Source organism: Cygnus atratus, chromosome 5 (genome assembly GCF_013377495.2).
Source record: "Cygnus atratus isolate AKBS03 ecotype Queensland, Australia chromosome 5, CAtr_DNAZoo_HiC_assembly, whole genome shotgun sequence".
In the NCBI taxonomy this organism is placed as follows: domain Eukaryota; kingdom Metazoa; phylum Chordata; class Aves; order Anseriformes; family Anatidae; genus Cygnus; species Cygnus atratus.
Window position 1 is genome coordinate 49,828,837 of NC_066366.1, and position 71,707 is coordinate 49,900,543.

Here is a 71,707-nt window from a genome sequence, read left to right on the forward strand (position 1 = left end):
TCACATTGCAGGGCAGGCGTCAGCCTCTGCTGTGCAGGAGAGGCTTCACCTGCATCCGTCAACCTGTAATATTGACAGTGGCACCTGATGTGCATGGTGACTGCAGTCTGCCCAAGGCTGAGAGATGCACATGTCCTGTGTAACATCTAGAGAAATAGCACTCTCTTCTTCTCATCCTTTCTGCTTGTGATGGGACAAGGGTTTTGAAAAGTCACTGGAGGGCTTGTATGCTGCTGATTTGGAAGGAGAGCAATAGGACAGATATGGGAATGGAGGTCTGATGTGCTTGAGATGACTTCTGAGATCAGGTTGTTGAGAAAAATGACATCGCTATGGACAACGTGTCTTACACTGTGTTCAGAGTGCTCTAACGCCAGCGTGTCCCAGCTGTGGACAATGTAGGCTTGCACAGAACTCAGTACTTAGCACACCTGGCTGTGACTCATGATTTATGGCTGATAAAATTAGAGGAGAAGGCATGTTCTATGATTCATGCTCCAAGCTGCATCCATTGTGCTTACTCTTGCAAAACAGCTGGAGGCTGTACGTGATTGGAAATGGCCTAGCTGACAGCAGTGTGCACAGGCCCTGCTGACACCACTCTAGGGATGCTTCTGCCAGCCCTTTCACCATCTATGATGTCCCCAGCACAGAAGAGAGCAGTGCTGTCAGCTCTCCATCACCCACAACTGCCTTACCCACTCTCTGTGTTAGCTGCTGCACAGAAAGGGTCACAAAAAGCCACTGAGGTGCTGGCAGAGCTGATTAGCCCTGCTGGACCTGCTCAGGTACCTCTGGCATAGCCCATTTTCCCTTTTCTGAAGCATCCCAGAAGGGAGCTTGTGACCTGAGACCTGTGACTGGTAAGCACCAGCTGAGGTGGGAGCAGGGCTAGCATGCTGGAGATGAGGTCCTGGAGAAAAGGGGCCATGGGCTGGGGTATGCTGGTATGCTGAAGAAGATGTGAAGATGTAAAGGTGAGTCTGAAACACTTGCGATGTTCCCAGCAGGGAGGTCTCGTGAAGGGCATTTTGAGCCTCATAAGTGTTTTGGATGTAGGAAGCTTGGGACCTGGGAACAAGGGTGGACTGGGTACCATCTACACTCACCACTCTCTGCCAGGGGTAGGAACAGTGTTAGGCCAAGCTGGGGTTCAGTTCACATCTGCAGTTCTCTCTCTGCTATGGCCATCTGCATCTGGACTAGGCATCTCTTCTCCCTGGGTTTCTTTTTTTTTTTTCCTCTTCTGTCCTTTCCTGTTCCAGTTCTATATCGCAGAGAGCCCCATGCCACAAGCAGAGCATGCACAAGAAGCCCTGTGGTTGTAGAGGTGCCCCTGTGTTAACTAAAGGAAGAAAAAAAGGTTAGATCTACATATAAGTAAGCACAGGAACTCTATCTTTCTGCCTTAGTGTAAGGCTTTTGTGCTCAGGCAGGGAGAGCTTCCTTGCCATGCAAGCAGTAGAGCAGTGTGTGCCCCAAATCTGTATGGGGGCATGTTAAGGTCCACTACCAGAAATGGTGGTGATGGAGCTGACTTATTTACCTTAAAAAGTAGCCAGAGGGAAAGCCTGTAGGAAGTAAGAGCCATAATTTGCAGTGAATCTTGGCAAATAATGCATCTATCAGTACACATGCACTCCTCCACGCTTGAAAAAGTCTTTCTTATTTTTTTTCTCAATCTTCTGAAGAAGAGCCCTTTCATTATCTGCACTAAACAGTCTAACATCCATATCTCCGTTCGCATAAGGTTAGTGGGTGAACAAAGGGGGTGAGATGCAGCTCAAAGTCTCCAGCTGCTGGGCTGGGGCTGTCGGGGAGCTGCAGTGCCACCTAGGGTGGGGGCTGGCAGGCAGAGCCCTGGTAATGGCAGTGTGAGTGGGACCAGACTGATCCCAGTCACCTCCCTGTTTGATATGCAAAATGAAATGGGAGAGCTCAGGATTATGCACTGAAAAATGGTGTCTATGTGTATTTAAATGAAGCAGAGTGCATGCATTCATTATGATCTGAAAGCTCTTCAAACACTGCCTAAGTAGGTACAGCAGCCTCGGGTGAGCCTCAGGACTGGTTTCTAATGCGTGTATTTGAGAAAGTTTCTCTGAGTTTTTCACAGTGCCTACTTACAGCTGTAGCTTAGAGCTTGAGCTTGTAATGTGTAGCCATGCAAAATGAGGCACACTAAAAGAAGCCAAAATCTGTAAAAATATTTTCAGCCTAATTTAACTCTCAGTTACGGGTCTGCAAATCTCAGGACTTCCTATCCACTCTGTAGATGGGAAACAAACTATGCTTTGGCTTAGGGCTTACCAGTGATAAAGATTATAATAATAAATTGCTGTAGCAATAAGCATACATTCTTATGTTGCATGGAAAATAACCTTTCCATATAGCATAATTTTGAAGCTTAAATGGTTCACTATGTTCAGAAGACTGCTACGATCATCTTGTTTGAATCCCTGGTTTTATCTATTTATTTATTTGTTTTATTATTATTTTGTGGTTTGGGATCATTTAAAAGATAATTTTACCTTGCTGTGATTTTGATAAGGCTGCCGGCAACAATCCTGGCAAAGAACGAGAATCAAAACCCAGTCTGTTGGATATTTGTTGATGTATATGTATGTAGGAAAGCAAGACAGAACCATGTAGCTGTGATTTAAACATCTCCACCTCCTTGTTTGGTTGTGCGTGTTGTCTTTATACTTTTGTGTATGAAGATAACTTAAGTCTTCATCTAACTTTTCACCTGTGCTACTAAGGAAGCATTTTCATTCCCACACTGTAGGTTCCTCCCCAGTCTCAGGCAGGGTGCAAGCTGCAGACTGCAACAGCTTGCCGAATCCACAAAGTCTAGCTTTAGCTTTCCAAACCCTCCTGGCAGCTGTGGTCATTAGCAAGACAAGCTGTCTGCAGCTTTAGCTCTCAAACCCTCCCAGAGCTAACACAGAGCACAAGATGCAACAAGCAATTGTCACCCAGTTGGCACCAAGGCAGGTTCTTCCCTGTGGCCCCACAGCTAGCTGGTGGCCATGCTGGGACCTGCCCTCGGGCTCCAGCCTGTCTCCTCCAGCCAGCGATCCTCCTGCCATCACCAGCCTGGGCTGCAGGGTGCCCTGCAGCTAAGAGTCCAGCTCTCACAGCTGAGCAAGACAGTATGCTTCACCATGATCCCTCACGTATTGCTTCTGACACTGAATGAGTGTGCCCCCAACCTCCCTCCCTTTGCAGGGCAAGTTCCTGGTTTCGGACCAAGTCCCTGGGAAGGGAAGTCCTTTCAAGTCCTGTTTTCAAGAGCAGCTCAGCTCACGGCGCATCCCCAGACACAGACAATGTGCATTTTAAAGGCAGTTCTTCACTTCTAGGAGGAAAAGGTCATGAATATCAGTCACTCTCAAATTCAAATGGCTGCTTCTTCCTAATCAGGGAGGTGAAATGTCTCTGGCTGTTCTCTGAATCAAGTGCTTTGCTTTGGGGGTCTCAGAGATGCTCAATGTCATCATGCACACCCCCAAAATGAACTGGGTTCACCATCTGGGGCCAGGTCTCTTATTAGAAGTCCCACGAGCTGGACACTAGGCAAAGACCTGTTCTTGTCCTGTTCTTATCCGCAGTGCGGCGCAAGTCACTGGAGACAAAAGACCAAGAGACAGGGGAATAAGGGATGTACCTCAGGCTCTGACCCTACCCACACTGTGAGAAGTAAATCACTCCTGCCATGCTCACAGGAGCTGAGCTGTTCTGCCAGAGTGGTACAAAGTGAGCGAGAAAGAGCCAGAGAGTCTGAACTGCCTTTGTTCAGCAGCCAAGGTTTGATGAAGACCCTACACTTGGGTCTCCCCCATGTTTCAGAGTGGGTACTTAATTTTCTGCTTGCAGTAGATGTTTTCAATGAATAAATACTTGGAAGGATATGATGTGCAACTGGATCAACTTCAAGTTTAAACTCCCCCCTTGTCCAACAGTTTCTCAAAGTTCAGCCTCATCCCCCCGCATTGTGGGGGTGTAACCATGGCTTTAGCTTTACAAAGCACACAGCTGTCTTGGTGAAACAGGGATAAAGCTCAGCAGTAAAGCCTGCTTGTGCAACTAGGGTGGGATGCAGAAGACTCAGAAAAATGGACACTGAAAAATAGGTGTTTTTTTCCTGCTCCACAGACTAGAAATGCTGGGACCTTCCACAGAGCATGTCAGCTCGACCACTGTTTCCCTGGGGTTGCTCCCTGTTCCCAAGGCAGGGTCACTCCCAATTGCTCAGCACCTCCAACAGGGAGAGGGTTTGCCCCAGTGGGAGGTAGGGAGCAGTCCTGTTACAAAAGCAGTCCCACCATTAGGGGCCGAGGTGCTTCCTGGAGGAGCAGGCCCTGTGCAGCCAGGGAGACCTCGCAAGCAGAGTGGGAGCAGCACTCAGCAGTGCTCAGGGGCACCTTTCAGACATCTGGCCGTCCCTTGCCCAGCAGGTCTGCAGGTCTTCCTGGCCTTGGGAGTGTTAAGGGGATCTGAACTTCGCATGGATGTGCTGATCTTACACAGTTGCTCCCCCTGTGTGAGACAGAAGCAGTTCCCCTGCCCCATACACTTCCCCCAACCCCTCAAGACAAGTATCTGCCACACCAGGCAGAAGCCATGCTGCAGCACTGGGGCAGGCCCAGCGAGGAGGCCTGGGTGCTGTCCTGGCCTGCGAGAGGCAGCCTGCAGTGCCTGCACCTGGCTGTGTCACTGATAACCTTCCATGTTTTTGACCATTTTCTGTCACTTCAAGCTGCCATGCCCTATCTGCAACGTTCCTAAGAGCCCCAGGTCTTAAAATGTAAATGCTAAGCCATGGAAACCAGTCAGGTGCCCTGAAATTTCTCCTGCTTGGTCTGCAGAGCAGCTGCCCTGGCCGTACTGCTGGCAGATGCCAGTTTTCACAGCAGTGCCGCTGTATTTTGAGGCTGTGAATAAATTATTTGTCTTTTACCTTAGCCTGGCCTGAACTGGACAACCTTTGATAACCAGATAATAAGATGTTGTTTGAGAATATGGTAGATCCATGGCCATTTACACGGTATATCCATTTACAAGTGTTTTAGCTCTGACAAGTGAGGGTTTTCAGAGTAGCCAAAGGGCAGCAGGATGGGACTTGCTTTTGCTGCGTGAAGGAAGGGTGAAATGGCTATGAAATGGGTCAGGAGAGGAAGAAACCTTTTCAGATGGTAGACCTAGATGCTGGGACTGAGAAGGCACCTAATGGGGTTACTGAGAGAAAACGGTACATGGAGAGGTACTGCTGCTGAAATTAATCGGGAGTAAGGCAATGGCTGTGAGGGCCTGGGCCAGGCTTCTCCGCCAGCAGCAGTGAGAGGAGGGCATCCCTCAGTGCCCTGGTAACACGCTTCTCACAGAGGTCTGCGGAGGCCCAGCAAGGCCTCGTGTGTGGTCTGGTGCCCCTGAGCACTGGCAAAGGCAGGGTGCTGGCAAGGGAAACTGTCTCCTCCTGCCAACCACTGTTACATTCGTCTTCACAGCCAACTGCTCCAGCTTTCATGCTTCACCCTTCTGGGCAGCCATTAACTGTCTCCTTTGCACCAAGTTTTCCGGCCAAGTGAAGGCAGCATTCCCTGGGGCTCCCAGCTCCTAGATATCCAAACATCACAAAAACAAATGGATGAAGACAAGGACATAGAGAGGGAAGGAGTTCTATCTGTTATAAACTTGGACCCCAATCTGCATGGCTGTACCTCCTTTCTTCCTTTCACCTGAGCACAGGGAAGAAGTGACTCACAAGCCAGCAAATGTGGCCTTTCTGTACTGAATTTTCAGTTTGAGTAAGACTTTGCATAATCCTCTGTAAGGTGTTCTTGAACTCCTTGCATTTTCCAGGCACTTAAAGACACTGTAAATTATAATGTAATTGAAAAATGAGTCTGTTTCTTAGAAATGAAGTGTAACCAATAGCCCCGGTCTGCTGACTTAATAGAGAAGCTTAACATCATTATATCTATATTAATAACAAGGCCAGTCAGCCATTAGCAAGAGGAGTTCATTCATTGCATCTCTCTGACACTTTCCAGCTTGCTTTTTTCATGGTAAATGAGTGTTGCTTGTGCTCATTTTCTATTCAGATAATTCCTATTAGCAAGATAAACACATGGGTGAAAGATCCTACTTTCCTCTACCTCTAAATAAGCACTGTTAGCAATATGATGATAAGAGTAATATCAATCTGTGACAGATAAAAATAGAAAGACAAGAAAGACTCATAGAGAGAGCAGTTCTGGTGCAAGAGAGCAGAGAGAGCTCAGAAAGAGGGACCTGCAGTCCTGACCCAGAGGGCCTCAAGCCTTTTCAGCACCCCACCCTGCGCTAAAAGAGACTTGCTAATGGAGAGCAGCGCCAGAGGGACTGGGACATGCAGGCAGACAGCTGAACTCTCTGGAAGCTTATTGTGTTTAGCTTTATAGAAAGCTCCTAGCCCAATCAATATTAGCCACATACTTTCCCACTGGTCTTTCATTCTGCCCCACAATCTTGTTTTGAATAAACATCTCAGCATTTGAGAGATTTGTCAGGCAGTCTGGATGCATTTCATTTACCATATGCACTTAATATAATCTTGATAGAGCACTGCAAAGGATCCGTTCCCTTTTACTCATCACCAGCAGATATGTACTCAACAGGTTAGCTCACCTACCTCAGAAATTGCTCAGTGCTCAGTGCTCCATTGGGCACTAGGTATTGCCAACCGAACAAAGACATCACTTCAGTGATATAAAATAATGTCGTCAGCTGGTAGCTGCAGGACTCCTCTTGCTTGCTCCATTCACCTGCTCCATGAGTACTGGGCATCCTTTGCTCATAATCAGTTAGCATAGTTTTTAAATCAACAACTAGATTATAACTATCTATAACTATATAACTATATAACTGTCACAACTAAACTAAACTCAGCGTGAAGCTTGATGCCTTTTTCAGACCTAAAAAAATGATTTTTGTGTTCAAAAGCTTACCTGTTTTTTGCAAAAGTATCAGTTGCACTGATATAATAAATTTCTGCAACCTTTTGCCTTGCTTCCATCTGCCTGAAGCAGAACAGTATGAAGTCTCGTAAATGGTAGTTCTTAAGGAAAAAAGCTATTCACTTTCTGATGTGTAAAATGCAGGTACAACTAACCAAAGTGCAGTGTTCTTTCATGTAAAATACACAGCAATCAGAACTTATTTTTCCTACAAGCCTTCCTGGAAATGGATTATCTAAATCATCTTCCTGCAAATCGATATTCCCCTACCAAGCAATCTCTCCAGAGCCAACAAGCATTCAGCCTCTTAATGTTCACTGCAGTTTCTAAACACCAGGCTGATACAGTTTTTGTATTGCTGATTAGGGCTGCCTGCACACCACAAACAGCATTTGTAAATATTTGTGAGAACCTCCAAATGCTGTTGGATTCATCCATGTTCCTGAGCCATACATTAGTTACTATTTCAAAAAACTTTCCCCACGTCTTTATAATTATTGGAGAAATTGATGTTTGTGACTGAGACTCAGCCCACACAGAAGCCTAAAGCAAAGGACAATGAAGTCCTCGTATGTTAAGGCTTCTGTGTACTACAGTTGCAAAAATAATGCTGAGTGGTTGATGGGCATGTTTGTGCACTAACATACAAAATCAATTTTACAAAAAAAAAAACTTCTGATTTTTTAAAATGTTGCTGGATTAGACGATGTTTCTGTTTTTCTTTACTCTCTCTCTCTCTCTCTGTGCTAACAGCTAGTTCTGGGAAATGAGTTCAGATAGTAAGATTACTCATTCCAGTGGTGATAATAGGTGATTAAAGTTTTTAAAAAGTCACTGTTTAATAATAATAATAATAGTAATAGTAATAATAATAATAATAATAATAATAATAATAAAACAGATAATGGTGCTGATCATTTTGTAGGGACAGGTATTATTATTATTATTATTATTATTATTTTCCTAGAAAAGCTTTGTAAATGGCGACTGTTTTATTCAAAGTATTTGGACCAGGTCTGCAGTGGCATTTTCAAACTCCACTTATTGCCTGTGCAGCTGGTGTGCGGCATTCACCCCGTGGTGGCTGGCTGCACTGGCCTGGATGTAATCTTGTTTGCGTAGTCAGTCACACACAAAACCGAGAATTACTCTACTGTATGAACAGGGTATTCATTACTTGCTACATCCCGTTTTAAAGGTTTCATTCACCCAATCAAGAAACAAAGATGACATGGTGTGACCCAGCTGAACTGACACAAAATGAATTAACCCAGTAGCTGGAGCCTGGGCTACCTAAACGTTTCAGGAAATCATAGCTGGATAATTAATGAATAATTCTTAGAAGAAAAAATAGCTTTTCTTTTTTTTTTTTTTAGTCTTCAAGGAATTTCTGACCATTGTACTTGCATAAATATGATCTAAAAGTATAGCAAGAAAAGAAGGAAGAGACTAATGCCTCTTCATCAAGCCACAAATGCTAGAAATTTTCATGCTAGAAATCCTTGGTATTATTCAGCTGATCTTGTCCTCAAGGTGGCATACAGAAGTTAAACAACAAAAGTTGTTTGTGGACCGTTTTATTCCTAGATATTCTGGGAGCACACCATAGGTCAATTCAGCTGATATAATAAGCCCTGCCAGATCTGTAACACCTTCCCTCAACACACATTTAGCAGCATCCCCAGTTTTGTTCACCGAGTTGCTTACACTGGAAGAGACCCTGCATAGGGAATAGGGTCTAGTCAAGGGTCTGGCGCAGATGGCCACTTCTCTGTGAAGCAATACCAGATGGTGTGGGACATATGGGTATCTGTGCTTCTTTTCTGAGCTTGTATCTGGATGCGATCACCACTAGAGTGCACAAAATATCAGGTGTGTGCAAAACCTGGGAACAATCTTCTCTGTCAGAAATCATTTTGTGTCTTCTTTGCCCTTAGAGTGACATTGCAGAATGACAGTCATGTTGTTGATTCTGAAAACAAAAAATAATAATAATCGCAAATCTATACAAACTATAAGTAAAGCAAATGGGAAGTTCCATGGAAAATAAAGATTCTGCTGAAAGAAAATTTCCATTTGCAGACTGCTTTTACCAAGTCTTGGCTGGTCACTTCTCAACACTTCTATACCTGGAAGAACAGTTGATAAATTTCCATCTGATCTGACAGAGTCCTCCAAATGTTAATTTGTTGCACATTGGTCATTGATATTACTTACTTATTTATGTTTATTTTTTAGAGAAAGCTGTATCATTTGATAGCCATTTATCTCTCTTAAAACGTTTGTTTTGAGAATCTGCTACAGTTCAGCACAGAAAAAGACATGTATGTGTATTTGGAAGGAGATTTGACAGCTTGTGGGTTATCAAGGCCTGAAAACCTGGCAAGTGAGTTCTAATGTTTGAAATAAATGTTGCTGGTTTCACTGGCAAATAAGTCTTTGGAAATGTTCTGCAAATGGATGGGGCGCTTCCTTTTGTGGACAATATTCCTCCTGCTTTCCTTGCCTGTCATTATTTATACCTGCCTGACATTTCTGGTATCCATTTATTAGAAAACAGGGAAAGGTTGCTTTCCATAAGAGCTTTTTCATGTTGTATAAGGGAGGGTCCAAAATAACTGAATTTTGGCTGGGTAAAAAATAGCAATTTCTCAGTCACAATTGTGGTTTGCATTTTACGATACTATATCACTCTAAGCAGCTGTGGTCTAGTGTAGGGATTGCCCTTCTCCAGCAATAGGATTGTGTCCTTAAATGGCTGTAGATAAGCACATTCAGAGCCTTACTGAGAACATACCATCACATTTCCATTGGTAATGAGCAAGACATCTACAGTACTTTCCATTTGAAATGGAAGCTAAAGATAACAGTGAGTAAGAAAAAATGTCATGTCAGGTGGGCAGTAGTCTTCAGGAAGCACAGTGGTCTGGCCTTTACACATTAGCCATCAAATTCAGCCCTGGGATATCTCCATTAGTCAGGGATGCTTACTTGTAGCTACAAGGGAAGTTTTTCTGGAGTTATAACAAAGATGATTTTGAACCAGAAAAAGGTGTAAGACTGCAAACATCAGGGGTATGACATGAAATGGAGATGTAAGAATTACGCAGCTGCTGCATGCAAGTACCTTTTTTTTTTTTTTTTTTTTTCTTTTTGCTTGCTCAAGTTCCAATTCCTGTGTTTACGCAGCAATTTCTGTCAAAGACTGCATGCGATAACATGCTGTGCAGCAGTGCTGTGTGAGCAACAGGCTGTATTTGTACTACTGGAGCAGGGCTCATGGCAGAGTCTGGATGCAAATGTCTCCCCAGGTCAGTGAGTTTCAGGTCGCATACAGGTATCATACGGGAATGGTGTTGCTCCTGCTTTGGGCCCTGGCCACAGCTGGGCTGCTGGCACTAGGAAGGCAGGCTGGGTTTGAGCCTTAAGACTCCATGCCCACCTGCCCCAAATTTACCATTTATGCAAGAGTTAGGAAAGGAAGGAAAAGATGACTTGGACATCTTTGTGCTCCTCTGACCCTAGGCCATTTTGGTACTCCCGAGTTAGATTAATTTCTCACTGGCTACAGTAATGTTGGTATCAGCCAGAGAGCTTGTAGAGTATATAATGATGGCTCCTATCAATTCTTTGCTCTCATAACCCCTTCTGTGGAAGCAGGGCTGGATAAATGGAGTAGGAACAACATTGCTGACTCAAGACCCCACAAGTAATTCTTACTAAAGGATATTCTAGCATGAGACATCTTTCCAATTGTTTTTCGGTGGTGAAACAATACAACAACACTCTCTACTCAGTCCCTTTTGTAAATATACCTGTGGTGTTTCATTCAGATGGATGAAGTGACCCTAGCCCCAAACTTTGGGCTGTACAAACAATTCTCACTGCCCCACTACCCCAGGATCAGAGCAGGAGACAGCTGTTGATGCAGAGCAGACAGGTTTATGGCACATGTTTTATTCATGACCCCTGTAAGCTAAAATGGGAGGTAATAAAGCCTTATCTGGATTTACATGAACAACCCACCCACTGAAATGCTTCACCATTTTCAAAAATCCTGATTAAAAAGTTGGACTTCTCTTCTAGCTCCAAGCAGGCACGTACTGCAAATAAGACATTGCCTCATTCCTCTCACTCTTCTATTGGAAGAATTTTACATAAATTAAAATTAATGCATTTTTTCAACTAGGTCAGTGGAATGTAAATGTTCTGTTCCAGGGAGGATTATACATCGTAATTCAGTTAAGGGACGCACAGCACAGATCAATCCTGCTGCATTTATCAAAGCAGAGTTGTTTGGAGCAGAAAGCAACCAAAGTTTTCCTACCAAACACTTCACTGCAGTATCTGAAGGCTCATGGGGCTGAGGAACATGTTTGTCTGGCTTCTGGGAAGGCTCAGAAATCCTTGGCTTTTGTCTATGTATCAAATGTGACCTTGAATGTGGCTAGGAAATCTGTATGAGTAAAATGGGACAGCAGAAATAGGCCCATCTCATTGCTTTTTAGCTCCAGCGGGAGCATGCCTCCCCTGTGTTTGCAAACAAGGCAGAGCAGCTCAAGACTCAGCAGCAAGCTGAGCAAAATTGAGTTTGTGCTGCCTCACGAGCTGCCAGGACGACACTGAGCTGCTACCAGCTGTGTGTCACCCTCAGCCATGGCCTCAGACCTGTAGTCATCGCTGGATGGAGTCACTGCGCGCTGAGCTGGTGCATCTGAACCCTTGGTGGGGCGTGCAAACCAGCAAGCAAGAAATAATGTAATTATATGTAATTATATGGCATTTCTCCTTAGTTCTTAGTTCTGTGAGCTCATACGTGCTCACATGCACTGAAATGAATGGCCACGTTAGCTTCCAGGCATGCTGGGGAGAGGCTTCAGAGCTAAGCAGGCACACGGCTGTTCTCAGGACTGGACTGGGGCTGTTGTTTCAATGGGCTCAGTATTTTATGGTGTAAGAAAAGATGTTGTGACTGAGACCATGATACAACAGCAACCGATACAAAATCTCAAAAAGATAACATCTTTCTTCATGATGGATGACACTTTGAATTATGTTAGCTCGCCTTAGAGCAACCTCATCTTTCTTCTAAAAAAAATACCATAAGTAAATCTTTCTGAATTTCAGACTTTCTTTTATGAGCATTAAAACAAAATCGCTATGAATACAGAATAGCCCCAAATAAACTTGTAAATAGTAGGTGGAATGAAATGGGTCTTTGCTTTTCACACAACTCCAGTGCACCCCTTCCGTGTCTCACACTGCACAGTCATACCCAGGATGTGTTTTGTCGTTCCTTATGGTAACAGATGCTTTAGTGCATGAGATCAAAGGTCTTTCTAGTCCAGTATCCCATCTCAGATAACAGCCTGTGTGGATATTTAGGGAAGGATGCAAGGACAGGGGAAGTGCACAGCGATCTGTACCTGATATTTTCTTTTGGCTTTTGACAATCAACAGCCTCAGGAGTCCCTGAGCTACAGACTGAAGGTGGATTATTCAGCTTAATAGTGGTCCTATATGGAATGACTTTGTCTAAGTCCTTTTTAAACTCATTTGTTATTTGGCAGCAAGTCCCACAGTTTAATGCATCATGTGGAAAATTCCTTCCTTATGGTTTAGACCTACTGCATGATAATTCAATTTGTTACCCCTAATTCTTGCATCGGAGTAACAGAAATTAACCTTGGCTTCTTTACCTTCTCCATGCTACTGGTGGTTTTTTACACATATCATGCCCCCTCAGTTTGTTTTCTTTCCCAGCTGAAGAGGTCTAATTTAGTCTTTCCTCGTACAGAAATGGTTCCAGACCTTTGACTATCCTTGCTAGTTTTTCTATAGCTATTTAAATGCAAAGTTTTTACTTATTTTTGAGCTAAGGAGAACAAAACTGCAACTAGAGTTCAAAGGTGTACAAACAGTATAAACAATGTTCTAATTACTGGTTTCTGTTCTGTTTTACTCTATTCTTTCATTAATTCCAGCTGTTCAGTTTGCCTTCCGATTGTTGCAGGGCAATGCACGATGCTTTCAGAAACCTCATACCTCTGTTTCGGTTGCCCAAGATCTCTTCTTGAGTGTTACTATCTAGGGCCCATCACTGCAGATGTATAAGTAGAGTTATTTTTTCCCTAAGTGCCTTACTTTGCACTTGTCAATATGGAATTTCATCTGGCACTTCACTGTCAGTTGGTATTATAAGCTCCTTCTGCAACAGTCAGCTTTAGCTTTGATTATTATGAATAATTTTGTATCATCTGCAAACTTTGCCACATGCAACACACAGAGATGGTGAATGGCACCAATGCCAGCATAAGCCCTCTCAGCACTGCTGCAGTAAATCTGCCTTCAGTCCAGAGAAAATGATGCTCTGTTCTGTTATTCATACAACTACTTATTACGTTAAGCATCTTTGTTCCTTGGGATGGAGGCTGGTGTAAGGTCTGTGTTTGTAGCTCAGCAATTTTGTATTTGAGCTCTTTTAGCACACCTGATTGAATGCCATCTCATCCCCCTAGTGTGATCCAGGTCAATTCACCCAGGAGGGTCTGCTTTCTAGAGGCTGTCACTGCTTCTCTGTGACCAAAGACATTTCTGATGAGGCTTATCCAAGGCTTTGCCTTGGATCGACCTTCTTTAATCACAGAATCAAGGAATGGGCAGGGTTGGAAGGGACCTCTGAAGATCATTTAGATTTATCAGATTTCATTGCTCCGGTGCAAATCACACTGCAAGAAATAGACATTTAAGGTACTATTAGAAATAGCTACAAACACTCCTCAATCAGCATAAGCCACCGATTGTGTGTGAAGTGCTTCTTTAAAACACTAACTCTCTGGACTGATTTTTGTGATCCTTGTGGTGGATCAGACTGGGCACCCCAACACCACCAACTCCTGTGTGGGGTATTGTGGAGCTCTGCATGTGCTTGGCAGCTTCATGGACAGATCTAACTTGTGCAATGGTGACAAACCCCAGTGTACCAGATCTGCTGGGGGCAGAAAGAGAGGAATAATGATACACTTGGCATCAGACTTGCAAAAATTGGCTTGGACATCCAACTTGGACAAGACATTCTTATTGCTATTTGCCATAAACAAATAAAATATTTATTTTGTTTCTTTTTTAGCATTTTATCAGCAAAAGTTGGTTGAAAACACTGTGTTAGGGCCAATAAACATCTATGATTTTTTTCTTTATTTCAACACATTGCTCTCCTGTTCTAAGCCCTTCACATTCTGCAGAAGCACATACCAAACCCTGCTGTGTCCCATCAACACCTACATATAGGCTCCCAGTGGGCACAAACACTGTGATATCCCAGACAAGCAGAGTGCTAATCTGCTCCAAGTATCCAGCTCTTGTGTTCTGAGCAGAAAACTCATGGAGGAACCTAATTTGGCACCTGCAGAAATCCATGCCCAATTAAAATTTGGCTTCAGTGGAAGAAATGAGCCCAGAACTGCAGTAGCAAACACGCAAGCTCCAGCAGACAAGCTGACCCTGATCACTGATGCTTCACTTAATATTGGCTTTGTGATTTGTGCAGTTTCTTCACTGCAGATCCCATTTCCATCTGAAACTCTTCCTGATGCTTTATGGAGGTAGGATTGGTCCTGAAGAGCTGGGCTTGAGCACTGGGACAGTGCTGAACACACTCAGGCCCCATTGAGCTGGGGGAGTTTTGAGGCAGCTCAGGGTTTTGCTCAGTCTCATTTGAGCTTTTCCTTGTATGAGGGACTCCTGAGCATGGAGATGCATTTGCTTGCACGCAATGGCTTCTCCTGCTGGGTGTTGCATCAGGATGACAAATGCACTCTGACATCATGATATAAAGGGTGAGAAGAGGGCAAGGGATTTTTTATTTTTTTTATTTCACTGTGCATTTCTTTTTTTTTTCTTTTTTTTTTTCTAGGTTTTAAGAGGAGATCTTCACCTATTCACATGTTCATACTCATATCTGTATTTTTTAATCCTTTTTGCTGTACAATTTCTCATCAACACATTCTACCTGTAGTGTTTGGCAGTGAACTCCTCACTGATTGTGAAATACTGAATTACTCCAGAATTATGTAAAGAAAACTGTATTTGGCCCCGCTACTGCTGCTCAGTGCATAGCTAATGCATGTGGAGACAGGATTTAAACCTCCAGAAGGAACAAACCAAGACCAGGCTCATTTTTAAACATTATCTGATTTACCAGAAAGAGAGGCAGTGAAAAGCAGGATGAGCTTTGATCATGTCTAATTACGGAGTGTAATATTAGATACATAGATACAATATTGCCGTGACCTTGCAATAGTGCTTGGTTTTGTTTTTCCTTCCCAGAAAAAAAAAAAAAGGACAATTTTTTTTTCCTTAAAGAAACAGCTGTGTCCTGCCTGCAGCCTGCAGAAGAATGGCATTAGTCACGTGCAGTCCAACACGTAGCACAATTGTAAAGTTCGCTCTGAGAGACTGACAGGAGCTATTCAGAGCGGCCCCCTCCGCCATCTGCCTGAATGGCAGGCTGCGGGGCAGCGGCGGGCCCCCCTCGCCGCCTCGGCACTCGGTGCCTGCCCAAAGTCTGTCCCCAAGTGCAGAAAATCGGGGACTGAAACCAAAGGGAGGATGTCACTCAGGTCAAAGCAGATTGTCAAGAGAAAAAAAAAAAAAAATGGGGGGGGGGAAGAGTCAAAGCTGCGTCTGGTGGGAGTGCCAGGTTGCTCTCCTGGGAGGAGAGGTGTTGGCTCCAACAGGGAGACACGGAGAGGGAGCTGGGCAGTGTGAGTCTGGGGAGAAATCCCATATTCTCCCTCCTTTCTCCATCCCTGAGCTTAGAGGACCCAGGTTCGGGGCAGGACCAGACAGCGTGAGGATCAGTGCGAAGGTGAGACATCCCTGCTGCTGTCTGCAGCGCCTGCGTGCTGGGGCACAGGAAAGGATGCCAAGGGCTTTGGTTGCATCCCCATGCAGATGCTGTCAGACATCCCCTGGGGACTGGTCCTGCAGCCATGGGCACTATTTGCCTGTCTGCCCCGGAGGTCCTTCAGGTCCTTGGACCGGGAGCCAGGCTGCTAGCTTGGCCTGTGTCAGCTTTCCAACAGATGGATTTCATCCTCAGAAACAGTTATGAAAGGAGTTTAGAAGTCTTTCTCCCTTTCAAAATGAATCTGCAGGTTCTGGGATGTTCAGGTAATGTCCCAGGCTTGGGTCAGGCTCTAAGTCCAGAGGATAACCTGTTTGGAGGCCAGAACCCCATCAGTGCCCTCTCTTGGATTATGTCCTACAGAACCCATCCTGGGGCCCAGGAAGGTCAGACTGGATGGAGGGAAGAGGTTCATTTTCGTCCTATCACCTGTTTTTCCTTCCCATTTCCAGACAGTGACTTCTGTCCTTATGGCAGAAATTCCTGCTATCAACTCCTGAGGTGTGTGGCCAAGCATTCCTACTATCCTTTCTTCTCCTACTGCATTAACTCCTGAGGCCACCCAGTTCTTGCAGCATGACGTTAAATAACATCTTCCACTTTTATGCCATCAGTGCATCATTAACATTGCTCTCCTGTCCTGTCCTGTCCTGTCCTGTCCAGTCCTCTCCTCTCCAAAGCACAATGAACCTAAACCTTTAGCTCTAAAGCAAATCTTTTGACAATTGCTAAGAAGCCTTATTTTTTAAGTAAAAATCTGAAAGGTTTTTTTTTTTAAATTAATGGGTATTGCCTAGTTTTAGCATGCATAGAGAAGAGATGGGAATAACAGTCCTTACCATATAGACGTACCTCAGACAAACAACTACTTACCCCAAATCAGGGAGGGCAAGAAGCCACCCGGAGCTGATTTCAGCCCAGGCCTGCCCAGGAAGTGTACCAGCACTGCAATACGCAGCGTTGTTATACTGACAGTGGAGAGAGCCCCATGACAACACTTATTGCTCAGGCTAGGATAGATAAAAAGTGCTGGTTTTGGGGGCGAAAAGGAATTCTGAGCAAACCAGTGTCAAAACTATGGCTTTGCATCACCTCTGTACCACCCAGCTGTTCATCGAGCTGCTCTTTGCTTTACAGACCATTAAAATAACAGCAGTGATGTGGGGATCCATGTTATCTGAACTGCTCGGTGTGCTTACTGCTTAGGGACTGCTTCCTCCGTTAGTGGGGTGTGTTAGGGGTCTGCTCGCAGTGTCCAAGGAGGATGCTGGTGCTGGAATACTCGTGCTGAAGGGGCCCTCAGAGTGGAAATAAACTGGGGGAGGTTTTAGTGTAGAAGCGGTTAAATCGTGACATTACTTTCAATGAGTGACACTTTAAAAACAACTCCCAGGTATTTTTGTGGAAGAAAATCTTTTCTCTCTCCTTTATTTAGTTCTGAACGAGATGCTGGATGTTTAGGAGAAGCCTGGCTACAACTTTAAAGTGAATGGATTTATTTTTGTGCTTCACTTAAAAAAAGGAGTTAGTAAACCTCACATACCAAAAATTCCCAAGAAGACAGCTGTCAGGGGGTGACATGTCAGATATGAAGTGGCTCTCCAGCTGGTCCCTGTCTGCATGCTGAGAAGGCATGTGGAGACATTTTTTCAATTGCTGTACTAGTTTGACACGTTCACAGTGGAAAATGATGTATCATTCTTGAGCCTTTGGTTGGTGGACACTTCAAAGTGCACTGGATCCTCGGAGAGGAGTGCCCTATTGTTAATTGTTCCTTTCACATGTACATTGGGATGAACATGGCGAGAGCAGCGAGGAACAAAAGGGCTCCGGTGGCCTCTTAGAGAAAACCCTGTGCAGCTCAACCTGAGTCTGACCTTGAAAGGGTGGGTTGCTCTGGTTTTTAAATCCCACTTGCCGGTTCATTCCCCTCCAGCTCCCTGCCGTTACCCAGCTGCAGGCAATGGGATGCTGGAGCAGCAAGTGCACTGGGGCATGGGGAGCTGCCACGTGGTGGCCAAGAAGCTGTGACCTGGGCAAGTGTCCTTCCAGGAGGGGACAGGCATGGATGGGGACTGGGAGAGAACTTTATTCATGGGTGTCTCGGAGGGGTGCTAGGTTTCCTGTATTCTCCAGTATATATCCCATATCCTTCCTATAAATTGCCTATAATGCATATAGGGTCTGAAAGCATGTGACATGAGTTTCCCAGGCCTCTGAGGACAAAGCTCATTAACATCCTGAGTCAATCCTTTGCTCCCTGGCATCTGTCCCACACCTCTCTGTCTCTCTCTTGCATTCCCTTGGGCTACCAACTAGCTCCATCAGGAGGTGGATGCAACATGATGGCCAGGTTGGGGGCAAACGCTCGAGCACAGGGGGCAGTTTGTTCCTGAAAACAGGTGTGATCCCTTTATGTGCGTCTCGTTAAATGAACTCCACAAAACCTCTTTCTGTAACCTCAGCTGCAGAAGAAAGATCTGTGTTGGGTCACAGAGAGGGCAAACCCCAGCTAGTGCATTCCAAAATAGATGCTCGAGCAGGTGACTGGAAACTCTTGTGTCCTGTCCCTGCCCCTGTTGCCCTCCCTCCCCAAGGTCTTACTGGAGAAGACTGTGCAGAGATTTGCATCCTGATGGCATGAGGAAGATGATGAAGGGTGCAGGCAGGGTTAGCTGCACCAGGTCTCCCGGGGATGAGCTGCTTCTGCAATAGAAATTGGGAGGACAGAAGGAGAGAAGCCCCAGTGCCCACAGCAGCCCCTCGCCCTGCCAGCCTCACCTGCCTCAGACAGCACAAAGGTGCCCTCAAGGTTTTCTATCCAGTCAGCACATTACAGCCCGCTGTGGTGCGAATAGCATCTCCTGCTGTGGGATGTCCTGGTTCCTGGGTCTCCCTAGACCTGCAACATCTGAGTGTGGGCACCAGCACATGTGGCTTGGGCTGGACTGGGACAAATGGTGTGAAATGGGGCAGCAGCACTGGGTGCACTGGTATGAGGACACTGAGGAGTAAGCCCGGAGCGTGGTATAGTGGCACGGTCTGGTTCTTGTCCTTCTCTAAGGAAAATCAGAGTAATAGAAATACATGTAAATTGCCACAGTTTTCAACTCAGCACTCAGACCTTCAATGCCTCTTGTCAGCAAGGAAGATTTTACTTGCAAAAGGGGGAACAGCTTGGACTTCAGTCCCTGCTTTCCCCAAGGCACAGGTGTGCTTGCCCCCGAGCCAGCAGCATCTCCCAGCCCGTGGGCACGCACAGCCTGCCGCCTGCTCCGCAGTTCCCATCCCCGGAGCAGCGCTGTGCCGGCAGTGGGAGGCAGCGGGTCTCAGGCTGGGGCACGGGGCTGCCGCCAGCTCTGCGCCGCCGGCGTGCACCGAGGGCAGCCCTTCTGCTCTCCTCTTCCCCTGGCTCCCAGTTTTACTGTGCTATTAAGTTATTGCCACCCCTTAGGGACAAGCCTGCGAGAAGGCGGAGGGCTCGCATAACTCTGGATCAGTAAAGGAAGCAGCTCAATTAGCATTTCACACGCCTTTTCTTCCCTCTCTTCTTACCTTCCCTGCAGCGGGCATGCTTTCCCCTTAAAGGATTGTCCTGTTTCTGCTCCTTGCCAGCGTTGGCAGGGTGACAGTAGTCGAGTGTGCAAACTTGTGCTATTGTCCCCAGGCCAGGGGGAGTCATGGAGACCCACTAATATGACACAGGAAAATGTTTGCTGATGGCAATTCTATGGGCTTTGTCTAACTCTTTCTCCATCATGACGACTCGATTTAAGTCTCTAACTGTTTGACTACAGATGCAAGAGTACTATCCAACTCCATCCTTTTGTCCGGGTAGTTTGAATGGGTAATTCAGCTTTTGTGTAACTCAATTGAGGGGGCAAACATAAAGACAAGATTCTTGAGCGCTCAAGCTCCCTTTCCATGGATATCTGCACATCTCTTTAGAGATTTGTTCCTTTCCTACCTTTTTCTGACATCATCCTCCCCTGCAAAAAAAAAAGTCTCTGATGGGGAACGGTTAAAAGTAGGCTAGCCCGGTCCCCCGTATTACATTGTCCTGTGCCAATGAAGCATGGTCAGTATCAGCCCCCAGACAGCTTCAGGGAGTGCAGAGAAAAGGGTGCCTAAACTTTCCTAACTCATCATCGGCACTTTCCCTTTGGATTGTGCCTTTAAAAAAGAAAGGCCTTGGTAGGGGTGAAGAGGATAGGGGAGAATGGTAGAAATCGCGGGGAAATGATTGTATTTATTAGCTGTCTTTCTGTGGCTGTCCCCATGGCAACAATTTGCGATGGCAAAGAATGTGAGAAGGGGAGGCTGATGCCTGATTGGGATGCTTTGTATTTGGCAAAGTGGCTCCTGATTGGCCTGAGAGAGCCCCGAACTCGGCGGAGTCGATATTCATTCAGCTTGCTCAAGTGCTCGCTCAGCTGCCTCCACACACCGGCTGCCTCTGCTCCGCCGGGGTGGCGGTGTGTAACCTGCCTAACGAGATTACCGGGAAGGGCTCTCCTCCGCCAGCACCGCCGGAGAAGCCCCCGCGCGCCGGGTGAGTGTCCGCGCTTGCTTGCAGGGATGCTGGAGCAGCTGTCCCGGCTTCTCCTCCCCACCTAAGCCTCACCTAACAAGATTAAGCCAGCGGACCCCGTGCCCGGGCAGCGCTGAGGGGCCGCGGGTGTGCGGCAGCTCTGCCGGCGGCTTGCCTGCACGGAGGTGACCTGATGGACAACTTGTGGGCATAGCTGAGAAGTTTGACGGCTTTCCGTATCCTCCCTCAGTTTTCTTGATGTGTTTTGAATGCAGGCGTCGTGCTCCAAGCCTGCCCGCCGTGTCTCGCAGGTTGCTCGGGACGGATTATAAACTTTTAATGGGAAACTCTGCACGCGACGTCCAGTGAAATGGCATCGGACAGCGAGGTAAAAACCCTGTTGAACTTTGTCAACCTGGCCTCCAGTGACATCAAGGCAGCTCTGGATAAATCCGCTCCCTGCCGCCGGTCGGTGGACCACAGAAAATACTTGCAGAAGCAGCTCAAGCGGTTTTCTCAGAAGTACTCGCGGGTCCCGCGGTGCCACCCTGGCAAGCCGTCGGAGTGTGGCCCGCGCCGGGGAGCGGAGGACAGGGCCCGTGGCTGCCAGTCCGAGATGCCCGACTCCGGCCCCCACAGCGGGGCTGCTGCTGAGAAGGTGCTGCGGGCAGCCGAGGCGGAGGAGAGCCTGGCTGGGGAGAGGGCTTTGCCAGAGCAAAACCCTGAGGCCGGCAGGCCTGACCAGGTGCCCATGAGGAAACGACAGCTCCCCGCCTCCTTCTGGGAAGAGCCGAGGCCGGCCCAGAGCCTGCCATCCAGGGGCTTCCCCCCGGGCCCTGAGGGACTGTCAGCCCCCAGAGACACTCCTCCCTTTGAGGGGAAGAAAAGCAAAAGGAGCCAGGACACTGCTGGTCCTGAGAGCTCCTCTGAGCCTGCCCTGCACACAGGGGAGAAAGACCCTGCTGGCGTCCTCTCAGGCCGGGTGGGCACCTGGACCTGCTGCCCCTTCCCATGCCCTGGGCCAGCCGTGTACCAGCCCCGAGGGACACTGCCCCAGTCGCCCTTCCCAGGGCTGGGGCTGTGGAGGAAGAGTGCGGCCACACTGCCGGCCGAGGCACAGCCCTTCTGCAAGGAGATGGAGGGCACGGGGCAGAAACTCTACAGGCCTGTGGTTTTGAAACCTATCCCCACCAAGCCTGCTGTCCCCCCACCGATTTTCAATGTTTTTGGGTATCTTTAGCCGGGGGAAGGGGTTGGGGGGTGTCACACTGGATACGAGCCCTTTAGAGAGAGTTGAAGTGTCAGGTTGGGCAGTGGGTGCGAGCTGCTGGCAGCGTGGGGAAGGAGTTTCCATCCAGAGACGGCGGCAAACACATCGTTGTCCTCCTGCACAGGCTGGAGTGAATCAGTAACTGTTTGGCCTCCATTCTCCTCTCACCACACGGGTGCAAATCAGGAATAAGCCTTATGAAGCCGGTGGCACGGCGTGTGGGGCAAACCAGGCCTCTTTTGTGGAAGCACATTGTTCGAGCCACGGCGAGCGGGGCTCCGGGCCATTCACAGTCCGCACTTGTAACACCTAGGAGACCTCCTCCATGTGGGAACATCTTCCTGGGGTTGCCCTGTGGCCACAGCAGCGAAATGAAATGAATTAAACTGCTTGAAACAGTTTTTGTACTTTTAAGTAATTCTGGATAAGTCAAGATATTCAGGTCACTTCCTTTTGCGTGCAAGAGACTGGAAGGACAGTATTTAATGTAGAAACCATGTTTGTGAATTGATTTAAGCTCTTCTTGTGTGTAAATACTGAGAGAATTAAAAAAAATAAAGGAAGAAAGGAGGTAATTTTATTCTAGTGATTCTGCAAATGGAGTGTGTTTACTTTTGCCCCGCTGGGTAGACACAGGTTTAATTTGCAACTGGTGGTTAGACACGAGGGCTGAAATCTCTGTCCATTCAGAGTGATGTAAATCAAATGTAATTCTTCTGAGGCTGGGAAATTAGCTGGTGTTAAACCAGTGCAAATGAAAGCTGAATGAATTTCTGCCTCAGAAATTGTTCTGCACCAACCAAAAAAAAATGATAAATTGTCTAACTTGTTGAATACAAAAACATAAAATATGATAGAAAAGAGCATAGAATAGCCTGTCTTCATTTCCGTCTAGCAGAGATCTTTTATTTTGCCTGATTTTAAGATGTGATCACAAAGCCTGGCTACAAATGATTTGCCCAGTATTTTCTTAATTATTTTAGTGAAGTGGCATTGTAAAAGCTTATAGGTGATTTTTTTAAGTTAAGTTTTTCTTAAACCCGCAGAGAAGGTGTTGCTAAGGCACAGAACATGAGATCTGAAAGTTTTAATATTTCAGGTGTATAACTATTCAGTTACACTGGAATAAATCACTGAGGACAGGAGATGTGTGTTATGGGGGAAAAAAGGGACAGAGAATGGACATCTGTGACCTCCCCGGACCTGAACCTGCTCTCGCTGGAGTGAATGGGAGCTTCTCCCAGGATTCAACAAAAAATGGCCTTAATATCATTGGCTTCTTGCTACTGTAGCGCTCTATCACTCTTGGTATCTCGGTGAAGAGAAAAACAGGCTATGCTTCTTTCAAGTGCAGTCATGAAAATTTCATTTATTCATTGCAATTTCCAGTTTTGGTCATGAAAAAATTATCATCTTAAGCCACGATGGAGTCTAATTTTGGATCTTGTGATGGAGCTTGGTGTTATATAACCAGGCTGCAACTGTAGTTAGGACATAAACTACTTTCAGGCCAAAAGTAGCTTATTCTTTCCCCAAACCTCTCAGTTTATCCCAGTGATGTTTACTTTTATGGAAACAATGGCTGTAGTGTGCTGGTCTAGCAGATCCAAAGTAGAAGTAGAGATGGTTTTCACTGCCTTCTCACTGCTACCAGTACTTCACATATGTATCAAGCCTCTCCTATAGGAGACAGAGCAAAAAAATGGCTTTGGTAGCACATACATGCAATTACATGCAAAGTGCAAGGTGGTAAAGAGATGGTCTAAGAGATAAAGGCATCAAGTTAGCTCTTGATCCAGAAGTGAAGATATGAATATACTTATGTCTCTATGTTTTGTCTTTTGGGGAAAAAAAATCCACGAGGAGACTGTCCCTCTCCACAAGGAGACTCCAACAAAAATCAGAGACAGTAGCCCTATTTACTTTAGTGGGAGGAGAATTATGGTTCTTAAATTGCAGAGCTGTAGGCAAGGTATTTTTTACAAGGAAATAGGAGCACTTTCTCACATAAACAGCTCTGTGTCACTGTTGTATCCAGATGAAGCCCGCTGCTGAACGGCTCTCTCTCAGTGTTGCCAATGCAGAGCAGCCTCCTTGGCACCACTCTTGATTTCCCTCTGGGTGACCAGAGCAGCTCATGGAATGAGCAGCGGGTATTGCAGAGATCTCCGTGGGCAAGTGCTCCTGCTTGAATTCAGGGGAGAAATTTGAAAGTGCTGCATATTGCACAAGAATATGGATTTCTATCAACATTGACATACTTGGCAAAGTGGATAGCTTCTGCAGAAATTTTATTTCTGAAGAAATCCAGAAAATGAAGGGAGTTAAAATCAAGTTTCTACCTTATAAATACCAAATCTTTTTTTTTCTTTTTCTTTTTCTTTTTTAACTGTTTATTTGAATGTGTGTTGCTGTACATTTCTGTTGTAGCTGTATAGCATATTTTAAGTCAAGGTACAGAACCAGACCATTCTGGTTCTATAGTGCTAACGCACTTAAATTTACACTCTTACCCTCAGATTCAGACTGATAGTATGTTTTAAAATCCTTAAATTCCTTTGTGACATGGAACTTCCCTCCCCAGCCCAGAGCAGGAACTGGCCCTTGCTGGGGCTCTGAACTGGAGCAGCAGTGAAGTAAAACGCAAATGAACAGAAGAGAATTGCTAAGTATATTCAGAATCACTGAATGGAGATGCATGAAACTTTCCAAAAGGTTTGCAAAGAATAACAACTCTCTCTCCTCTCTTGCAATACTTTGTTCGCTCACCCCTGAGATTACCATCAAAATTATTAATTGTTCAAGATTGGATTGATTCAGACTTTTCCTGGCTATTTTAGTGTTTGGTTGTTCAATACTATTGTTCAGAACAGATGATAACCCTTCAGAGTCTAATTGTTTAATTCATACTTTGTTTGAAAGATGGAAACATAACAATTGAGAGCTGCTATTTACTACAGCAGTGCAAATTTAAACTGTTGAAACTACAATAGCTTTCATAAATAATGGGAAGGGAAAGGTAAATGAAAAAGCATTCATACAAAATAAAAAATCAAAAAAGTGCACGAGAACATAAAGTAAATTGCACATGTTGCAGTAAGAAAAAGTACAGTAACCTGGTCATGAAATATTCCTACAACATTTCACAAAAAGTCATAATCTCTGAAGGATTCTATTATGCTCCATAAAAACAAGCCACTTTTCCCTGCACTGGGACGACTGATCTGCTTACAAAGCCTGGGTTGCTTGGGATGTTGGGTATTTGTCTTTTCACAGCAACTTCTAGACAGATGCATTAAATGATCGTCAAATTTTTGCAGATTCAGTATCACACGTAAAACATTGTGTCAGTGACCGGAGTGTAGGAGAGGTAGCTGGCTCCATTTCAGTGCAAATAAATGTAAACTGACTGTGTGAAGGTTTGCAGTAAAGATCAAGCAGAAAGGATGCAATAACATAATTCCTAGATTCCCCCTTTAACATACTTGTCTCTCCTCAGTTTCTGTGCAGTGTGGGCTCTTACTCTTCCTGCAGCTGCGGTGTGCTCACATCAGGCCAGTGGCTCTGTGGCTCAGGACAGACAGATGAGAGCAACCAGGACATGAGTCTCCCAAAAGAGATGAAGGTCTTTTGGCTGAAAAAAGAAATGGACTTTCTGTATTTGCTCTTCCCAAACCGAGTATGGGCTTGTCCAAGGACATAACAGTGCTGGTTCAGCGGAAATACCCAGTTTGGGATGGCTAATGAAACCGCACCCCTGCAGTAATGCATGCAGGTGGTCATTTTGAATCCTTCCACCAGCCAGAAATTGCCAGGGCTGTCACTGAACACCAAACAAATGCTTAAGTAAATGGTCTCCACCAGGCCGTGTTGTGTGTCTATCACCCCCTACAACTCTGCTCTGTTACAGCCATTTAATTTCAAGTATTTCTCTTCTGATTTACGTCAATATGAGGAAGACCCAGACCTTCACTGCTCAGCCCTGTAAGGTGAGGGATGCGAGACCTCCACAGGTGACTTTCCATTTCTCAAACTATTGCTTACAATTGCAGGGCCTCCACTGGCAATACTGCTCTAAAGATGACAGACTCACAAAGGCTGGGGGAGGTTTCAGTGGCCTGCTCAGCCAGCTGTTCTCTGTACAGCCAACAGTGGTGGCCAGCTCCTATCTGGTGTCACTGGGAGGCTCCATCTTCTGGATGACTGTACTGGGCAGATGGCACGGTACCCCCAGGGACCTCACTCCTCCCTGTATGAGGGGTGGGGTCACGCTGCAGGACAAGGGTGCAGGTCCTGGTAGTAATGGAAGGTAGTGAATGAAATTTCAACGGTGGAGGAATCACACCTGACTTTCCAAAGCTTTGCAAAAAGGTGACAGTTCAGTGTGAATTGCAACTGGTTTTTCAACTGCTTCTGCATTTGGGAAGGGGACAGCTATGGACAGAGTGCCCTTAGCTGTAACCATTTCTGCTCCCGCTCACATCCTATCCCAAGAGTGCTGAACAAATTTCACGCAAAACCATCACAGAATCTGGACTTCTGTGCCCAGACAGACTTGTATGTGTGCAACACATTTTTAGTCCTGTGTTGAAGTGTAAAACTCCAAACAAAGAAAAGTTGGTGCAATGCATTTTCCCTACTTGTATTTCTACCTGGTTCCATGGTACGCAGGCCAGCAAAGAAAGAACAGATCTGTCAGGTTTCTGGTGGGGAATTAAAGCAAACCCTACTGCACAGCTCCTTTGTTACCTAAGGTAAGAATGGGCATGCTTCTAGCATAAGATCTGCCAAGACGTGATTACAAATTTAGGCTCTTTCATCTCAACCTAGGTGCCTGGGCGGGACCGAGGCATGCATCAAATTGCAGCAGTTCAGCAAGGCACACCTGTCAGCTGAGCTGCAGACACTGCCAATAACCCTTCGTGGGCTCCTCAGCCTCCCCAGCTGTGAGGGAATGTGACTTGTTAAAAACTTCAATAAAAGAATTTCACGGACAATTATGGTGGTTCAGCTGATAGATGGCAACTTGTTAAGCTGCCATAAATCAGTTGTGCATCTGAGCTGTAAATAGGTGACCTAATTTTCAAAGAAGCTGAGATAATAACTTTCATCAGTGTCAAAGGGAGCTAATAGATACTTCAGACCTCCAAAGTCAGGAAATTCAGGGCTAAATCCTTGGACTTTTATTCTGCCTCGATAATATCTGACACCAAATGTCGTCCCATTGGCTTCAGTGGAACTACACCTGGCACAAGCAACTTGGCATTGTTTGAGAATCTGAATAAAGATTTAGAAGCCTAATTTTGTGCATTTGTTTTTGTAAATCTCAAAGTCTGCATTTCCTCATTTTGAGATACTCTCTCTTTTCTTCCAGTGATGGTATTGTTATAGCCACAGAGGTCCAAGGAGGTAAGAGACGTTGGATTTCATCGGTATGAGATCCTCCAGTGGAACAACAGATAAAGTTAGCTTGGCAGCGTTGTCTTTCCCTATGTACCTTGCCTCTTTTTTCTCCATCACTGTCCATGCTCCTCTAGGCCTTTGTTCTGTTCTGATATCAGCTTCATGACAGACTCAAGCTACTGTTTACAGTGCAGCTATTTCTAATTTACAGAAAAGAAAAATAAAAAATAAAAAAGAGCTCAGAGTTTCTTTCAAACCCCCAGTCTAGAAAATTCTCTCAAGCAGAATTTCATCTCCTTCTTATTGCAAATGTAATACAACATGAACTGTATTTGCTTTGTGTAAATACAATTCTTACATCCTTCTTAAATAAACCTTCCCTTGAGTATTAAAGGAATCAGCATATCTGGGTTTTAGTCTTTTTAAAAGTTCTGAGCTTTGAATGTTCAGAAACCAAGTACTCTACTCAATAAGAAAGGTCCAAAGAATAAAAGTGTAAGTGTTAACAAGCTGGTGTCAAACTATCAGAGAATCAGCAATCAGCACACTGAGCAGAAATCCAAAACATAGAATAGAAACTAAAATAAAAATCTCAGTCAGTGAATGAAATGTGATTGTTTTCCCAAATATGTTGACTCTTGACAACTTCTGAATTGTGATCACAGCAAGGATGCTAAGCTCCACCAGACCCCAAGATACCTTTCAGTCTCCCACTGGTACTTGCTTCAGAACTATTCATTTTTCAGAGTTGTCTTTCATTTCTTTTTCTTTGCAGACCAAGCTCTGAGGTGAATCACATGTGTTTTCTCCTGCAAAACCTAATGTTTATCTGTCTCCTCCATTTTCTTCTTACTTGTGCTCCAGAAGCATATTTCTTTTAGATTTTAGATTAATCATTGGAGTGCACTTGACCAAGCCAGCAGCAATTCCTCTCCACTGTGCATGGCGTGCACCCTTACCATGCCGATGGTGTTGGGTGCCGTGCCGGGAAGCCGCTGCGTGTCTGTTATGCCTGAGGTCACTGCGTGTAATCATGCTGCAGGTATCGAATCAGTCTGTGTGGGAGAGGCAAGGTGTCAATAAGTTTAATGCGGTTTCTTCCGATCAGGCTTCGTACCTTGACACGGCAAAGATGGGCAAGGGGCCGTGGGGGCTCTGAAAGAGAGGAAGGTCAGAAACATGAGCAGAGCAGGTTTAAACTCAAGAGGGACAGCTAGGACAGTGGGAAGAGGAGGATGGGAGGAGGAAAAAGGGGACTTCTGTAATGGAGGGATGATGCGTCTGGCATCAGTGGCTGCTCATTCATTCTGAGGCATGGCATAGAGAAGGAAGAAGGCCGGAGGAAGGGGTGCTATATCCCATCTCAGCATACCAGTGGGCTTTCTAGGAGGACTTAAGCAAGCTGCTTCACAGTACTCATCCTCCCCACTGAAAATAGATGCAACACCTTCCCAGTTTAGCTTGGTGCTGGACAACTAATTCTGATAATGTCTATGAAAGACTTTGAATCCTGTGAGAAAGGATATTTGAGGGGAGCCACTGGTGCTTGATGGCTCACTGTGGAGATGGTCATGCTGGCCACTTACCCTGATCTGCCTGCATCCCAGGTAAAGCCAAATAAGCCTTCCGGCACTGCAACGGCTTTTTTCCAGTGGGTCAGATCCACAACTGATGGATTTAACATCAGAGTCAGTGGCACCCCAGCAATTTCTAGTGCCTCATAACTGGTCCAAAATGTAAATCAGTCTCAGTAGGAAATCCTTCTGAGTTTAAGGGATGGATACTGACTGTCTGGTTCTGCAGAGATCAGGTTAAAAACCTATAGGACTTTTCAATAGAAATAATTGAAACTATAAGAGGAGATGGTGACTGACATTTTGAATCCAACGGTGAGACTATTTTTACTGGATTCTCTTCTGAGTGACCATACCTGCTTTTTCTTTTATGACAGCCCAGTCCTCGTAGCTGTCTATATGCTCCTTGAGCCGGGAACAGAGCTGCACGTTACCCACATAATCCAGGAGAACATCAATAATTGGCCCAGCCCAGCGACTCATCTCTGGAGTAGACACCATGTCACAAAACTTCAAGAAAAAACAAATTCACTACAGTCAGTGAGAGACAAATGCACCTTCAGAAACTATGACAACAGCATCAATCCCAGCTACTCCTTTGGTCCCAAATTTCTACCAGCTGTGAAGGCTATTTCCAGTTTACCATGGGAAAACTTCTACTAATGCCTCTATTTTTTTTTTTTCCGACTGAGGGCAGAATCCCCTCTTTGCAGCCACAGGAGGACACAAAACCCTGCTGGAGTACCATCTCTGGAGCACAGAAAGGATGGTGAATTGTTTACAGGGTCTGACAGTTCTACTTCCAGGGGAATGGGAGGGAAGAAGAGCCCTCAGAGCTTTGCCCTTAGCAGGTGAGGGAGCTGCTGCAAGGTGCATGCAGCTCAAAGCACCATGACCCAGCATGTTGGGTCCCTTTCTCTTCTTGGCATCTGTTGCCCACAGGGCAAGCTGCAGAGTACTCAGAGCTTTAGCATGGAGGGCTGCTTATGGAAATACTGAAGCACAGAGCTGACTTGAAACAGCATCATTTCAAAAAAGTAGTTACTTGCCTTCCCACTTTGATTTAAATGCATGTATTATACCAGACTGCTTCATCTGTCTCTGTTAGACTGCTGCATATGAAGATATCTGTGGATTTATCTGCATATGAGCAGTCAGATAAGTTAAGATAAACTAAATCATGCTGTGTGGATGAGAACTCAGACACATAGCTGGACACAATTGAGTAATGGTGACTTATGCACCATCCATCTTCTTAGTCACTGAGACTGTCTGCAGGCACCTTCCAAGCCCACCCCAGATGGGAAAGAAAATGTACCAGCCTAAACCTCTTTCAGTTTAAGCTCCTGTAACTAGATCTCATTTGATTGTACACGTATGGGCACTAACTCATAATGCATTAAGATTTTGTGTGGATATTCTTATTCAGAAATAAAATATTAGTACACCTAGGAAGAATAAAGCTGTAGAGAATTATAAGGTCATTTCATTCATAGTGAGAGCATTCTCAGATGTGTTTACTGCTCTTCTGACTTTGTTTCTCTGAGCACCCCCATGTAATGTTTCTCAGAAAAATTAAATATAGTAATGTTGGGAGGATCCCAGTGGACAACCCAGAATTTTCTACCAAATTGTTTATAAGAAATTCAGTTTGGGATATCTGACATTCTCCAATGTATGCCCTTACCATGCAGTTACACATACAGCATGCAAACTGGGGCTCTGCACTACACCTCCGAGCATTAACTCCACTTTGACAGAATTTAAATGAGGACACAGTTTCAGAGTAATAAAACTCCGGATATTATTGCTCCCCTCTTCTCGTCTCTGCCAGAGACTTTGCCTGTCTTTTTCTCTCTTCCCTATTCACGAGCTCATCCTACAAAAATGTTTTCCAGGTTAAAAATGTTCCAAAACATGTTACAAGAAAGCAAGCAGAGCAAAATGAAGCAAAATAATGCAGAACTGCAACTACAGGCAGTGGAATTGCCTCGGGGACAGTGACTCTGGACTCGGAACATACTTTGCCTGAAGTCTTGGCAGGCCCCCGAATGCCCTCTCGCGGCAGTAGGTTGCTTCACTCCCCACGTCCATGGTTTTGACACTGCAATTCGGGAAATGGGGACTGAGACAGCGTGCGTTTTTCTGCATTCACTTTCTCCAGGAAACACTAATTCAGTAGAAGCAATAATGATTTATAGCTATGTATTTTTCAAATCCACCTCCAATAGCTCATTGTCTTTACTGTGTAAAGACTAATTCAGGTTTATTTTCCTTATGCAATTCCTTAAGCAAAATAAGAAATGTACACCCTTTGTGTAGAAAAGACTCCAGTTTCATATGATGCTCTGTATTTTAGAATACAAACCATACCAGAGCCACGTCACAAAGCTATACCACACAAGCCTTACTTTTATTAGCCAGAAACCTAGCACTAAGAAGCAAATTTAAAATAACACTGGAGGGAAGGCATCACTTTTTCTGCTCTGTGTGCATTTGTCCCTCACCAATCTCTCTCTAGGCACAGATATAAATTTACACAGCTTTTGCTTCTTCTGCCTCACGTGGTCTGACTTTTGAGCTCTGTTTGTGTGTGACCCAATATTTTGTTACGTGTTAAAAATAGTGTTAGGTGACATCCAGAAGGAAATACACATTTAACTAAGTAAAAACAGACCAGTTTATTTGTGGCTGGGATATCACAGAGGGTACAGACAAATCCTCTCTCTTTGCCTTGGAACTCCAGCCTTCTTTCACTCTACTTCCTACCTTGTCATTGTTCAAGACTCAGAAATTATTCAGTTTATTGGTGACCATTTCTTTGGCCTAAGTGACACTATCTTCTAAATCACACAAGGGTACACTTAAGCTATACAGGAGTTGACTTACTGCTTCCATAATGCTTTGCAATAGAGAAAGAGGACTGCCATGCTGAGAGTTTTTGTAATGTTGAAGGATAGTAAATTGTGACTGGAGGGTTATATTTTCCTTGAGATATTTTGGAAGGAGTCAACAGGCAAAGATCACACACAACAAAAGTGTAATCTGAGATTATGCAATGTCATTTAGGGGACTGAGAATCCAATTCCAGCTCAATGGAAATGGTAGCTGAGATTTGGAAAGGACTGCAGAGATACACATGTAAGACATGGTCATCTAAAATCTGTAAGTGGCTTTGAAAATATGGAATCATGGATCTAAATCTCCTAATCTTGTTTGAAAACTGAATATAATGTGCAATCATGTAGCTAATGTAGTGATTTATACACCCTCTCCCTGGCTGCTTATCCAGTAGATTCAGAAATCACAACAATTTACATTCACTAGTTTACCCTCATAAAGTGAAGGACTATACATTTTTAATTTAACCATGAGTTTAAATTCTCTATTAGATAAAACAGGTGTTACAGGGTGAGAAACACAAGCATGTTTCTATTGCCCATTTGACACTGCCTGTCAAGAAAACATGCTTCACTCCTGGCACCTCAGGTCCAGAGGAAAAGAGTATTGTGGATCTGACAGCAAAAGCTGTCAAGATGCCTATAATTCACCTGAAATTCAGGCTAGGGCAACAGCAGATTTTGCCTATCTTCCCTCTTCCTCCCCCCATTCTCCCCCCTTCATTGAACATGGACTTGGAGCTCTCACATACTCTTGTTAAGCCTTATGTTTTTTTTATGTAAGTGAAGTAGGACTAAAGGCAACTTCTCTCACAGGAAAGGTGGGAGAAGAAATACATGAAGTTATCAAGATATATAGGTGAGAGGTGTCCTCAGAAGTGCTGAAGGTAGATTTAGCTGTGCTTACCTGTATTACAGTTGGCTCTGTGGACAGCTGAGGATCATTAAGTCTGTCCCGTCTGTAATTTAATGCAGGGTGTGGGCAATTTCCATACCGACACTGAAAACAGGAAACAGCATCACAGCCCAGATCCAGGAGATACTTCAGCACAGAAAGGTACTTCATTGAAAACATGATGGTTGCTGGAAATGTGGTAGGATGGCTTGAAATATAGGCATTGATGTTTGCTCCGTGGTCAAGAAGCAGTTTCATGGTCTTCAGGCAACCGTGGCGGATGGAGATGAGCAACGGGTTGATGAGGTCAACATTGGGGTTGGCTCCAGCCTGCAGCAGGAGCTCTGTGGCGTAGATATTGTTGTTAAAAACAGCAAAATAGAGGGGGGTGGTGCGTCTGTCCTCATAAAGGCAGGAGCGTTCATTGGAGAGGCTGGTGTTCACCTCATAGCCAGCATCAATCAGCTCTTCCAAGATGTCATCGTTGTTGCGCTCAGCTGCTAAATGCAGGGGGCTAATGCCACTGCGCTTGACACGGGTGCGGCTGGTCACGGGGATCAGCATGGAGACAATCCTGATGGATGGATGGAGAGCCAGTGAGCAGTGGTGAGCTCTAGTGGATCTACTGCAAATCCTCGCTTTGTGGTTGTAACCTTAAGAGCCTACTAACTGGCACAGGAACAACTCACTCAGAGCAAAACCAGAGTGTGAACTTGAAACCTGTCTTCATCTCCCTATGTTCTTACCTTGACAAAAATGTGAGTTAGGTAACTCCTCTTTCAGAGAGGAGCAAATTTTTCGAAATTATCACCCAGTTTCTGTGAGGTACTGACAGCCACAGAGGCATTTACAATGGAAGAGACAATGTGCTGCCTCCTCACCTATCCCGCTGTAACTCACTCCTGTGCAACAACCCAATGGCAAACACCCAGATGGGCTTTCCCGGATGTTCTGCACCTCCACCATTGCGTTGTGGGTAGGAGTCAGAAGAACTGCCTGAGGAAGCAGGCTGGACTTGTTGAAAGAGGGGTTGTACATCCCCACCTCCATCATGATAGCTCTGTTGCTGAGTGCTCACCCACACAAGACATTGGTAGGCCTCATGGGTCACAGCTGCAGCAAGAGGCTTGAGACCAAAAAGGGGATGAAACCAAACCTTCCTCTGTGGGACAGAGCTGGGATAAACTATATATTTGGTTTCCAGACCTCCATGCCAGATTTTACAGTTCAGTTATTACCCTGGATTGAGCCCCGTCCTGGAGGACCTCACTGTGCAGCTTTTGGCTGTGGCAAATCCGTGGAGCTATCAACATCCATCCCAGATCATGGGGAGCCAAAAAGATAATTAGGAAAGGAGAGAAAGAGAAACACAAATATTTTCTAGGCTGGTTGCCATGCTTTTAGCCCAGGGAGAAAAAATGTACAGCCAAGTCCTAAACCCCAGTAACCAGGGATTGCTATCGGAAAGTGTGATGCAGCCTTTAGCACAGCAACATAAATCAGGAAGCTCTCGTTACGTAATCAGAATTTCAAATATATGATGTAAAAGGCCCCTGCCATTTCAAATCCATGAGCATTTTATGTCTCCACAGTTGTCACTGGAGCTGCATAACCAGACCCATGGGTTAAACCCTCATTTCCTGCTCATAAAGTTGGGTGTTTTAGCTAAGGTGCTGTCCTGATTCTGTAGACACAGACAGTCACCCTAAGCTAGATGTAGAAAGAGAGTATGGACCATCAGACCTGAGCCTGCCTACTGTGCCAGGAGATGCCCATGCTCCCTATGGGATGCCTGCAGAGACAGGGACATCTGAAAAAGGGACTTGTGGCAGCCAGCAAGTCACGCACCTCTTCCTCCTCCTCTCATGCAGATGACTCTATCTGGCATTCAACAGCTCTTTTAACAAACATGCAGAGCTCAGTTTCCCAATGAGTAGTGTCTCTCTCCTTTAAAATGTGGCACATCTTCAGCTGGGCTTCAATGGCTGGTTCCAACACTAGGCCCTCAAACATATATTTACATATCAAACTAAGCAAAATATAAGCCCTAGTCTCAGGAAAAAAACTTTGCTTGTGATGCATTGAATTATCCTGTGAAAGACTGAGCCTCCAGTGCTCTCAGGAGCTGAAAGAAGAGTTGAAGATGCATAACACTTTACAGGATTATGTTCCCATTTACATGGTGGACAGTTGATGTTTCCAAGTTACTTTTACATCTTATTTTTTAAACAGAAGTTGTGTTGTTGTTGTTGTTTTAAATTATGTAAATATCTTGGGTAGCGAAGCACTTTTTTTTCTTTTTTTTCTTTTTTTCCAGCATCCTCACTCATTCCAGCACTGTGATGCTCACCAGGGAGCAGGAAGATTGGATGTTGGTGAGCGTGCAACTTTCCACCATTAGCAAATGTTTTCTATAAGAGCCCTAGCAGAAAGGGCACAAAGCACTGTGAGGACACCATGCCAAGTGCCAGAATTTGTCATCCCATGACCAACTCTTTTGAAGATTTAAGGGTCTGTTTTGCTCTTTCCCTCCAGAATATGTGCTTCAGCCAGCTCTTCACATCTAAGTTCTAACCTGCCTCATTTCTGTCTGCAAGAACCTGAACCTCACCCCAGGGGTGCCACACTGAGGCTTTATATCCAAATGTTGCAGTGCCACAAACATCAGTACAACCCCTGTACCTCAGACTTTGTTGGGAGAACAAAAAGGAAAGTCTGGAATCATCATATTTTATCAGAATATAGTTCTGTATCTAGTACCTGTCTGTTTCTTCTTCCTTCAAAGCGAGTTGGTTCAGTTATGTGGTGTCTCCACCACTGCAGTCTTTCCTGTCTGGTGGGAAGGAGAATGGAGCTCAAGTGAAGGCAGCCAAAGCTGGACAAGCCATGCCACAGCTTGTGTCTGTCACAAGGCTGAGCTTCTTACACAGTTTTGAAATAGTGCTGAGTGTCCCCTTACCCCTGACACCTGCTTTTGGGATTTCCATTTGCTAGAAATTATAGGGAAGAGGCAGAGGGCATCCTTACTATGAGCGTGCCAAGAGATTATTGACTTGCATTTACTTAATAAATCTGCCCACACTTCACAAACTCTTCTCAGCTCCTTGGTTCCAAGGGGGAAGGAGTTAAGTGACTGCTTGTGATTGTCCTACAGCTGATGAGATGACCCTTATGAATTTCATGTCAGTATTGACAAGGTGTCATTTAAAATAAACAAACACCAAGACACAAGAGTTGACAGTTAAGCCCTGAGACTACATTATTTGCTTTTTGATGGTAGGGAGCCTTCGTGCTCTGGCAAAAAGTTGAAGAGTAGAATTCCTGCAGAATTACGTATTAAATCTGCAGGAATACAAAGAGAGGTCACCATGAAGGGTGTTATTTTACCGAATACCAAAGGAATTAAGAACGATCAGCCAATCGGGCTAAAGCTTTGTCATTTAGATAAATATTTATAAGAGATCTTTTTCTTTTTTTCATCCTCTTGCAATTCTGTTTGCAGCAGTTGGGCAGTTGTGCACAAAAATTTGTGCTCAGACTTTTGCAAGTGAACAAACTGAGTTTGAGATGAATTCTGGTCTCATTTACGCTGCTCAATGTTAGCAATGATAGACGTGATCTCTGAATTAGGCCCTTTTTCTCATAACATAGGGATGGACTGAGGTTGCAGACTTTCCATGTAAATTTGTTTTCAGATTGGGGTGTGGATCTTCTGAGGGGAAGAATAGATTCAGAGAGCTGGTCTAGACTCTATATACGGATTGGATTCAGATCAATTTACTGTACTGTTGGATCAACTTTTTTGAAAGTGAGCGACTGGAGCTGTTTTTTGTCTCTGGCACATTTCTCATCTAAAATGTGTTTGTTTTCAAGAAACTGTCTTTGTAAGTCAAATCCCGGAGAAAATGTTGAATCGTGCCTGTATTAGTCTATGCAAGATATTTATGTACATGCTAGAAGCATATAAACCAATTATGTAAATTCACACGGGGCTGCCCTCTGAATACAGCTTCCACAAAGAAGCAGGCCTACTGCAATTGCAGAAAATAAATATTCTCAGGTCTATCAAAGTGATTTGAGAAGTGTAATTGGGTTTCCCAAACGGGCCAAAATGCTAAGAGAAAAGATACTGTGGGGAGGTGTAGCACTGTCAAAAGTTTTAATTCCTCAGACATTGTGAAATACATAAGAATCTGCTCTAGCAGTCTGCAAAGATAGCTTTACTGTCTAAAAACAGCCTTTTCTGGATGTGGTTGGACGTACTCCCTCTTTTAATCACTGCTTAAAGGATTTCGACAGAAATTGCTATAGTCAGAAGAGTCCACTAAAGTCACCAAAGGGGTCTGTCACTGCAACCAGAGACGTGACTGTGTTTTGCAAAAATAGCTGTGGGCTGTGGCAGGGGATTAAAGGTGGGAGCTAAAACTCATCCTGGGATCAGAAGGAAATGCTCAGGAATTCAGGCTCATAAGCAGGTTGCAATGTCAGTTCCTATTGGGTCTTGAAAGAGATAGGGAAGCACTACTTACATGACAGTGCAACAATCCCACCCCTAGACAACACCTCCTAAACCGACGTCATGTATTTCAGGCAGGACTGTGTTCTCCTATTAGAAAAAACTACTTCAGAGGACCGGTAAATCTACTCAATTCCTGGTTATTTTTTCCATTAGGTACTTTTCTCAGTGTTTACAGAATATAATCAGTTCTATCCCAAAGACATTTAATTAAAAAAAAAAAAGTATCTTTTTATGAATTTGTTCCATGAAAGAGTATTTAATCACTCACTAACAAGCATATTTTCCAGACCTTGGGTGATCCTTATACTTCTTTTCTGAAGCTTTTCCAATTTCCTGAAAGCCTTCTGAAAGGCAGGATACCAGAACTGGACACCATATTCTAGCAACAATCTCATTAATGCCCTAAAGATTCACTTAACCACTTCCTGCTGTCAGCAGCTGAATTATGGCTAATAAAACCTGAACACACCAGAGATGAATGCAGCATGTTCTGCTTATGGAGAAAAATCACTCTGGGCTTATTTATGTAGGAAAATGATTGCAGACTAGGCTATGTCGTGATAGCTGTTGAGTACTAACCCGTTATACAGATGCTTTTTTATTCTATCTCAAGCATATTTTGTGGAGCTCAATTTAATCCACTCTCAAGATACATGGGGTTATTTAGCTGTAATAGGTGATATCTTGTCAAAGCTAAAGGGACCTTTCACCTCACATCCCTGCTCACACCACCCCGTCCGGAAAACACACTCTGTTCAGTTTATGATTTCCAACCTAAGCTCTGAAAGCAGCAGCTCCCTTGCTTGCAATGCTCAGAATTGGATCTGGAACATTACGTTCTCCTTTTCATAAGGACTTTGTATTTTTATCTAAAAGATGAAATTATGAAATGAACTAAAACTTACTCGCAAATCCCTTTTTTGGCTGCTATGTGAAGAGGTAACAGGCCATCCTTATTGGCTCTGTTAGCATCAGCTCCTTGGGACAATAGAAACTCCACAATAGGTACATGTCCATTTTTACAAGCTTCGTAAAGAGCAGAGGCATTATCACTGGCTTGAGTGTTTATATCAGCACCTAGGAAGGAAGAAAATCTTTGTAGCACTAAAAGGTTAAAATAAGATGGGAGCAACATACTTTGAATGAACACATAAATCTCCATGACACTGGAGTTACACCATGTGCAGAAAGAGGATGCGAATGAAGTCTTATCGCAGCAAAATGACAATGTGATACAGTTATATTATAGATCTCCACTGGCTTTTACTATGATGTGAATTTTATGAGGGAGAGTTTAAACAGGGAATCATACTCTTACTCAGAGACTGCTGGGGAAAGTAAAGTGATAAAGTGACAATGCACTCTAGGAAAGCGGAGATATTCTCAGGATAAAATGCACAGCAGGTGTCGAACATGAGATCCCAGTTATGAATGGAGGCTCCATTCAGCTGTATCTCAAAGACAAATGGTTTAAAATATGCTTGTTCTTTATTTAACATGGCCTTTTCTTTGGACACAATAATTCCATTAGTACTTATATATTTACACTATGTATATATAATATTCCTGAGCAGAAGTGTGGACTAGATTACTTCAATAGTAGCTCTCCAAAGTAAATTATTATATGATTATGTATTTATGATTTATATATTTATTTCATTTTAAAATCGCTTATAATCTATATATTTATGCAGGTACATATGTATGTACATTTATACTATTTATAATATATTTCAATTTTAGTACATATACAGGCTAAAACAGGATTTTATAAAGACATCTGCATAGTTCTGAACAAGAATTCTAATCAGCTTTCATTTGGGCAAGTCTTAGTTAATGAATATTTCATTTCAAAACTTAGCACCTAAAGCTTTATCTTTCCATTTTATGAGGCTTCACCTTAGGCCCCAAATAGTGAATTTTACCTAAGAAAAGATAAATATTATTGATGAGTTACTAGAGTATTTGGGGCATTTTTTCATGTACTCTAGTGGGTGCTTGTCTTAATAAACAACAACCAAGAATAAACCAAGCCCTGGTACTATCTGGCCAGAAGCAGTTTGGAATTTTGCTTTTTTTCTGTGCTAGATATTTAAGGCCTGGCAGACTGAGTTTTGACTGCAATATACTCTACCATGCTGCCCTGGGGAAGGCTGCTCTATGTGCATCCTAAATGGGAATGACAGTTCACTGGAGTTTTGCTTCTAAACTCCAATAAAGGAGTCAATCAGTCTCCCGTTTGATCATGAAAAATCCCTGCCAAAGAGAACATTTCCCTGTGCTCTCACCCCAAAATGAAACATCTGTGTTGTGTTTGGCCCTTTGAAGATGTTGTAGCTGGAAACATCAGGAGAATTGCAGTGACAAAACATAACACAGGACTACATTCTTAATGAAAAAGAAATGAAAAAGAAACCTTTTTTATGATGAATATTGCTCATTGTAAACAATGCAGTGATATCATTTCTGGGATTCTCAGAGGAGTTTTTGAGGGCTTGAAACAACTGGACAGTTTTATTGGATTTTCTCTTGTGTATTTTTCTCAAAATTGAACTTTAAGAAACTCATAATATCTATGAAAGTTGAAACATAAATCACATTCCAGCTCAGTTTCTAAAATTGTAGGCAGTCTGATGGACTAAATGGTCTCATAAAACTGACTTGACAATGTTAGCTGGACAGCAGAACTTTTTTTTTTTTTTTTTCTCCCCGACTCTCATATATTTCTTAGCTGTTCTGATTTAGAAGTTTTTCTTATCTTCGTTGCTGTTTAACTCTCATTTCACAAGTGCAGGACCCAATTCTTACCTACGTTGAAGATAGTAGTCCACAGCAATAATAAAATATTCTTCAGAATGGTAGTAAAGTCTGTGCTTATTGTAAAGCTGTTTTACATGACTGGAGCAGTAGAAGTTAGATTTTGTGTAAACTAGAATAAAATTCATTCTGTTTATATGTTTGAACATACACATGAGGGAGAGTGTCTGCTTCTCCTAGGTGTAAATCCATTAATTATAACAATAGTACTCTGTCTATTTTCAGCAGGATTCATTAGTGGAGTAGAGATAACCTTGAACATCAGTGTACATGTTCATGAGCAGATGGGGCTGGCTAATATTCAACTTCTGCCATCTCTTACCACCTACAGTTTTCTTCTATGACTGATCGGATTTAAGCTACATGTTCACAGCAATACAGGTTCTGAAAGCTGTCAAACAATGAAATTAGAGAGCGTCATATTAATTCCCGAAGTAGGTGACCTCAAATGAATGCTAAAGTGCATTTGTTTAGACCATGCTCTCTGAAAGACCCTACACAATCCAGCCATCTGGAGCAACAGGGGTTCAGCAGCTCTACAGGCTAGTCTTTGTCTGGAGATAGAAAAGCTGAGTCAGGGAAAATTAATGGGAACTTTGAAATATCAAGGATGAAATGAGGAATGGTGTGTCAAGGGCACAACTCTACTCACCACATTTTGCCAGGTATCTCAGAGCTTCCAACTGCCCACTCTCAGCTGCCACAAATAAAGAAGTGATTCCATAGGAGTTTGCAGACTCAATCTTGGCACCCCCTTTCACCAGGATATCGATAATCTCCAGGTCGTTTCGGGAGACAGCCTCATGGAGAGCAGTCCATCCTCGATTGCAACGGTGATTGGTATCGGCATTGTACTGTACCAGAAGTCTTGCGGCCTCTGCATTCTTGCGCTCACAGGCTGTTTTGAAGAAAAGTGAAGTGATCAGTACAAGCTTTTGAAAAGATTCTAGGTATTGTGGGTATCCACCTCATGTAGCACAAGGCAATATAACGCAACTTGGCCATATTGAATAAGACCGTCTCGTTCAATATGATGGCTAAGGCTGCTGCCAAATGACATTGTCTGGGGCTTGCAAGAGACGCGGCAGTGAAGCCAATCTTCAGTCTGGAGCTGGGGGAGGCTGTGCCATGTGCAGGACTTGTGCCAAGCCTAGTTCTAAGGAAGCCCAGCACATTTGTACCAGCACATTTGTACATCACAGTGACACAGGGAGAGGACAAAGCACGAGAGATAATTTATGAAGAATGAACAAGTCATAGAAATCACATGACCTGAACACTGTATTTGCAAATCCTGAGCAAAATGGCTCTAGATCTTACTGTTCTGAACTACAAATAGAGTTCTATATAGACAATAAAATGAAAAAAAGCCCAAACCAAGAGTGGCCAGAAAAAGATCCTTTGAAAATAATAACAGGGTGAGTCAGTAGCACTCTCTCAGCCTGCAACAATTCACAGCTTAGGACCATCCCGAGCTAATGGTGCTTTCTTAGTAATTAATAGTATTCTACTGATTTTTATTCCATCAGTTTGTCCCATTGCTTCTTGAATTCCAAATCATGAGGCTTCCAATCCTTGTTATACACTTCGACTGTGGCATCCCAAACTAAAGGCACCTAGGATAATCCGAAACTTTTACCACCCCCTGTAGCATTTGTTCTACAACGTTCAGAGAGGTAGGCCAGCACATTATATAGTAATTGTGTTTTTGTTTTTGTTTTGTTTTATATAATAGCTCATTTTTCTCACAGTGGTCCTTTTTTGGTTTTGATCCTTCCCTTGGGACATGGACATGGATTTCTCTTTCATACACAGGTGTCGCTCACATGTACTGAAAGCAACGATCTGAATAGACACTATTATAATCACCTATGCATGGTAGCTCTGCAGAATTAAATTTGCTAACACATAAGGGATGACTTATTTGCCATTCAAATTTTTCACTCTTTTTATTAGAGGATGGGCCAGAAGGTTTTGCATAAAGACCTGCATATTCTGAATAATAGCTTTTCTCTGGTTAAAGGATGCATTCACATTATTATTATTGCTACTATTACTGCTAACATTGCTACCTGCTACTACCACTGTTGCTGTGTGTTTAACACACAGTAGAACAGCCAGAGTAGAACAGCTTTCCTTTGACAGACTATAAGCCAGAATTTTACAACTAAGGCATTTTAAACTGAACAGGTCTAGTGCCAGGCATCCGAAGCTGGAGGCAAGGTTGCTGTTGAAAGCAGTAATATGTGCTATTTAATGTGTTAGAGCACTAAAAATGGTTATGGCAGTAACAGTCAGTCAAAGAGGGATGGACATGAAGGTGTGAGAGTTCATGTCCTCTCAGTCCTTGTGATATCATAGATCTGATGTTGTTCTGCTGAAGAAAGTGTTTTCTCTGACCAGCAGCAATGTAGTATGTCCATGTTAAACACTTTATCTGCCTCACTGGATTGTTTATAACTTTATTCATCTCCCGTAGCACACAGCCTGGCCTGGCCCTGTCTATGAATTACTGGCATGTCTACAGCTGATACACTCCCACACCGAACAGCTACTTAGGACCAACTGCTTGGAAAGGCATACATATTCCTGTACTGTCCAGCTTTCTGCTTTCCCAAAGTTTGGGACACTGCATGGACTCCCTGTGCTGAGAAGCCCACTGAGCACCACACACCCCGTCCTCAGCACCACGTTGCAGCCTATGCCCCCAGGGCAACATCTAAAATGTCTCTCATGTGAATGAGAAGAGAGGCCATGGCATGGCAGGTCAGACATAGGAGACACAGGACTGTTGGACAGAGGGTGCAAAATGAGTTAATTGCGGAGTTTCAGCCTAAGGGCATGATAGGCAAGATGTCTGAGGTGAGCAAGGTGCAGCTGATCCTTCAAGCACCTGCAGCTCTCTCCTGGTGGTGCCAGAAGAGCTCATCATCCCTGGAAGCACCACCCTTACCTTTGTAGAGTGGAGTTTCTCTGGCCTTGTTGGAGATGTCGGGCTCGGCCCCAGCCTGCAGCAGGGTGAGCAGGCAGTCCAGGTTGCCCCGGCTGGTAGCCAGGTAGAGAGCTGTCTCCTCGTTGAGGGTGCGCTGGTCAATGGTGCCAGGGTACGCTGTGAAGAAACCGAGAGCCCAAAGTCATCGTGGCAGGTAATGCACAAGTATCTGCAGCACCATCACCCTTACAGTTTTAGGTGAGTTTCTTTTGTTTATTCCTCCTTTTATTTTCAGCAAACAAAGTTAAGAATATAAAGTTACTATGAATCTGATCAGTCAATAGCTTAGATTAAAATGTTTAGCTATGGCCACTGGTGATGCAGAAACCTGTTGAGTAACTGCACTTCAGCAGCAGTTTGAAAATAAATTTCAGTAGTCGACCACTTTCAGAGAGGTGGAAAGAGGTGCTGGGCTGGCTCTGAAGCTAGTGCTAGCAGGCGACACTGATGCCTGCTGTGGTGGCTGAGCAGTTTGCAACGGCCAAGATCCCAACTACAAGACTGCTGGGAGAAGTCCAAGGCTTGGCAAGATCTATCCAGGCATCACTTTCTCCTGAAGATCCTAACTTTTAGGGGCTTAAGTCTGGAAAACTACCCTCAAAGACAAGGTTAAATTAATATGCACTCATAGAGGTTGAAAAAAAGCTTCACACACAGTCCCAGAAAAGGATTGGGCTGGTGCTAATTCTGCTTTTTAGTATACTCATATTCTTCTTCCTCCTTTTGTAATTAGTTTTAATTTCACTGACCTTTTTGCAACAGACTCAGGCAACCCACTTGGCCATAGTACGCAGCTTCATGTAAGGGTATCCAGCCATCCTTATTAGGTTCAGAAAGGTTTTTTCCTGATTTCATCATGTTGCACACTGCTTTTTCATCTCCATCCTTGATTGCTGCCACAACAGGGTCAAGTTCTCTTTAAAACAAGATTAAAACCTGATTACCATTTCCTTCATTCCCAATAAGCTTTTCACAGCAACATCACTGTATCATTTGGCAACAACAGTGAACCCCTACAGCTGATATGCTAAGATTATTTTTTTCTAGCTACGGGACCTCTAAAGGTGAAATTTATCTATCTGCTCTAATTTAGCCATTCACAACAGGTCAGAAGAATCACTGTCTGGACGTGTCGATCTCTTTCCATGGGGTGTAGAAGAAGAGACTCACTTTGAAAACCTAGAAAAATCATGGAGTGTGCTCCATGCCCCTGAGAAGCGAGACATGAGGAGCAGCCTTCAGGTGAGCTTCTTTCCAACAAGCCTTTCCTTTGCCAAGCCTGCATCCTGCATAGACCCAGCAGGCGATCTACTCCTTCCAGCACCAGTGCCTGGTCCTTCTCTGCCTGGCTGTGCTGACAGAAGGCAACCACTGCTTCCCTATTCTGAGGCAGCAAATTGTCAAGCTCCAGGGCAGCAAACACCCCAAGGGAAGAAGCATCCTTCCAGTTCTGATGGGGGCTTGTGAAAAAATGAACAGGGGTTGTATTTTCAGAGACAGAGAACATGAGGATGTTGAAAACCTAGGGGAGCTTGTGGCTCATGCTAACTCTGTAGAGAAAATATTGCAGCTTTGAAGGCAAAGAGACTGGGGATGGAGGTGAGTGTCTCAAGGAGAGCATTAGCATCACCAGGGTAGGAACCCAGTATGAGATGACGGCAGTGATACTGGGAACAGACAGAAACTCTGATTATGACAGGAGGTCTAAAATACCACAATGGAGTGAGACTAGAGACAGAAAAATATAAGCAGCTCAGCATGGGAGTTCTCAAAAACCACATCATTGGTACAACCTCTGCATTTAGTGCAGCTTGCAGGAGCAGTGTGCCAAGGAATGGGGAAAGACACTGTTCCCCAGATGAAAATGTCCCTTTTGCCACTGCTGTTTCTCTAGAGCTGGAGGCAGCAGTCTCAGGACAGCAGAGTCACAAAAATAGCAACCCTGGAATGGAGCGAGATAGGGGACAAAGCCAGGCATTTTACATGAGGAGATAACAGCTAGAGCAGGCAGCTGCTGTCCTAGCCACAGCTGGCCAGGAGGAATCACCTGACCTGGTAGCTGCAGGGCTGAGGTCCCATCTTCTGCTACATCTTCATATTCTCAGAGTACCCCGAGGACTACAACTAAATTATAGATAAGAGACTTTTATATAAGTGCTGGAAACCCAGCATTTTGTTGAAGTCAGCCAGCAGCAATTGGTGCGTTTGGCTGGGACAGGAGGAGGAGGTGGGGGATCTTTGTCTGTAACAGCCTCTGGCACAAGGCTGCCAAAGCCATCTGTTGTTCTGTGCAAAGGTTCATGTTACATACGCCGGGCTGCTCACCACAACCTCAGGATTCGGCACACAATAGTTACTGGCGCTGAATGAGTTACTGCATGCCAGGTGGGCCATGGCAGGAGTCTGTGCATGGTGCCTGCAGGCAGCAAATGCAAGGTGAATCTCATTAGCTGGGACCTCAGTGAAAGCAGCCTACCTCGTATCAGCGATAGGGTTAAAAATGTATGAAGAATCGGTTACTGTTCGGCTTGAGCCCTTAGATGCCGAATGAAGCAAGCTTCTGTTGGGATCCTTGACCTTAAATGATTCCTGAGTAAGAAGAGGGGTTTGCTGGATCAGGTTGTGGATGCTTTAGCCAAGCACATTCCAGATCAGTACAGAAAGTTTAATGAATCTCCATGTGAAATCCTTGTTTTCTGCTTGGCTCATAGTTGGCTGTTATAAAAAACAAAACGAATCAAAACACAAACCAAACCAAACTATCTAAAAAAAAAAAAAAAAAGTCACCATTCTGCTGCTTGGATTTCATCAGAAATATACAAAATAAGTATTAGGGCTATGGAGGAAGCCCGAAGCTCTGATGAAATCTTAACCTTATAGACTAATCAAAAGAATTACTGCATTTCAAATGCCAGTAGCCAAGCTGATAAATACACATTGCAGAAGAGATGTACAGGGGGGTCAATTCTGAGCACTGCAGAAGAGGTGCAGAGGAGCACAGGAGGGTTCAGGAAGCTCCTCATTTTCCTGGCAGCCTGGTAAAATGCAGAAAGCAGGAAGGAGCAACATCTCTCCAGGTGAAGCCAACAATCAGCCCTGCCTGGCTCCAAGACCAGGGCCCTAAAATAGCCGTGACAGCACGCTCCCCTGTAGCTTCCCCGCCACACTTCTGCTCTCACCTGGCAGCAGAGGACGGGCAGTTTATCAGCGTTATCCCACCTCGCACTGTGGACTGAACCCTACTGAGCTGTGTGATGCAGAAGAAGCTGTCCCTCCAGTCATCGCACCCAGAGAAGGAGAGAGGTGTGCAAGGAGTGCAGGACACTTAACAAGAGGGTGTGGTTTAAGTGGGACCAAGAGGAGGTGTCAGGTTATGGGGATAAGGGAGGCTCCATGTTCCAGCAGAAAGGGGTTTTCACATGTGTCAGGGAGGGCAATGTCAGCAGAGAGCAGGGAACAGAGCTTGGATCAGCCTGGGTGCAGCGTGAGACCGGGGAGAATGGGTGATAGGTGATATGGGGGAGAATATAGAGATGGGTGATAGAGGAAAGGAAGTAGAGTGGTGGAAAGGTAGTCACTGCAAGCATGCATCCAGCGAGGGACTTGAAAGACGGATAGAAGAAAGTGATTTCAAACTGGGATAAAAAAGGCAGGGAGGAGTTTTCTGCAGGACAAAGAGAAATGCTGCTGCAATAATTTGTCTAGCCCCTACAGGCAGGTGCCTGCATCTACTTTGCCTGCAGAGAGCTGTAATAAATCCATTTGTGTCCAGACAGTTCCACAACACCCAGGCATAAGACAGGGCCACCCACTTGCCTGTCTGCTTTCCTCAACCATGACTGTGATCATCTGAGTTTATTTATGGTCTCTGCCAACAGCAAAATGTGGCCAGGACGGTCAGAAGTCAACTATGCTGGCTTGCCCCTCGGGCAGGTAAGATGCAGCACGGCTTCTCAGCAGCCCCTCTTAACATGGCAGGACAGTGTAGGTATTGCTGGGAACAGGCATTGCATCTGGCAGCATTAATAAAACATCCCTTTGAAGGACTTTCTTGCCCTGTTTATATAACGCGACAGAATATTTCTTTTCCCTGCTTTTTCCCAGAGCTACCAAGTGACCCAGAGTCCCCAGGAAGTGTGCACTGGAGGGATGGAGAGGGATGAAGGGGGAGAAGAGAGCAAGGGGGTTCTGGAGCGGGAGCAGGAGGGGAGGCACTTACACGGGCTGTGCTGTGCTGTACAGGCTGCCGTCGTACCTTCGCCTGACCCCCCAGGCTGCTCCTGTGCTGGGAGGCTGAGCACGGCCTCTCGGCTGGGCTGCCAATCTGGAGTGGCGATGACATGAATGAAATAAAGAGAAATACTCCGAATAGGAGAAACAGGTCATGGTGAGGCAGAAACAGAGACACACATCCGCAGAGATGGAGCAAGGAAGCTTGCCGGTCAGGGCTTTGAATAAAAGCAGATGGCCACAGCTTGTTCTACGCTGGATTCAGCTGCTCTCTCAGCTCGAGATTATTTTTGGCCCTCTGAGGAAGCGTCAGGGGATTCAAATGACCATATAAGACAAGAGTGAGTTTAACCCTGCCGCCACCACACAGGAAGCAGGCACGAGGCGAGGTGACATTTGTCACCTCTCCAAGTGTCACACAAGCAGGTCTGAGCAGGGGGTGGAAGACACCTGATTCCTCGGGGTGGTGGAAGAGCTCAGCACTGCTCCAAGCCTGGAGTTACAAAGCTGCAAAGGCTTTTGCTGTGCTGGGAGGTCAAATGCTGCTGGCCTGCGGCAAAGGCAGGACAAGTTAATGCACAGAGCAGTGGATGCAGTCTTTCAGTAAAATAGCAAGGACCCCCAAGGAGGACAGGACCAAATGGCCAGGGAAGCCCTTATTCTGTCCAGCATTGGGTCCCCACGGCAGAGCTGACAGTGCAAGTGCACTGTAATGACACCGAGAAGCCACAAACTTCAGCTGGAGCAGGAGCGCACTCTGTAAAGCATCCTTGTTCTGCAGCTGTTAGGCATGCTTATAGCTCCTCAGATTGTCCCAAGCTTCCCAGCCTTGGGAACCAAGGAAGGACAGTAGAGCTATGAGAAGGGAGAAGGAACAAAAACTTCAGTTACTCCTCCCCCACCCCCCCAAAAAAAAAAAAAAAAAAAGGTTTTAAAGGATACTTTTGTATCTGCCTTGATTTTGGGGTGACTATCTAATGTCTTTCTCCCTTTAGCCTTGAGAAATCTGCCTTATAAAGACCAAAAGAACAAGGTCTGGTTTTCCCCTGCCAGCAGGTCCCCACTGTCACTGCCTGAGCCCAGCATGGCAGAGCAGGGGGTGCCTCCACAGCTGCATGCCTGGGACCAGACTCAGACCCGAAATAAATTCATCCTCTACAGTATCTAAAAGGTATCCAGCTCACACTGTTTTATATGTCTGGTTTTGGCCTCTCTCCTATGTTTTCCCATAACAAACGTTGTGCTTCCTCTGGTGAAGCTGAAGCCTGGAGCAAAGTGTGCCCCTGTAGGAGAGGAGAGCTGCTGGCTTCAGCAGGGCTTCTTCCCTTCAGGAAGCACACAGCAGTGCCCCTTTCTCCTTTTATTTATTACTTAAACCAGACAGCTCCGGGCAGATTCTCATTTCACTGTGAGGATGTAAATTGTTGACCTCACTGGATTTATAGCAGGCTCCGGCTTTCAAACTAATGACAGGCTTGCAGACCAAGCGCGTGAAGCTGCTCAGCAGCACTAATTAGAAAGCACGTGTTTTGACGGGGGAAGCTGTTTTTCTGCTGGCGGGCAGCGCGAGATGGCCCAGACTGGGCAGGCGCTCACTCACCTTTGCCAAGGGTAGAGCTGGTAGGGAGGGTTGTGGCTGCTGGCACGGCCAGGGGTGGCCGCCTCGCCAGGGCTCCCCACCACTGACTTCTGGTGGCTCTGGGCAGCTGCCTGGCCTGCCGGGTCCTCTTCCAAGCTCTGCTGGATGGCCATTTTTATAAGCTCGTCTTCGCTCAAGCTACCGTACAGGCTGTATTCCTCGCAGCCTATTGTTTGTCTTTGGGTATTTGCTGCTGTTGTAGCCATTTTTATTCTTTTATGTTTGTTTTGCTTTCCTGTAAAGGGAGATTACAGTAATCAAAATCTGGAATTAGCAAAGAAATTCAACCATCTTGTGCTTTTGTTCAGCTCCGCCCCTTGATTGGACTGACTGGCAAACACTTCGGAAATCCTTCACCAGGGAGAGAATATTATCAGCCAAAATCTGCACATGAACTTACTGAACGAACTCCTTTCTATCACATAAAGTAGCTGATTTATCTGTTGATTAAACAGGGAAGGGAGCTGCTGCGAGGAAGGCAGGTTCTTATCTACTCTTTCTGGTTGCCACAGTTCAAGAGAAGAATCAGTAAAGGAAATCCTCGTCAGATTAAAAAGATACAGCCTGGAAGTGAGTTTATTTAGGTCAACACCAGTGGGCATCATTCTGTGTGTGTTTTGCTGTTGTTTGTTTTGTTTTATTTTATTTCTCACTCTAATTGCAGAAAATTTAGGGACAAGGTTTGTCTTTCTGCTTGTTTTCTGCAAGCACAGGTTCTCTGCCAGGATAAAGCAACTTCGTGGAGTAATTTCTTCCACCCTATCAGGGGATCTCTTGAGCAACATGCAAAGATATTCTTTGAAGTGACTTTCTTTGTCTCGCTCAGCTAGCAGAGCAACACGACACTGCTCAGTTTCACTTCTGATTTTTTGCTGCCCACAGAACAAAGTTCAAGGTCATCAGTTTCAAGACTTATGGTAAGACTCACTTCTAAAAACTGGTGGTTGAGATCTGGAAAGGAGAGGTGGGGGAAACACAAGGGCACACTCAGAAATCACAGAATGACTGCAAACCCTCATCATAATATGGACTCAAAAAAGGCAAAGACAATCAAAAGTACTACTGCATTTCCAGTAGTAATAGGGATGAATTAATTCCATGAACAGTACAATACTCTAGCAGGATCTACTCCAGATGCCAGAGAGGATTCTGGCCGTCAGTGTCCCAAAATCAAGGGATGAGGTGGAAAAGCTTGGCTCTTTTAAGATGACAGCAAAGACGGAATAGGTTTGCTCTTTATAAGTGCACCAAAGTGACAAGAACTGTGTAAAATTACAGAGAACACTGGCATGAAGAGAAATGGTTACAAGCTGCCCAGGAGGAGGTGGACAGGACAGGGAGACAGTAGAATATGACGGTGGAGAAGCATCCCCCAGGCACACATAGGCAAGGGGCTGGCTAAGTGTACCTGTGGGGTTTCAACAAAGCTGCCTCTACTCCCGCTGGGGATCAGGGCCCCTTTCAGCCCCTAGGGGTGTCAGTCCCTGCCCCAGAAACCATGCCAGAGTATGGGGGTCCCTGCCCCTGCCATGCCAGAGCACCACTGAAGCCTCCACCTCTCTTTCCCACTTAGTCACCCAGGGCAGACTGGCTTCCTGGGGCTTGTGCCAGGAGATTGGTCTGCTCCCACAGCCCTTGCTGCTGTGTGCACAGCTGAGAGACAGTCCTGACCTGGGGGAAACAGTAACTCCCCACATGGGAATGGACATAGCTATGTGCATCAAGACACTCACGGTCATTTCTTTAACCATAATATGTATGTATATATATGTATACACACAGAGTTTAAAGAAATGCAAGAGCCTGAATCAAGCCACAAGAAACTTAAAACCTTGGATTTAAGCATTTCACCTCAGAAACAGTCATGTTTGCTACATCCACGGCCCCCTCAAGCTCCAAGCATGCCCCAGAGGAAGTGGGAAAGGGAAGCCCAGCAGATTTCAGATCAACATTATGACTCTTAACGATGAAGGATGTGTTTTGCAGTCATGAAAACTGCCAAAATAAAACCTTCTGTTCCTGTAAATAATGCAACCCTTTTTTTTTTTTTTTTTCCCCAGATTTCTGAAGGCTGCTCTAACGTGAGCTGGTGCACTTCAGCTCTGCTCTGACCCCTTGCTGTCCCAAGGAACTGAAACCAGGCATCAAACCACTGACAGTTCCCATACAAGAGCTGCTGTCCCCCCATACCCCAGCTGCTCCAGTACCTGTCCTTGGCTGCACTCCAGCCCATGGCTGGCCCAAACCCATGACACAGCCTTGTTTTCCCTGCAACTTCTGCTGCTGTTTGGCTTGCTCAATTCCTGGCATGCTGGGCAGCACACTTACAGTCCCGCAGCTTAGGTACTTACGTAGTGAGTGGTGTGCTGTGGCTGTGTGAAACCCACGGGCTGGAATCAGGGAGCTTGTCTGCAACATCCAGCACTTCTGTGCCCAGATGCAGGGGCCTGGCCCAGGTGGTGACTCAGAGACTTAAACTCAGTTGTCAGTGGAGAGGGCAGGATCTTATCCTAAGCTCCTAATGAAGGTGATGCACAGTGACTCTTTGGAGGAGGCAAGAATGGAGCTAAAGTGTTCTTTGAGGGGAACCTGTAGCAGTGGGGCATGGGGCTCAGATGCCTCTTCTCTATCCTCCCCAGCACCACCACCTGCATCCTGACTGCACAGGGGCAGAGCAGCAGCAATGCAATTCCATGCTCTGGCACACTGGGCCTACTGATTTAGGTGACCCCCTAAACCCCTATCAGATCTAGATATAAAGGCCATTTCTGGACATCTTCCTTTCCCTCCTTTTGTTTCCTGCCTTGTTGAAGCACAGTGAGGGAACATTTCTTAACTTGGGGATCATTCCTGCTTGATCCTCTTACTCTTGTATGGGTTAACTGGGTCCCACCCACTCGAGAGGAAAGGGAGAACCTCCCCCATGTGTTGGTGATCCTCACTAATCTAAATATTTTGACAGGAGTCCCATGGAGTGCAGAAACAACAGTGCTGGCAGCAGCTCCCACCACTGACTCATCCTGCAGGCAGAAATGTTGTGAGGCCCGAAATAGAGAAAGCTTTAAGTGCTGCTCATCTGACTGGCACAACCTTGCTGTGGCTGTGAGGGTCACATCTGGGGGCTGCAGGAGCTTTCAGGCCCATTCGGACAGCCAAAGATGTCCTTAGCTGCCCTGAACCCTCCCAGAGATGATTCAAGTTGGGTTTGAAGCCATTCTCTGGCGAGATGCTTTAGTAGGCAGCTGTGGAGTCAGAGTGATCTGATTTGGGTTCGATTTAATTCTGTAGGAAGCTGCTGTAAGCCATGCGAGCTGTGGTAGCTGCCCAAGTGCATGCCTTCCTCTGGAGGCTGGTGCACAGCAGTGGGATGGAGATTAACCTCCTTTCCCCCTGGGCTGGGTTCAGTCGCTCGCCTGGTGCTGCCCTGCTCGGCTGGACAGCAGTGAACCTCCAGCCACGGCCTTATAAATACCCACTAGGCTAATGTGCTATAAGCTACATATTTTCCACCTGCAGTAACAAAGATGTAAATAAATAGAAATAAATAAATAAAGAAAGAAAATTTTCTTGTGTGGAATGGTTGAACCAATTTGGTCAAATAAGGTCTAGCCAAAGTGGTCTTTCTGCAGTCAGCATGAATCTATTTACTTGTTTCAGTACTGTTTATTGTAGGTTTAAAATATTAGAATCACATCTAGAAATTAAATGCTGGCTTAACTGTCCACTTTATCTCCAAGTTTTTGTGGGAGATTTTCACTTCAGGCTGTCCCCTGTACTCCTCTGGCAGCCCGAGAGCCTATCCTCACAGGTGGGTAGCACATCACATTGCTTGTACTTTAGAAGAGCAGAACCTGATTTTTAAAGCTGTGGTTATAGCGCCTGTATTAGTCACAGAAGAACACTCTGCCTTCAGGTCTGAATTGCCTCATTAGTGAACTCTCTTGTTAGAGACACATCTTAGGATATTGCTGCCTCTGCTTCCACTTAATACCTCAGTCTGACAAGATCTTCTGGATCTAAATTCCTCATCATTTCCACCTCGGGCCTGACCCTGCTCTCCTGACATAAACAACATCTCCACCTGATTTGTAGCTTTGCTCTCCTGGTTTCAGTGAGTTTATTTGATGTAGCAATCAGGTCTGTGCCATACAGACGTACTGCAGCTGCACCCGGGGCCCAGCAGGTAGGGCCAGCAGGGACATGGTGGTGGCAGGCCCAGGCCCTGCCCTCACTGTGCGAGTAGCAGCTGTACCTGGCTCTGAAAGCAGAGGTACTGCTCCCGGCTGACTACTGGCAACCACTCACATTGTGGTAAAAGCCACAGACAAACACAATTAGGATGCTATTACATTTGGACTGCAGGCTCTGTCAACATCCAGTGTTTGGGAGAATGGGCCTCCGATTCCTGGTGCAGCATAAATAAACAAGGAGGATTACAGCTGGCTCTCAACATGCAGAAGTGCACTGTTCGACACCATTAGCATCTAAAACAACTGGTCCCCATTGATAGCACTCCCTTCAAGAAAAGCTTAGCAAGGCTGCCTGTCCTTCAATGCACCCCAGGCAGCAGAATTACTTCTTGCTGTCAGAGGAGGGTGGCAGGTGAGTGACAAGGTCATTAAGGGAGCACAGCCAGGGACTTTGCCTGCCTTTGCACTTCGTTTACCCGGTCAGCTTGTAACTCAATACAGAACCTCAGTATTTATGGCACAGGGTGAGATAAACCACATTTCTAAAAACAAAAACAAGTCTTTGAGAGGCTGCAAATCGGAGAGAAGAGGAGTGGTTTGCTCCTTTTACCTTTCACAAGGCATGAGTGAGCCCCAGGTTCTGCGGATACCACTCCGTGTGTTTGCCTTTACTTCTGAAAGCAGCAGGAGCACACAGGGGGAAGGTAAACATGGCTGGAAGTCTTCCCAGAAAACCAAGCCTCCACTTCAGCTCTTTCTGCTGCACCTTTCAGGCCAGATCCTCTGCTGGCAGTAGAAACTAGACCAATTTACAGCACTTAGAGCGCTCATATTTTTTTCTATATTTTAGGTCAGTTTCCAGACATCTCTGCAGTTTTTGAAATATATTGGTAACTACTGCTGGGAGGCAAATGATATTTTAAAAAGAGAAAGATTTCCAGTGCCTATCAGACCTGTCAGAGCTGGGGCATTAGAAGAACAACACCTCATGCAGTCCAGCTGCAGCAACAGGCAAACACATTTTGTAACAACAGCTTATGCATACTGGTCAAGTTATAGCCCAGTGCTGGAGGAGCAAAGCCAGGCTTCCCAAAGGAATCCTCCAAGCAAACAAATCCACTTGTCCAGCCCCAGCTGTCAAAACAGGTCACCTATCAGTCTGGCATGGGTTATGATGTCATCAAGTTGTGATTCTGTGCAAAATCTTTACTGGAAATACATACACCTGCATGCTTTTATTTTTCTCAGAAAGCATTAATTCACACAGCAATAAGTGCAATATTAGCTTTGTGTCATACCAACTGGAAATTTAAAAATGAAAGAAATTATTTGCTGATGACATCTTTTTCCTGCACTGTGCCTTGCACACTATGTATTATCTTTTCATGTCATAACAACAACAATTATTTCTGAGCAAGATATTCTAGGGGATAAAGATAAAAGCATCACCTGCAAGTAAAAGAAAACTAAGGAAATGACAGAACTACAGCTCTGCTTAACACCAGTGAGTGTTGTATGGCTTATTTGTAAAAATAAATAAATAAATAAATGAATAAACACAAAAGGAAACCACAAAACCTCCCAAGACTGTGTTAGGGTGTTAGGTTACAAACTGCTATAGGAATAAGCATTTACACAGACATAGCAAATAGAAGAGACAGATTGAAAATGCTAAATAAGTTCAAAACATGCATATTTGCATTACCTTTTTGTTCTGAAATAAAAGGGTAATAATATTGTTGAAATTAGTTATCTCCTTGATTAAGTCTTAGTTCAGAAAATCCTTGTTGGTATTCATCTCCCTGCTTTGCCTGGATGTTTCGATCAACTGCAGGACAGCTTTGAAACACTCTCGCTTTGAAGCCTGGAGTTTATTTCTGGATCACCCCATGATCAGCGAATACAAGCCAAAATATAAGTTGTTCCGAATCTCAGATTTCCTGCTTGAAGATGTACTGCTGAAACTTTTTCCCATTCTAAAGTTCTTCTTTGTTGCATTAATCTGAGGAACTTCACTTCATCAAGCATCCTGTAACTAAATGACACAAAGTTGACCTTTCTATTACATCATTATTTATTGTCCCTGACAAGTAGACCATATATGGACATGTTTCTGGAACCTAAAGAAAAAAAAAGAAAAGAAATTACCATATAATTTTGAAGTAAAATATGTTGTCCTGGAGAGTTTTATTTACATGGGTGAAGGGAGCTCAATTTACTTTTCCTTTAGCTGCTGCACGTTAAATGAAACAGGCAAACATTACTGTGGGTATTTAGTGATGTTTTAGAGTGGTTTGTGCATTTTTAAGGCTACAAGGTTTGAGACTTCAGAATTCCAAAGACGACAAAAGCAGCTGTGAACCTGTTCCAAGTAATATTTATAAGAGCTTATAACTGGAAAAGAACAGCTCTCAAAACACTTAAATGTAGAAGACAAGACCCTCGAACACAAGACTGCCTTCGGCCATAATAGTGAAATGGCAGCCATTGTCCCCACATCTGTTATAGGGCAAACTGGCAAAGGAAGAGATAACTCTGATCACAGGAAATAGTCAGGCACATACAGGAGAGCTGACACTGCTGGATTAACTGGAACATGGGCATAATCCTCCATTTGGGATGGTTACTATGTATTTGTCTAGCTAATATGATGAATGAAGTATAATACAGAATCAAAATGATGTCTATGCTTTTTCCTTCAGCTCCTATTTCATTAATTCCTGTGACAAAACATTGCATTTAAAAAGAATAAAGCCTGGATTGCAACAGGTCTCGTTTCCTTTCAGAACACCTTGTTGAGCCTCAGGCTAGTTGTACTCACCCTGTCACTGCATAAACAATCCCATCCAAGGCTTGGCAAGAGCAATCTGGAAGAGAACCAATTTAGCATCATCCACTCCTACATGATCCCTTCCAACTTACCTGCTTTGCAGTTAGGGTCTTTCAGGACCAGCATCATTCCTTCTCCGTGTCTGTTCTTCAATCCGATGTGCTCCAGCACAAGAAGATGGCCATTACATGACACGTCCCTCTTCTCTGCTGTCTGAAAAATGATCTACCCCTCATCACCAGTTCTAGGGCAATTGTTTTGTCCAAAGTTAAGGACATTCAACAATTACTGTGGCAGGCAAAGGAGCCATGGATGTCGTCATTGAGTGGGTGTGAAACTCCTACACCCCTGACAGCATGTCAGCCAACCCTCTGTGACTTCTAAACAACACCCAACATTTTTTTTCCTGATATTACTTTAAGATTGCAACCAGCCTTGCCTTAAAACAAGAGTGAATATCTCCCAGATCTAACCCTTCTGCTTTCCTTTTGGCAGCCTCTCATCAGATCCACACCCTTGGCACTCTTATGGCCTGCATGATGACCCACTGAACTCAAGGAACAATGCTGATACTTCATTGCAGATTCATACTTGGGAAAGGCAAGGGTGTATAAGTCTTCCAGTAAGGGTTATTTAATCAGAAAAAAGACACTGGAGCTCAAGGTCCAAGCAGCTATGAACATTGCAGGAGGTAACCCATGTCATTCACACTAAGCACACTGCACTTCCCTCCCTCCCACGCTCCTGGTTTTCCTTGCAATGCCCAGTGCATCCTTCCCACACAGAAACTGTGTGAAGCATACTCTGAGTCCTGGGGCATACAAGAAATTAGGAACATGTCACCGTAAGTCCTGGCCCATGCCTTGCTTTTCTTTAGCGTTATACAGATCAGACCATTCAAGTTGTGCACTGCATCAGATGTTTGCATCTGTACAGAGACATGCAAGACACACAGCATGAAGTGGCAAGGGCCACAGCTGGGTGGTTGCTTTTGGTGCAGGGTCCTCTGGTGCCTACCCAGCACAGCGCTGTAGCCTCTTCCCCCACTCCACATTTCAGCAAACCAAATGCCACAGGCTGGTAGGTCATGGAGCAGGATTGCCAGCTGTAGCTCGTGAGTGGGAGAGAAGCTCCACCATGGAGGAGCTTTTTTGCATGAATGTCTCCCTTGGTGCATGACTCTGGACAGACCAGGCAGCATTAAGTGCCCATTGCTGGAGGAATGCATCACTGTGGGCATAAGGGATTTGATGTATTGGGAGCACCTATGAAGGCTGCTGCACCCTTTTCTAATAAAAGTGCCTCAGAAGATCTATTTTTAGATACCACTGACTCTCACTTTTCTCTTGAGTAAAACATTTAACTCCTCTGTGTCTCATCTGTGTCAGTGAATAACCAAATGCATTAACTTCAGAGATGAGTTCAGATTTCTTCATAGACGGGAAGCCAACAAGATTACTTACATGGATAGAGATTGACAAATATGACTTTATTTAATCAGTATCTGTGAAATACTTTCTTATCCTCAGAGGAAGACCTCATAGAAGTTTGCAATACTAATTACAGAAATATTACTACACAGTCATGAAATCATACATTTGGAGGCTGAGTTTTTTTTTCCTTCTTTTTTTTTTTTTTCCAAAACAATGTTGTGTCTTTATTACAACACATCCAAAGCATAATAATAACAATCATTATGATTTATTAGCATTGCATCAGATTTGTTAATATTTCCCCTGGGACTCACCCAATAATGAATTTGCATTTTCAACTTAACCCTGAGACATTCCAAGAGATTACAAAATGTCACCTGCAAAAATAAATACATAAATTCATGCCATTTTCTGGGACAGACTTCAAACTCAGACACTGCACATTAGATCTGTTTGCTTTCTCTTTAAATAGAAAACGATGGAAATAGCCAACTCATGCTGATGGGGGAGTCAGCTAGGGTCTCACAAACAGGGAGCAATAAAAAAGAGTTGAATCTGAGAGAAGACAAAGGACAACCATGTAAAAATAGCAAATGGCTAAATGAACAACAAGGTTCTCTTTATTTTTTTTTATGTTTCCTCAAAATAGCCATCAGAAGCCAGGTCAGGAAAGCACATTTAACGTGTTTTATTTTTGGATTTGTTTGCAGCTGCTAATATAGTTAGTTGAATTGAGTATCCCTTCCGTTCCACTAAGTGCTATTTTCTATTAAAGCACAAATTAATCAGGTAACTAAGGCTTGCGAAAAAACAAAGTTCATTTGTGCATCCTTGGAGGCCTTTTACCCAGTTAAAGACTTGTTCTGTGCGCAAAGCTGGCAATGCATTTGCCATCACATGATGAAATACAGGTGAGAATGGACACAGCACTGAATGTATTCTCATCCTTAGCCTGTAACTCCCAGCAGCAACCACCTCTGCTGCCCCCAGACACTTGGCTCAGCAGTGCCCGTTCTGAAAGCAAGAAAATACCGACTAGTTGCAACAGTAACAGTCCCTGGACAGAAAATGTGGCTCCAGGAGCTAACCTTACCACTTCGTTTCTGCCTGCCATTCAAGCGTGCAGTTTTCAGCATGTGACAGTAGTAACTGCTGAATGCACACAGATATGAGATGCAAAAAGATCCAGCCAAGGGGACCCCTTGCAGTATGGAGTTGCATAGCAGCTGTTTGATTAGGTTTCCTGCTGACAATTTCTTATGTTTAAAGCAGAGCAACCCCACAATACTTTGCCACAGACTTGTGTGCCAGGTACCATGAACTCTTCCCTTGTCACTTACGTCTTGTCTGAACTTTTTCACTATAGCAAGACAGCAAGGTAATTTGGGTGGTACCTCTCAATGTGAGGATAGACCTAGGGCACATGTCTCTGCACCTCTCGCAATCGTATTCCAGTAAGCAGAGCTTTGCTTTGCATTTGGTGTTGCCATGCTGCGCTTCCATCAGACACTCCCAAAGATTAAATGCAAACGCCAGAACCAAAAACAATCCTCCTGCACCTCCCGCTATACAACCCACGTTCAAACAACAAGGAGACAGAAACTCCCACAGGGGAAGACAGTTTCAATTTCCCTTGCAATAACTAAACATTGCTTTGGCCACAGTAACCTGAGAGAGGCAAGGAGCCAGAGGCACTTGCATGGGAAAAGGTGCAGAGTGTCACACATGCCCAGGGGTAGGGAATACAATATAGAGTTTTCCTTGCTGGAGCTGCTGTCTCAGTACTTCATCATTGCAAAGATGTAGATGCTTTGAGTTCACTCTACTGAGAACATAATAATCAGGAGGGATTTAGCTCTCTTCAGTGGCTCCTGGCCCTCACCCCTAAGCCAGGGCGGACTTTTGCTCAGTGTGCAACCTCCGCGTTTGCACAGTAGGTCTTCCCAGAAAACTTTAACCTTTCAGAAGCAATCAAAATGGAGCCCTCAGTCTTCTGGAAACATGGTATGATCACAATGGGGAACACCCTGTATTAGGGTCCTAAGCCTTATTTCAGGTATCTGGTGACTCAGGCCAGACCTGCCATACCAGTGAGCTTTGGAAGAACGCACAGCTATTGCAGTCGTTGCCTCTCTGCAAATGTCATCCTAAGGTCACATCCACTGACTCAGACTGAAAGAGCAATCAGTCGGAGGAGAACATGAAATCCTAATACAAAGTGAATGCAACCCCAAAACTATATGTAAAAAAAAAAAAAAAACACAACTCCTTGGAGGAAGGGAAAAAGCATAAACATTATCTTTTAGTTACTCTTCGCTGTCCAAATATCATTTATTTTATGCTATAATGTATGCTATTAAGAGTTCTAATGAAAGCTTTTCTTTTTCTTGACCTTTACGAAATCCACAGAATTCAGAGATGTTGCTGCAAACTGTTTGCTCTGAGGCTCTTGCAGAGGAGCAGGAGGGCAAGAATGGCAATGTGAGACACAAGCTGCTGCAAACAGTGAAGATCCTAGCAGAAACAGGGACTCCAAAACAGCAATGGTGAAAAAGTCAAAGAGATTTTGATGGAAAACAAGCTTTGTACCTTTTTTTTTTTTTAAAAAAAAAAAAAAAAGCAATCTGCGTAAATATACCATGGGAGTTTACCCCTCCATTTTATCCCATAATCAACTTTCTGAACAGTCTCCCTCTGCTACTTTACAATTTTGGATGCATTTCTCTGGTACCCTCTAATTCCTTTAAGACTGATTAGTTTCCAACTATTGTGACTGCTGTATGCAAGAGCATCTGCTGTAGTGCTCTCCTCCCCTTTCCTGACCTGGGAACAGCAGGCCTTCTAGTTACAGGTCTGTCCTTGCTTTACTGTTCTCACAGACAAAAAGCCCTTGGAAACCAAAAGATGTCCCCACCTAAATAGAGCAGCTTGCAAAAACATACAAACCTTTCAGCATGATGAAGTTCAAGGAGTTCAGTTATAACTTTCTGTGTGTCCAGAGTTAAACCAAGGCTACCAGAGAGATGAGGCAGAGTGAGACCCTGCTGTGCAGTGCTGCCAGGAGAAGCGGGTGGTTTGGGTTCCACAGAGATGAGCTCCAGCCTGGCTTGGAACAAATGCTGAAGGTGGCTTCCAGACACCCCAGCTGGAAGTGGGTTCACTGCCATCAGACTCAGAAACTCAAAGCAGGGGAACAGCCTGTCATCCCTACTGACTCCTGCCATGCAGCACTGGCCTGTTTCCCCTAGTGAGATGACCAGGCCTGGGACATCATTGCTTGCTGTGCAGACGAGAGCAGTGAAAGAACCAGAATAGACTGTGCTAAAGGACATTGCACCATCATCTCTATTTAGCCAGTGCTGTTTTTGCAGTGCAGTCAAATTCAAATGTAATAAATACAATATTTGAAGCTCTGATCAAATTAACTCCCCTTTATAGTGCCACTGAGAAAGCTTAGCTATCCTGCACTGACTGCTCCAAGCACGCATGAGAACGGACCAGAGATTTATGCCTCCTTTAAGTTCAAATCACAATGCAACAGGTTTGTTTTGCAGGGTTGACATTTAATTGTTTGCCCTACTTCTCTCAGGTTAAATTTAGAGCTAAATTTAGGACAAGTGTCTGGACAGAATATCATATGACACCAGCATATATCTGTTGCACAACATGCCATACGAACATGTAACGTTCAATTCAGTTAAAAATAACCATACACTTACCTAATTCAGCAGGCTTCTGGATTCTATCTACTGAGCTGGTAATCAGACTGGGCAATAATAAGAGTCACAAGCATACTGCGGGAGGGGACATCACTGCATGTAAGACAGAAAAAAATCCTTTTCTGTGTTAGCTCTCTTATTGTATTGAGCAGTATTTACTGTCCCATAGTCATTTTTATATGACAGCCTAGATTATCAAAAGGACGTGAGTAGGTAAATTACAGTGGAATTGTGAAAAGAATTGTGGAGTTTTTTTCCCACCAAAGTGAGAGATCTCTGATTCCTCAAAAGCAGAATTAAGTGGCTGTTAAACTCCCACCTTAAACCTGGAAGAGGGCAGATTCTTTCACCATTAAGAAATGGCTTGCAACATGCATGGCCTCCTGAACTACAAGAGGGCTAGATGATACCATTCAGTGTGGCTGAGGCAGGGAGACCCAGATCTCCAAACTAAGCATGATCAGCTTCTTGAGATGTGTAAGGAGATCATAGCTCCAGGGAAAACCTGAGCACTGGGAAAAAAAAAAAAAAAAAGTTATTATGTGGAAAATCTGTTTAATACCTTTTCAGGTAAGATGAGAACAAGCATGACAGCTGAGATGAAGGCTGGAGTAAGGAGCTGAGTTTCATTGACATTAATGAGAGCTGTAACAACAACAAGAATGCATTTTCTCCATCAGAGCTGTTGCTGTGCTTCTGCCCTTTGGCATTTATGTAGTCCCACCCCACCAATCAGGACAGGTTACGGGGCTTTCACCAGCTGTTGAGTGTCGGGGCTGCAGGTGCTGCTGTCCGTGGGTGATGGCTGCCGCTTTCCCTTACTGAGGTGCACCAGGAGCACCAAGGGCAGAGTGCAGTGCTGTCCAGCAAGCAGGGCCCTGGTGTTCTCTTGTGGGAGCTGAGCATGGAGGATTTTTTTTCAAGGCATTAGAAATGGGATGCAAGCAGATCCCTGGGTCACTAGGCCAAAGCTGGTCCAGCCCCGATGGAGGGGCTGATGCCCAACAGTTGCCCAATAGTTGCAGGGTGCGTGTGTGGGGGCTTGGCCTGGGTGTGGGGGCTGCATGACTTCATGGGCTGCCTGGGCCTGGGCCTGGGCACCCTGCTCCGGGAGGCCCTGCTTCAACCTGGGGGCTGGGGTAGGTGACCTCCAGAGGTCCTTTCCATTCCTTTCAACCACTCTGTGATTCTGTGATGGGCTGCAGCGGGCACTGTCCACTTTCCTCAGCCAAAAAACTCTCACCCACGGGTGGGACAGTCTTTTGGGATCAGAGTGAGGCACAATGCCACACCAGTGTAAGCAAGCCTGTCCACCCACTTTGTGCTTGTACTCCAGATACAAAAGCACTTTGCTAACAAGGCATGCCAGCACAGCACCTTTCAACAGGGCTTAAATCATGTTTACTATTTTTTCCCTTTTGACCTGAGATTGTGACACAGGTTTATATGTCTTCAGCTACTCACACTCTATGTGTGTGTACGTAGGTACATGCAGAGTGTCAAAGATATTTTTATTGAAATGCTGCAATGACTGAGTCATTTCTTGGTTAGCACAGCCTATTTTTCATGACAATGGTTTGGTTTTCTCTGCTGCAACTGTACATCATGTCTGTCACATTAGTTATGTTCACAGTTACATAAATCTCTGACTTAACCTTATTTTCTATTTCTTGATACCTAAAAATCAATCAGGCCAGTGGTCAGCTTAGCTTGACCCCACTGGTTGTCTTCTGACAGTGGTGGTTCAGGAGCATTTGCAAGAAACTTCTGGCAGGATAAATTGTTCCCCTCAGAGAAGTCTTGATTGCTCATAAAGACTGGCTTAAATCTTCAAAACTTGGCACTTTGCAGCCTCTCCAAATATTTTTTTGATTAATTTACTTCTGAAGAATTCTGTTTTCATGTAGTGCTGAGCCCAAATTTGAACCTTGCTAAATTCTTTATCTCCACTACATTGTGAAGCAATGAGTTCCAGAGCCCCAAATAGCACATTTCTGGGGCTGTCGAACTTGTGGCAACATCTTGCTGTGTACCAGCAGAGACACACATGTGGCTTTGAACATCAGGAGCAGGGACCCCCATCACTGATGGAGGCTGAAACTGTGAGCCAGGCATTAGAGGAAAGCGAGGCTGCACGCACTAAGCTTGCTTTTGACACACTGGGTAACAAAAATGACATTGGGGCATGCTTTGAACACCAAGTTCAAGTTGTACAGGAAACTTTGTGGTTAGCTTCAAAAATAGTCAGAGGAAGAAAAAAATCCCCAAACACATGCATAAATCAAAACTTTGCCTTTGCCATCAATACAGCAGCTCTTGATGAATTTGCAGGCACGCTCACCAGGGCAGGCTGTGCAGCACAGGACACCACAGGACGTCTGTGTCTGCCTAGACTCAAAACATTTGTGTCATAAAAAAAGCAATCAATAGTCAGTGTCAGTCTTCACCAGTGTTAAGAAATGTCTCAGGCTATTGGTTTGCTGCTCAGGATGTGAATAGGAGTGGCGTGTGTTCATAATCATTTTATTTGCTTTTAGCATAATGACAAAAAAAAAAAAAAAAGGAGAAAACAAAGATTTACCAGAAACCACCAGAGTAATTGGAAGGTGCTCTCCTCATCACTGATCCACAATCCATACCACATGTTTGGCCTCAGGATCAGTTTCTTTCTGCTCTGCATCACATCTGTAAAATAAAGCATAAAAAAATAGAGCATAAAAGCCAACACTCAACTAGTGGCGTGCCCAGGTAGATTGGTCCAGGACCAGAGAAGCTGATGGTGTTACACTAGAATAAGTGAGGACAAAGCAGTCAGTCAAAACCCACTAAGGTCTCATAGAAAGAAAGAACAGATCGAGCAGGCATTGCCAGCCTTTTCTTTCCCTGCTGTAGTTACACTTTATTGTTTATAACAAACTATTGTAATCTCTTCTGACCTTCCTGCCACATGTAACACACATATGAATAAGCACTCATTCTCTCTCTTCACATTTATATGTGCACATGTACAGATATCTTACTGGAAATTTACTATACTTGGGTAAAGTCCTTTACCTGAGACACCCACTGCAGGTACAAATTAGTGTGGCAAGAGAGTAGCTGGGTTAAACATTGCAGAAGGTGTGGGCTTTCTCCCAACTTTCTTCTGATAAAGAATTCCTTCATAACCTCTGCTTCCAGATGCTTTCTACCCATCCTTAAGCTTTATGTCACAAAATGGACAGACCAGTCCAGGGAACTCAGTCTCTTGCATTTATTTATGTAAAAAATGAGCAGATGTTTAGTTAGTAGCGATCAGTATAACCCTGTTTATTTTAGTGTAACTGTGCTTAGTTTTTTCCAAAGAAGGTGCAGCTCAGACTAAAGAGCACAAGCAGCACTTCACATGTAGGCATGTAGCTCCCATCAAGAGATTTTTAAAACAGAGTTTCTGGTCTGTGAGATAATGTGACATGCAAATGGCATACACTGGCTTGCCATGTGAAATTCTCATGACATTTTAGTGCTTTTCCTTTTAAGCTCCAGAGTCATATCTTATGTCTGATAAGAAACAAACAATAAGATTTCAGGATCTTTGGAGATCATGAGAAGCTCTCTGTCGGTTCCATATGGTTCAAGGTAATTTGCTGACACAGAAAGACAACCACTTTTGCAAATAGATCTGGAAAGGACCTTGATGACATACTTGTGCACAGAGCTTGCCACTCTGTCTGAGCAGAGCATCAGTGAAATATATATTTAAACAAACAAACAAACAAACAACAACAACAACAAAACCAGATGTGTGTTATGCAGACAGGCTGAACTGAAGCAAGCAGAAAAAGAGTTTGGCTTAGGAAGTTTATGTCTTTATTACACGAGGTCGTCAGGTCAAAGCTATATTGGCTAAACATCTTCAAGAAAAATTAATCATAAAAAGTAACAGCACTGTGTGTATCTTAGCAGAGAAACAAACAAACAAAAACTAATCTACATATAACTAAATAGAGTAAACCAGATACAAGCACGGGGCTCTGCACCACTTTTGCTGACTTCGTAGAGGAAAGCGTACTTTGCAGTGCAAATAAAACAAAATACACAGTGCTGCAGTTTGGAGGAAGATAAAATTTGTGTATCTCTGTGTACGCTACAGTGGACATACCCACATGCACACACAGGTGCAAAAAGGGGACTGGGAACTGTGCGTAAAGGACAGCACCAAGTAAGTTGGGCAGCTTTTGAAAAAAATCAAAGAAATCTAATGTTGAACCTCAAATTCTACTTGCAGCATTTACATTTTGGGAACTGATTATATATATGTATATGTATATTTTTTAGTAGATTTTAAAACTTTAAGGCTGAATTTTTCCCCCAAGGTGTTACGTGCAGCAAAAAAGGGTTTTATTTACCCACATAAGGGTGTTAGCATGACTGGGCAGTGCTTTGCATAGTGGCAGAAGAAGTATTTGCCAGGGCAAGCCCCAAAGCCCATGATATCCTGTCCCTTGCCTGGGTATGGCTGAGGCTGCCAGGGGAACACCACTGTGACCATGGCAGGAAGGCAGCTGTAGCACCGCAGAGCTCAACTCCTTGATGCACTCTCCCTGCTGACCAGAGATTGGTAGGAGACTTGCCATATCCTTAAATTTAGAAGGAAACTCTATGGGGAATATAGTGGCAAGGAATTCTCAGAAATAAAAGTGTTTCTAAAGCATTTAGGACAGAGAGGAGGAGTGACTGAATAGCAGCTTTCCTGTACATGTGAAACAGCTCTGTGTAAACTTAGTGTTGTGCATTTAAGTGTGGCATCCCAGAAAATAAAAACAAGCCAGAGTGATGTCAGTAGGCACCAACCATTTATTGGGTATTTGCTACATTTCTACAGATGGCTCACATTGACAGAATTTAAATCTGTCTTGCAACATGGGGAAGGCACATTGTAGAAGGCAGTGAGATGATTCATCATTTCAAAATTAAAATTTATAGCAGATAATATGGAGTCAATAAAAATAAAAAGACAGAACAACCCCAAAGAGGTAATATGACACGTGCACAACTGGTTGATTAAGCCCCAGAAAGCTTAGGACAGCTCTGGGAAACGGAGTGTGTGCAGCTGCTGCTCATGTGTGAGCCCACTTAATCCACCGCTCAATTGTAACGTGCCTACCACTGTGATACTTATTTATATACCACAGAGCTCTGACACATACATGCATCGACTAGCTTGATTGGAATTACTGTCCAAACCTACTTGCCTAGCTGCCTTACATCTGGCTGACTTGCTTGTGGGTCTTCTCAAAATGGCACAAAAGAGTCTTTCCCACGTGTTTTGGCAGCATTTCTCTCCAACAGAATCTCTCTTCAGAAGAATCAGCAACATACCAGACATGCCCATTAGTTTTGCACATTTCAGGACCATTCTTTTGCAACCTGCCCTCAAAGGCCTCTGTCCTGACATTCGAGACTTCCAAAATTTGTAACCGTAAACAAATCAAACACAAAAGAGCACTTAAGGCATTTTGAATGGGACTAGCCCTGTAACAGAAGCCTTGTTTTTCATCCCATATCTGCTAGGATTATTATATGAAATTAGTAAAATTACTAACTGGGACCATATCTCATTTTGCAATTTGTAGAACCTATAAAACCATCCAAGTACTTTCTCCAAGCCTCCAGTAGTTCTGACCACTGTGTTAATCTCTGTGGAGGTGGCAGGACAAATGTTTCACCTGAAGAAAATCCTCAGGAGCTGTTTAGCATCATCCATAAGGAAGGATCTGTTCAAGAGACCATGACACACTGAATTATATTGATAAAAATACATGATTCTTGCCTATCAGGATCTGGGCTTGTGGATTTATAAAAATTCAAGTCTTCAGATTTAAACACTGATTTTAAACTTAAGAGAAAAGTCTTATATGACTGCCCTGCTGATACTTTGTGGGTTGAACCTTGTTGGGAAACCTGTCTACCTCCTGGATGCCTCTCTTCATTGCAAGATATAGTACTATTTGTTTATTGCCTGGCCCCTATGCACTTTACATTTGGTATGCTAAAGTACATACTAAAGTATAATCTTGGCACCAACTAGTCAAGAAGCTGCACAGGTCCGTTTTATATTCCCTTGGTCTTTATTTCGTCTACTTTGTCCTCAAAAGGAGCCCTGCCCATATCTGTATGGATATACATATGTGTATATAAATAAATAAAGGCACCCATTCATTTTGTACACATTTCAAAGTAAGTAATCTCTGTAAAAATACAGACCAAAATCCCTTTGGCATTGAAAGTGCTGATGCCAGAGTGACTCTTTTCTTTGTGTATGTACAGTCCTTTCTCATCTTTGCTATCATGCACTACCAAGCACAGCCGTGTAATTATATGCCATGACAATGCACCACATGTAATTACTATTCTCAGGGTTAAGAGATGTATTAAGAAAACCATCACTATGGCTGATATTTTTCACGCAAGGTCTGATTCCAGGAGCAAATTTTTGATGTGTTTGAAAACATGCAACATAGCCTTTCTTAAAAAAAAAAAAGGCAAAATCTAATAAAATACAGCAGATTTCGTTTCATTTCTATTTAGCTTAATCTTAAATCTAAAAGAAAAGTTGAAATATAAAAACCCACTGAAATTACCTTGCATCGTAAAATAAAAATTTCCAAGTAGCGCAATTGCTTTTGAAACCAATCAAGAATGATAAAAATCAGAATATTAAAAGTTCTCTGTCAACAATTCATATATTTTTAAGAACTTTTCACAAGCCATCACTGCATTCAGTATTTTGATGACAAATCTACTAGAAACAAGGAGACGCATCCTGCCCTCAGCTCTTCTAACTTACAAGATTGTAACACCAATGAATAAAATGGTTTCTCTTTCAATTTACATCAGCATTATTGAGCTTATGACTTGGTCAAAGAATTAAATAATTGTGTTCTAACATAAATTCAGTAACTAGAAATATTATTGAAAGGAATCTGATGGAAGCTGTTGCCTGATCAGTCTCTGCTGGCAAATAAGTAATGCTAATTTTTTTAAAACACCTCAATTCAATAATTTTTCTTGGCTGACACAAACACTTTGTCCCATTTTGGTGGCATTACCTGCCAGCAGAGATAGTTCAAGTCTGGAACAAAAGATAACAAAGGAGACCTACAATTGTGTCATGCATGGCCTGGGTGGTAGTATCAAAAGTACTAGCATCTGGTCAGTCCCTTCCTCTGGTCCCAAGGGAAGGGAAAGAAAAACAGCCACCTCCAGCCTGCTTTCTGCAAGGAATAAGGGACAAGTCATGCTTTCCTCTCTCACATACTGGGGTATGAGGCCAGAGAGGTTGGCAGCCCTGCGTGAGGTTCAGCTTTTTCTGTGTATTCTTGTGTGACACCGTTCTTTAACAGCTTTATAGAGAGGGTTGGTTATGAAGTTTTTTCAAAGGGCAAAATGCCTGCTGAAGCCAAGGGCTATTTCACCACATACAGATGAGTTAACAGGGAGTAAAAAAATCATGATCTGGGTAATGTTTTGGTTGATTTGATTGACTGTTGTGTATTTTCCTAGGGAAGAAGAAGACAAAGGTGTCACTCACATCTTCATCATCCCTGAGGTTGGACAAATCTTTTTGCCTATTCATATGTCAGAGAATCCCAGAAAACTGCATTCTCTCCTTAAATCAAAGCAACCTCTTAACTCTTAAATCAAATGCTGCCCTCTCAGTGTACAGTGCATATATCCAGCCCTCTCAGCCAGGTAAAGCAGTGTCATGAGTGCAGGATGTCAAACATGCAGTAGATTCAAAATGTCTGCTCAAATTTGGGCCAAGCCACATTACTACCTGGGGACTTCCCTCAAAATAAATTTTACATCAGAATATTATGGTTTTAGTTTCATACACAGAACAACCCAAAAGCAGTAATTCATGATGAGAATAAGGTAACAAACCAGTAATAAAATTGAAGAAGAAAAACATGCTGTGTTAAGGAAATAAAACTTACTTCCAAGTCTTCTACAATAGCATCATTAGTTATGGACCACTCCTGTTTGGTCTGTGACATGTTGAGTGTCCTACCTCAGCTACTCCTTCCTTTGTGCAGAAAGTGGAAAGTGCCTCAGCACCTGCCCAGCTCCTTTTCCACTCTCCTTTGCCCATTTTTGTCCCACATAACTGTAGGTAATGACCCATGCTTCATGTTCTCATCACTTCACACTCCAGTGAACCATGAGAAAGAGAGGTGGTAACTCCTCGGCCACCACAGAGCTTGAGTGGGCTGCACTGACCTCTTGGGTGTTTATTTTTGTTTATCAACTTTAAAGTTGATTAATCTTCTAACTTTGGCACCTCTTTAAATACCTAGAGATAACCAGGATACTTACTCTATGTTCTATTAAAAACACCACACGAGGTTAGATCTTTCCAGAGGAGAGGCCCGTATCTGGCAAGTCTGTCACACACAAACCTGTGTGTGGCAACTCACTATTCATTTCAGTCAACATGCACCAATCCCACCATAACGAAGCCCTGAGTGAGACTTGGCTGCAGTTCACACACTTCCCAGCCTCATCCAGCCATCTCCATGGATGTCAGAGCTGTTCAGACCCACGTGGCAGCGTCCCACCAGCCTTACAGGTTGTGATGGGGCAGGTCCTGCCCAACCCCACCACCATGCCCTTTGCTGCACCTCCGATTGAAGGGGCTCTCCCCACTTTATGCTTCCTGGGGGCTGTGGCAAGATGGGACCCTGGGTCATAGTAGCTCCTAGCATGGCCCAAGGATGTCTCAGTGGTTTACTTTGACTAAATGGGGACTTAAATCTGTCACACTTCTGTTCTGGTTTGGGGCCTTGATGTAAGTGTACGCCTGCACTGTGAGGGCGAGGGGGTGGAACTTGAGATTTTGGCCAGCTTTAAGACAAAAAGTTATTGTACTCTGACTTGGCTCGATGCAAGCACAAGGGGATTTGCTGTGTGCCTTTACTGACTTGCAAAGCCAGCTCACTTGGTAGGCCCCCAGCAAGACTCTGGAAAGCTCTACAAATACTCTCCAGAAGGCTCTGTTTCTAAAGAGAGAGGTTGAAGTCAATTGTGTCACAGCAGAGCTCATTGCCAAGAGGCAAGAAATTGAAGAGGGGATGGAAGCCGCGTCCCAGTGGAAAGCAGAGATGGCTGCCAAGCAGCAAGATGTAAGCATCCTTCCCACTCTGAGGTAGCAGAAGAGCCCCGGTGTCAGGGCTTAGTCCTGATGTGTCCCTGGGTGACTGTGGTGGCTGTTTGTGGGGAACATTTGCACTTTCATACATGGTGCAGTCAGTGGGGCATTTAAGCAGCGGGCAGTGTGCTGGAGCAAGGGAAGAGCTGCAAACGATAGTCTTTCTCCAAAGGGATGTGCTCTCTCTCCCCTCCCTTCTCAAAAGTACACAACCTGAATGCAGTGCTTTTGTATTTTACCACGGCCCGTGAGTCAGCACCACAGCCTCTGCAGACTGAAGCTTATTATGTCTTTGCCTGTGCTGTAAAGTCCTTTGGGCTGGGTTTAACAACAACCCTGAGCATCTTCCCTCATGCTCCAGTCTCATTGTGGACATGTTGATTATTATACTTGTCAATCTGCTGGAAACTAATGAGCCTATCCAGGATATTAGATAGGTTGGCAGTTCACCCAACACATTCAGGTGCCTCATCGACATTTTAAGTGCACTATTTATTTTATTTTATTTTATTTATTTATTTATTTATTTATTTTTGTGGCAGGCAGGAACCAAGTTCTTAAGTTTTAAGGGTAATGATGTGAAGAGGAGATGGCCAATACGAAGTCCCAGGTAGAAGTAGAATTGAATGAAATAACAAAGGGAAAGAAAAATAGACTGTTAGCATAGCTTGAAAAATTTAGAGTCAGGTATGTGGCATACAATTTGAGGAACTCCCCTTCCATCACCATTTACACATTGCTGCTGTTTCTATTTTGCCTAACCTCATTTTGACCATTAATTGCCTTTGAGCTCTCACCTCTGAGGCTGCAGCAGTACAGATGTGATGGGGCAGCCACTCAGCTTGCTTCTAGTCTCCACATAGGATAAGTGGAGCTACAGTCCCAAGGTGACTGTAGGGACTATGATCCCCTCACCACAATATCAGATCATGCAACATAGGACTGCCGCTGTCTGCACACGGTCTCCATCCAACTTTATGCATCTCCCTTGTTCTAAGTATTCACTTAATAAAATAAATTAGCATGATAGTACAGTAACAGGAGTAAGGTACTAAATCGAATCCACTGCATCTTTAAGTCTTGTCCCCTGCTGTTGTCAGCAAACATTATGTATAATCCCCATTCAGAATATAATGAGACCCATCAAAAATGAGTTAAGAAATCTGGGCTAGACACAGTAGGGGGCTGCAGAACAACAGTACTTGGCAGTGCCAATCCTGATTTATAGGCACCAGGAGCCAAAGGGGACTTGAGATCTGGGAGCTCAGGTTCCTTGCCAGTCAGTGGGGATTAGCCACCACTGTTTAGCCTGGCTGTCAGTAAAGCTGCTTTGTACAAGTGTGGGTGGTGGAGCACTGCCTCTCCCTCTTCAAGTCATGTTTAAAATAAAGTGGGTCTTGATGAATATCGCTAAGCACTTGGTCCTGATGGCCTACTGCCACCCCACTGAGGTGAGCTCTCCCTCACGATCTCAGCTGGTGATCAGCCAATTCTGATGGGGCATAGGTGCGAGTAAAAGCAAGAAGCTATTCAACCCAAGCAGTGCTGGGCACATGGAGACGCAGAGCTTTTAGCCCCCAGGAAACCTTCAGTGCCTATGGGCTAAGTGATTTAGGCACCTCCAGCCTTAGAGGGCACTCGGGAGAGTGTAGCCTGCAATGACAGT

General features: G+C 44.4%; 2 protein-coding genes across 3 annotated transcripts; one reads left to right on the forward strand and one right to left on the reverse strand.

The window, feature by feature from the left end:
- Positions 1-20,810: 20,810 nt before the first annotated feature.
- On the forward strand, positions 20,811-21,680 carry FAM181A (family with sequence similarity 181 member A). Its single transcript, XM_035539920.1, has one exon. The coding sequence runs from the start codon at positions 20,811-20,813 to the stop codon at positions 21,678-21,680; it is 870 nt and encodes a 289-aa protein (XP_035395813.1).
- Positions 21,681-23,060: 1,380 nt separating this feature from the next.
- On the reverse strand, positions 23,061-54,873 carry ASB2 (ankyrin repeat and SOCS box containing 2). 2 transcript variants are annotated; one of them, XR_007708326.1, is made up of 10 exons: positions 47,030-47,326; positions 43,560-43,726; positions 42,772-42,927; positions 40,471-40,716; positions 37,907-38,078; positions 32,495-33,056; positions 29,044-29,197; positions 27,813-28,268; positions 25,196-25,344; positions 23,061-23,390 (listed from the first exon to the last, which is right to left on the reverse strand). XR_007708326.1 is itself a non-coding variant. In XM_035539611.2 (10 exons), the coding sequence occupies exons 2-10, from the start codon at positions 48,883-48,885 to the stop codon at positions 28,132-28,134; spliced, it is 1,944 nt and encodes a 647-aa protein (XP_035395504.1). In that variant the 5' UTR covers positions 48,886-48,914; positions 54,575-54,873; the 3' UTR covers positions 24,098-28,131. The 2 variants fall into 2 exon arrangements, 1 of the variants encoding a protein (XP_035395504.1); XM_035539611.2 differs by lacking the exon at positions 23,061-23,390 and adding exons at positions 48,641-48,914; positions 54,575-54,873 and having other exon boundaries at positions 24,098-28,268; positions 47,030-47,134.
- Positions 54,874-71,707: the final 16,834 nt, after the last annotated feature.

Coding starts and splice junctions, on each gene's coding strand:
- FAM181A (XM_035539920.1), top strand. CDS start 20,811: ATGGCATCGGACAGCGAGGTAAAAACCCTGTTGAACTTTGTCAACCTG.
- ASB2 (XM_035539611.2), bottom strand. CDS start 48,885: ATGGCTACAACAGCAGCAAATACCCAAAGACAAACAATAGGCTGCGAG. Junction 40,717..42,771: donor AGAAACTCCACTCTACAAAG/GTAAGGGTGGTG, acceptor TCTTCAAAACAG/CCTGTGAGCGCAAGAATGCA. Junction 33,057..37,906: donor GCCAAAAAAGGGATTTGCGA/GTAAGTTTTAGT, acceptor TCCATCCATCAG/GATTGTCTCCATGCTGATCC.